General features: G+C 37.7%; 1 protein-coding gene and 2 long non-coding RNA genes across 3 annotated transcripts in view; 2 read left to right on the top strand and 1 right to left on the bottom strand.

The window, feature by feature from the left end:
• Positions 1 to 17,698: 17,698 nt before the first annotated feature.
• Positions 17,699 to 30,566, bottom strand: LOC147833144 (uncharacterized). The gene is made up of 3 exons (XR_015513674.1): positions 30,444 to 30,566; positions 30,241 to 30,322; positions 17,699 to 19,911 (listed from the first exon to the last, which is right to left on the bottom strand). It is a non-coding gene; the product is annotated as an uncharacterized LOC147833144 (long non-coding RNA).
• A 16,766-nt stretch (positions 30,567 to 47,332) lies between these two features.
• On the top strand, positions 47,333 to 52,416 carry zfp36l1a (ZFP36 like 1 zinc finger CCCH-type a). The gene is made up of 2 exons (NM_001077153.2): positions 47,333 to 47,519; positions 48,870 to 52,416. Exons 1-2 carry the CDS (start codon positions 47,463 to 47,465, stop codon positions 49,935 to 49,937), a joined length of 1,125 nt encoding a protein of 374 aa, NP_001070621.2. The 5' UTR covers positions 47,333 to 47,462; the 3' UTR covers positions 49,938 to 52,416.
• A 19,320-nt stretch (positions 52,417 to 71,736) lies between these two features.
• Positions 71,737 to 72,089, top strand: part of LOC141378432 (uncharacterized) — a 2,799-nt gene continuing 2,446 nt past the window's right edge. The window contains exon 1 of the long non-coding RNA XR_015513673.1: positions 71,737 to 71,897. This is a non-coding gene — a long non-coding RNA (uncharacterized LOC141378432). The remainder of the gene's footprint in view (positions 71,898 to 72,089) is intronic.

Below are 72,089 nucleotides of genomic sequence, written 5' to 3'. Positions count from 1 at the left end.
ATTTTCATTTAAGAGTAACAACATTCAATAAAGTATCCAAAAATGTTGTATATGTGTGTTTTAATGTATGATGATGTGTGATAAGAATGTACTGTGTCACTGTGGTGTTTATGAAGTAACTCTGTTTTATTTATATCGCATTACTTTTTTCATAATAGGAGGGAAATTCAGGTTTGTCACCTCAAATAAAAAAAAGTTTCTTAACTATAATCATGATAAAATAAGATTTTTAAAAAAATTTGGGGGGCTTCTTATTCACGCCACTTTCCACTGGGTATAGTGGGGCAGGATGTGACCTCACTTCCTTTCAAAGTCTCACACACAACAAAGTACAAAACAACACACACACACCACATGCCCTTGCTCCGTAATGTGTCACAAATCACACATTTCTTCAAGTAGTCTCAAGACATTAAACAGGCCTCAAACATTTTCTGAGAAACATCTTTTTATTGATTTGCTATCTTAAATAGCAGCTGAAGCTGCATTCTAATGCTAAAAAGTATTTCTCTCTAAATGCTAGTGCGAATGCTTGGATTCCTTGATGTTACTTTTGACTTCCAGTGAGGACTTTCCTGTGAGGACTTAGGGTGCTTTCACACCTACACTTTTGTAGTCTCGTTTGCCCAGTGACACGGTTCGTTTGGCATACTTGAAACCACCAATCGCGCTCGAATCAGTGTCAAAACTATTGCTCCTAGATCGGCTCAATTGAAACAAACTCTGGAGCAGATCAATTGAAGTGAGAAAGCGCTACAATCCGAGCCTGGTTATGTCACAGTGTATTATGGACATGTAATAGGCATACGGCTATATAAAGACAGAATTATGAGCAGGGCGGGAGGTCATTCCAGGCATCTCAAGTCTCCCGGAAGTTTCGTTAGTCTCCCACAAATGCACAGACACTCCCGGGTGCCCGCAAACGAGAGATAATCTCCCGAAAATCATGCGTCTCCATCCCAGTCCTTAAATACGTCGCGCACCCTTCTCACCCCTCCCCACCGCATCCATCCTCGCTCTTCAGACATGTCGCTCCCACCCTGTCAAACAACACCAAACCACTACCACCCCCCTGACAGCTGAGCGGGACTCTGCAAAATAAACCATAAAACTGACCAATGTGAGGAGAGTTTACTCGCACGCGACTTGTTTTAGCTCTTTTGGTCCGTTTAGAAACTTTGTGAACCGAACCAAGAACAAAGAGCAACATTGTAACAATTTTAATCCCTGTTTCAGAACAACTGAATCGATTTACAGGTGTGAAAGCACCCTTAGAGAAACTTGTTCATGCTTTTATCACAAGCAGGATGGATTGCTGTAACAGCCTCCTCACTGGCCTTCCTAGCTTCTTGTAGTGTGATAATATACTGTAGGTAAATTCAGTGAAGTTCATGCACTTATTTGACTATTCCAATTTATCTGTACTGCATATCTACAGAAAGCATCCGTTAATTAATGTTTAATTAATGTTTAATTAATGTTCAATTTCACTGTTTAGACCCCAAAATACCTGTTTTAGTTGAACCGTATGATCAAAATGCTTCACTGCTTTAATATTGCAACCCAAAAGACAACAAAACTGACTTCACAGCTCACTTTTGCCAGCAAAATGCTACTAAACAATGTGTAATTTAACACATCACTTGCCGTGAGCTGTGCCCTAGTCATCAGAGGCTTCTGATCACATTATGACTTTCAGACTAAACACACACCTCACTTCCTTTCACAAGTCCCACACAAAACAAAGTACAAAACGACACACATACCACATGCCCTTGCTCAGTGCTTTGTTACAAATCACACATCTATTCAAGTAGACTCCACACATTAAACAGTCATCAAACTCTCTCTAAGAAACATCCATTTATTGATTTACTATCCCGAATAGCAGCTGAAGCCTACATGCTTGGAGAAACTTGTTCATGTTTTTATCACCAGCAGGGTGAATTACTGTAATGGCCTCCTCACCTGCCTTTCCAGAAAAAAAAACTGTTGACTCGGAGAACTTGCATTAAACTGATAGAGAAGCAGGGTTCAAACTAATCAGTGTTTAATAACAGCGGGCACAGAAGACACACAGCAGCTTCACTTAGTATCGACGCACATACATACTGAATGACTGTGTGACAGAGTGAGAGCGAGGTAGAGGGGGAGGAGCTACACAGAACAATACAGATCCCATATACGCAGTCATAAGGATCAATGCACTACATCCCCTTTTCTAAGCATACATATAACACTTTGAGTTTCAAATGCATTTACATCAGAATTCTTTTCAAACTGACATAAATTCACTATGCAATGGAATGTGCACCTTATCGAACAAGTATACCTACTTAAAACATTGGCAATAACTGTAATGAACATTTGTGCATTGTGATTAATAAACTGTGAAACATATTGCACGTTAAACTGACATTGTTGATTAATGTAACAATGAAAAATAATGAATGTACAGTTTATGTGTACTTTGGTGTATAGAGCTTCAGTCTTTGTATTTTGAGTTTGGGCGTATGGTGCGTCCTGACCCTGTCACATAAGGACAGGTTCTCGTTTGTGTGTGTGTTTGAGAAGTTAGTTGACCTGTGGTGGTTTGAGTGTGTGCGACAGGTATCTTTGGGAGTGTAACTTCGCTCTTGGTTGGATCTCCAGGTAGTTTGTATTCATCATCATCATGCTGATGTGGTTCTGGCTCTTTCACAGATAGGAGATGTCTGCGGTTTCTCCTATATTCCTTTCCTCCAGACAGAACTATGTAAGATCTTGGTTCACAGCAGATTTCCTTCACAACTCCTTTGCGATCATATCCATGAGGGGTTTGCATTCTCACTGTTTGTCCTTTTGAGAGTGTGTTTAGTCGTTTAGATGTTTTGTCATAGCTGCGTTTCTGACTCATCCTTCTTTTTTTCAGTTGTGCATGAATGTCGTTGGACGAAAGGGGAGAGGGTTTCAACAAAGAACTGTGAAGTGGTAGGGTAGAACGGGTTTGTCTGGACATTAGTCTCTGAGCTGGGGAGCCTAGTTTTGAATCTCTAGGAATATTTCTCAGATTCAACAGGTTGAGATAGACGTCCGTACCATCTCTTTTTGATTTTTCCATGAGCTGTTTGGCACTACGAACTGCGCGTTCTGCTAGGCCATTTGATTGAGGATAGTTTGGACTACTGGTTGTATGAGTAAAGTCCCAGGCCAAAGCAAAATCATTGAACTCACTGCTCACAAACTGTCTACCATTATCTGTTATGAGGGTTTGAGGTGACCCATGGACAGAGAAATGTCTCTTCAGCTTTTGTATGACGCATGTTGAGGTCATGTCTCGTAACTGATCGATCTCGTACCAGCCTGAATACGAGTCAACGAGAACCAGGTATGGATGATTGTTCCATTCAAATATATCGGCTGCTACGGTTGACCATGGCAGGCTTGGAACAGTATGCAGTTTCATAGGTTCTTTTTGCTGGTGGGGTCTGGTACTATTGCAGATGGCACAGGATGTGGTGTAAGCATCAATGTCTTTTGTCATAGTTGGCCAGAAAAAAATGCCACGTGCACGTTGTTTGGTGGCTTCTGCTCCAGGGTGACCCCTATGCACGATTTGAGTGTATTGTAAGCGTAGTGTTTCAGGTATTATCACTTTGTGTCCTTTCCACACGAGTGAGTCATCCGTGATCAATTCATGTCTGTATGGGTAAAACGGCCACAGTACTGGTGGAAGACTGTGTAGTTTGTTTGGCCATCCATGTTTAATCGTGTTTGCAAGCAACTGTAGGGTGGCATCACCTGTTGTGTGGAGTTTAAGTTCATCCAGGCGTGATGATGAGATGTTACAAATGTTCATTACCTCAAATGTGTGTTTGTCCTCTGGATGCTCATGTGCAGATGTTTGTGGGGCTCTAGATAGAGTGTCCGCTATGTACATTTGCTTTCCTTTTTTGTACACAAGGGAGATGTTGTACCGTTGGAGCTGTAACAGCATTCTTTGGAGTCTGGCAGGAGTGCTGTGGATTGGACGTTTGGTGATTGTCACCAGAGGTTGGTGGTCTGTTTCAATGGTTACTGGTTTGCCATAGATGTAATCATTAAACTTGGTGCAGGCAAACACCACAGCGAGGAGTTCCTTTTCAATTTGCGCATAGCGCTGTTCAGTATCTGTGAGAACCCGTGAAGCATAAGCTATGGGCTTGTTGTCTTGTAGACACGCTGCACCTAGACCAAATTGCGATGAGTCGCATGTTAGGGTAACAGGGTTGTCAACGTTGTAATATGACAAAACAGGAGGGCATGTGAGGCAGTTCTTTAGGGTATTAAAACAATCTTGGTGCTGCTGCAACCAACACCATGTTGTGTCTTTGTGTGTCAGCTGGCGGAGGGGTGCAGATATGTCACTGAGGTTTGGGATAAATTTGCCCATGTAATTAACCATGCCGAGAAATCGCATGAGAGCAGTGGCATTAGCGGGTACTGGCATTTCAGTGATGGCTTTGATTTTGGATGGATCTGCATGTAAACCGTCGCTGCTGAAAATATGGCCTACGTAGCTTACCTCCTTCAGCCTGAATTTGCACTTTTGTGGATTGAGTCTGAGATTGACTTGTCTAGCTCGTGCAAGCACTTTCTCCAGGTTGTCATCGTGTTCCTGTATTGTGCGTCCGCCGACTAGTATATCGTCAACAATCACAGCGCAAGGGTATCCAGCGAAAATTTGCTCCATTGAGCGCTGGAAAACCTCACTAGCCGAGTTAATGCCAAATGGCATTCTGAGGAATCTATATCGGCCAAATGGGGTGCTGAATGTTGTTAGCAGTGATGATTTGTGATCTAAAGATATCTGCCAAAACGAACTCTTTGCATCAAGTACTGAGAAAACAACAGAATTTGACATCTGTGTTGCAACTTCCTCCACTGTTCTCATTGGGTGGTGCGGTCGTTGAATTGCCATATTCAGATCTCTTGGATCTATACAGATTCGGATGCTGTTGGAGTCTTTTTTGTGAGCCGCCACCATGGAGGACACCCAGTCAGTTGGTTCTGTAACTGGTGTGATGACATTAAGATCCGTCATTCGTTGAAGTTCTTTTTTGACCTTATCCTGCATCGCGACTGGAATGCGTCTTGCGGGACGAACAGCTGGGGGTACATTAGGGTCGAGCTTTATGGAGTATGTGACAGGTAGTTTACCTACTTCATCCTTGAAAAGATCATCATACTTGGTCAGAATTGTGTCTGTGAATTCATCTTGACTGTATGTGTTTAGCTGATGAACTTCTTTGTTGAGTGTTAGAAGTTTCATGCGTATGCAGTCAGACAGACCCAGTAATGGCTGTGCAGAATTTTTGATGACATAAAACAGTAAGTCATAGGATTGGCTGGCTAAACTGCATGGTAGTATAACTGTACCAAGTGTGTGTAGCTCGTTGCCACCATATGCTATCAGTTTTGCTGTGCTTGACATGCTGAGCTTTTCTTGTTTTCGTAAGTGCTGAAAGGTGTGCAAGTCCATTACATTACATTTAGCTCCCGTATCAACTTTTAGTTCCACTGATTTACCGTGAACGTGCACAGTGCTGTACAGTTCACTTTTATGTGCTGCATTAGCTGTGGAATAAACATTCGCATCAGTCACTCCATCAACAAAGAATGATTCACTTTCTTCGCTACTTGACTGGTGTGGTTCAACATTGTGGACTGTTTTTGTGAAACGTCGCTTTGTTGTGTTTGATTGTGTGGACCTGCAGCATTTTTTGAAATGGTTCCACTTTTTGCAACTATTGCACTGTTGGCCAAAGGCTGGACACTTATCTCTTTTAGCTGGGTGATCACCACCGCAGTTGTTACAGTTTCTTATGGCTGTTGGGCCTTTGTTGCTTTCTGTGTGCTTTGGTTTATAACGTTTGTTCTTTCCTGTGAATGCCTGGTGCACTGCATGGACAGTGGCAGATGTCCTTTGGAGTGTTGCTAGGTCTTTAGTGTGTTGTTCAGTCTGTTCATATATCTGACATGCTGATATGGCTTTATTTAAAGTCAGTTCTGGATCACGCAGCAGTGATTTTCTCAGGATATCACTTTGTATGCCACAGAGCAGCCTGTCACGAATAAGCTCGTCCTGTAATGCTCCAAATTTGCAGCTTTTCGCTTTAATTTTCAAATCGCTAATATAGGATTCAAAAGTCTCACCAGGTCTTTGTGATCGCGTGTTGAACTTGTGTCGTTCCATTGTGATGTTTACATGGGGAGCGCAAAGCTCACGAAACTTTCTCTTTAAACACTCAGGGTCTTCCCTGGACTCAGCCGGTATTGTAATAATACTGTCATTTTCACCGGGTACTCTCACCTCTTGTGCATAAACAAAGGACCGTTCGCGTTCAATGGCTTCGGGACCCGCGAGGTTGAGCAAAATGAAAGCTTGTGTACGAGGTGATTTGTCCCCGTGAGCTGCTGCAATGAAGATATCAAACTCTTGTTCGAACATACGCCAGTTTTCAGCAATATTTTCATTGAAAACGAGTGGGTCTGGTCTTCGGAATTCCCCTGCCATTGTTGCTTTGTGCTTAGGTTTCGTTTACGTAGCTTAGCCGCTAGTTAGTTACTCACGAGTCGAGAGAAATGCGTGGAAACTTTTCCAGCGTAGACAAAACTCACTTTCGCGTGCAGTTGTACTTCTGACACCATGTTGACTCGGAGAACTTGCATTAAACTGATAGAGAAGCAGGGTTCAAACTAATCAGTGTTTAATAACAGCGGGCACAGAAGACACACAGCAGCTTCACTTAGTATCGACGCACATACATACTGAATGACTGTGTGACAGAGTGAGAGCGAGGTAGAGGGGGAGGAGCTACACAGAACAATACAGATCCCATATACGCAGTCATAAGGATCAATGCACTACAAAAACAAAAAAAACAGTCAGACAGTTGCAGCTCAATCAGAACGCTGCTGCCAGAAATCTGACCAGAACCAGAAAATCAGAGCACATTACACCTATCCTCAGGTCTTTACACTGGCTCCCAGTTGCATTCAGAATAGATTTTAAAGTATTATTACCATGTCTTTAAATCCCTAAATATACTATGACCTAAATGCATTACAGATTTGCTTACTGAATACAAACCTAACAGTACACTCAGATCTTTAGGCTCAAATAAACTAGAACCAAGGGTTCAGTCAAAGCACGATGAATCCGCCTTCAGCTATTACGCCTCCTGCTGCTGGTATCACCTTCTGAAAATGATCAGATGTGCTCCAACATTAGGCACAGTCAAATCAAGACTTAAAACACATCTGTTTAGCTGTGCTTTTACTGAATGAGCAGATCACATATTTATGTCTTTAATTTTCTTTTACATTCCTATGAAACCTGTTTTAACACATTTTAATCAGTTTTTATCTGTTTATAATAACTTTTATTATTTGCTGTTTTATTTTCTCATTTTATTCTTGAGCACTCTAATTACCATCTAATTACTAAAGCACTTTGAATTACCATTGTGTTTGAAATGTGCTATATAAATAAACTTGCCTTGCCTTCCATGTTATATTTAGAGACAGTAATACACCTCTCACTTTAAAGTGAATAAGACTACTGTATGGAAGGATAATGAGAGATTGAAACCACTGAAGGCCTATAGGCCAGTCTACAGTGTGAAACCTTAATACAAGCTTTACAACATGACTCATCTTCAACTGTTAAGTAAACACAGGGTGTTAATACCACACAGTCTAGAGTGAAAGTGCCCTGGAAAGTACCAAGAAAGCTCCCTTTTTTCAAACTGGGAAGTCTTATAGCTGTATAGCATCACCTGATCATACCAAGATAACCACAGATTGATATCCCGATGGTGTTTTGGAATCAAACTTGAGATGAGAGCGCTTCGGAGATGAGGTCAGTACCGCACGGGTGTGTTTAGCTTGGCTGAGAGTCCACGATACGAGTCACTCAGGAGAGATTTAGCAATGCAGAGATTTGCGGGTAAATAAACCCAGTGGGATTAGGTTATGGGGTTTGCACTTTGACCTCTGGGGGACAGTGTAATGAGTCCACCTCCCCTTCGGAGCAGCGCAGGGCTGGGTCAGGCTGACCTCTCTGCCTGATAACAGAGGACATGCAAGGACAAAGGGGAGAGGTTAAATCGCAAAGTCCAACGATGCTCATAAAATCTGCAAATAGGGCCTATATACACTCAAGAGACAATTTATTTATGCTAGTACAAAGTTGGAACCTGTTTAAACATCAAAACTGCATAGGTTCAACAAGATGTCTGAAACATTCTTCAGAGAGACTTCAGTCCATTTTGTCCATTTGTAGGCTGCACACCAGTATTTGTTGAGTTCTGGTGACTGTGGAGAGTTTTTGAGCTTATTGAACTCACTGTCATGTTTAAGAAACCATTTTCGAGATGATTGAACTGGGACATTTATTTTTTCACATGACATTTTAAGCTGTGATCACACTGTTTACTTCACACCATAGACTTCCATTCATATGCATGCGAATGCGGCAGACCAGAAACACAAGCTTGTGTGACAAGTTTCACATGTTGCTGTGTTGCAAAGTACAAGCTTGGTGAACTCTGTCATTGTTTAAGCCAAATTATGACCTTGCCATCCAAAAGTTACAGCAGAAAGTTAGAATCACCAGACTAGGCAATGTTTTTCCAATTGTCTATTGTCTAATATTGATGAGTCTGACAAATGTAGCCTCCTATCCGTGTTCTTCTAACTGACAAAAGTGTTACCAGTGTGCTCTTTTTCTGCTGCTGTAACTCATCTGCTTCAAGGTTTGACAAGTTTTTTTTTTATTATTATTAAGTCCAAGACACATTAAGCAAACCTTAAAGAACTACTGACTGTGGAAGACAACAACTCGCTGTCATGTTCAAGAAACCAGCTTTGAGATGATTAAACTGACATGAAATTTCTTACATGGCATGTTAAGCTGTGATCACGCTGTTCACTTCACCCCATAAACTTCCATTCATATGCATGCGAATGCTGTAGACTGGAAACGCAAGCTTGTGCAAAAAGTTTCACATGTGTTGCAAAGTTCAAGCTTGATGAACTCTGACCTGAGAAATTGCATCACGTGACTGCGTGAGACCAAACGAAGATCAAAACATGATCTCTCAGTACAGAAATGTAAAATATGGAGCAATCGCTTGCTTTTTTCATGTCTAATCATTTTGTTTAATCTTGCTCCTTTTCTTTAACTCTAGTGTGACCACGGTTTTGTCCTGGTAGTAGGTAGGTAGATGACCACACAATAAAGTTTCTTATATTACCAACGCTTTGGACAAAAGCCTTTGACAAAATGATATCTTTCATGATATGAAGAGATACAAATACACAATCACTCACGCGTATGAGCAACCTAAGAGACTAAGAATAAGAGACACACAAAAAATCTAATTAGACAATCATTAACAGCATAAAACCATCACCAACATGAACATTTTACAACAGTAAACTCACTTTTTCAAAAACACTGATGGTTATATTCATACTGTAGCATGCAGTTACTGTAGGTCTCAATTCAATACATATTAACATAAGACAAAAAAGATCACCTTTTTTAAAATCCTATATTTTGAAAAAAGGCTATTAGATAGATGAAATGATTAAAATGTGTTGCTAATAATTTATATTTCTTCATCCAATTGTTCTACAATGTTCAGAATTACGTGTTTTAAGTTCATGACATGTTTTTCCAACATATGATTGACTGCTAGGGCATTGTAGTAAATAATGTCCTTTGTTTTACAACAGATAGTAGCTTTCATTGTAATATGTTTACATGTGTGAGAATGTTAAAGCATTGTACAGCAATATGTATAACTACACTGACAACTTGTCCAGCAGCGATGATTACGTACTATGATCGGTATTAATGTGATTTGTGTTTTTACTGATGAAGAGGACTAGTCTGATCCCACTGAATAGTCTCTCAAATTATGTCCACATTTGAATACCATGAAAGGAGGATCCTGCAAGAATTGAAGACTATCCTGCTGGAAGTAGCCAACACAAAAGGAGTACATTCTGCTCATAAAGGGACGGATATGGTCAGCAAAAGTACTCAAGTAGACAATGTCTTTGTTTATGCCAAAGTCTGACCTTGCCATCCAAATGTCACAGCAGACTCATCAGATTAGGCAACCTACTTTGAATCTTCCATTGTCCAATATTGATGAAATGTAGCCTCCTATCTGTGTTCTTATAACTGACAGGAGGGTTACCAGTGTGCTCTTCGTCTGCTGTTGTAGCTCATCTGCTTCAAGGTGTAACATGTTTTTTTTTCTATTAAAGTCCAGGACACATCGAGCAAACCTCAAGGAACAAGCAATGATTTTAAAAACGGACAGTGTTGTCGCTTCGCATTGGCTGTCTCTGATTACATCTGGACCAAAAAGCTGCACATGAACCCACTAAATACACTCACAGGCCACTTTATTAGGTACACCTGTCCAACTGCTCGTTATCACTAATTTCTAATCAGCCAATTACGTGGCAGCAACTCAATACATTTAGGCATGTAGATGTAGTCAAGACAATCTGCTGCAGTTCAACCTGAGCATCAGAATGGGGAAAAAAGGTGATTTAAGTAACTATGAATGAGTCATGGTTGTTGGTGCCAGACGAGTATTTCAGAAACTGCTAATCTACTGGGATTTTCACACACAATCATCTCTAGGGCTTCAGGATTGGTAGGGCTATGCATCGATGAATTTGCTCTTCAGTGTCTGAACTCTCAGTAATGATTTTAAATTACACTGAACTGAGCTAAACTGAACTGAACTTAAACACTAAAAACTGAACTACACTGTTCAGTTACTATGACAATTTATGTGAAGCTGCTTTGACACAATCCACATTGTAAAAGCGCTATACAAATAAAGCTGAATTGAATTGAATTGAATAGGGCAACTGCTTGATGCTATCATGTCAATATGGACCAAAATCTCTGATGAATATTTCCAATACCTTATTGAATCTATGCCACAAAGGATTAAGGCAGTTCTGAAGGAAAAAAGGGTGTCCATCCTGGTACTAATAGTGTACCAAATAAAGTGACCGGAGATTGTAGATGACAGCCAACCTAAATGAGAACATATGTTCTGTGTCTGAGTGAGATGATATGTCTTTCCATACCTGCATGTGGCAGCAGCATCTACAACATCGTTCCACAAAGAGAAACCGGAACTAGTGCTGCACACATACACACCATAAACAAAGCAGAGCTTCCGTAACAATTTCCCAGTACTTCTTCCTCACCACAAAGAGAGTCACTCATGAAAATATGTCTTACAACATCATTTGCAAACATTTAAGAAACGTGACTGAATGACAGCCGTTTTCATTGTGTTTACTCTTAACTTGTGTTGTTTGGTTGTTGTTGTGACTACCGTTTTTTATCTACGTGCTCCGATTCATAGCTGAAAAGCCAAATTAGAGCGCTCTCTTTGAGCAAACTCTCTCTGATATGAGTCAACATGTGGACAAGAGGCAATATGTGGAACATACCAAACAAACTAAGCTGAAAGATGCTCACTGACTGCGTGACGCTGCCCAATGGCTCACCATCAGCTTGGTGTTTTCCTGCCTTAAGAAATGCACTTCTGGTTGATTATTTGAGTTGCTTGCCTTTCTATTACCATAAGGTCAGATGATTCCCTTATGACTTCTACCATCAACAAGGTATTAGCGCATACAGAACCAACCACTCTTTTGGAGATTTTCATTTCTGTGAAAATCCCAGTTGATCAGAAGTTTCTGAAAGCCTCAGATGAGCAGTTACCAATAACCATGCCACCTTCAAAATTACCTTTCTTCCCCTTTCAGATTCTTGGTTTAAACAGCAGATTGTCTTGACCACATCTAAACCACCCCATGTACTGTTGTAGAATGTTCATTATTGGGCCATATTATAATAAATGTAAAAGTGTTTCAAATGAATAATGTGTATTTTAATGGCCACTAACACTGACTTGAAACAAGACTTGAAAACGGCTATAAAATAAACCCACCCTAATAAATATTCTCCTTTTATGTACTCGTAACAAAGTCTATGTAGTTAAGTTAATAATTATACATGCTAAGTACATTTACCTGTTGTTCGATTCAATATTTACTCGTGTGCTTGCACAATAACATGAATGCAGTCAAACAAAGAGTGACCAAAAAACTTCCATAAATAACGCTGTGCCTTAACTCACCTGCATGATAAGCAAATATTGTTTTTGTTATCTGCGCTAGTAAACTGAAGCCTCACTGACCTTTCCGATACCTCACCTTAAGTGATCCAGTCTAAGTGCACTAAGTTTGCAATAATTCAAGGCTCAGACTTTGCGTTTGACTTGTGTTTTTAGCTCGACAGTTGTTAGACGTCACTTATGCAAGGTGTTTACTTTTCTCTGAGTCATTTTTGTATGTGAAGGTGCTTGCAAAAGACGTATGCAATCACAAAAGCAAAGGCAAGTGCGTGTCTGTACAGGAACGTGCAGACATCAAACCCCAAAAAATATATAATCCTGTTTTAAATTCTCCCTTTTGTCAATGTCAGAATAAAAATACTGGCTTAAGACAGCCACAAAGTCAACCCCGTTTGAGTTCCACTGGTTTACAAAGGAGAGACCACACAAACGTTGTACCATCAGATAACAGTATGTGCACAGGAAGTGAGCTGCTTTTTGACAGATTCGGGGGATTTCTTCACAACCAAAATAGAACAAACACATGGCATGTCGGCAGACATGGGTTGCAAAGTTTGGTTGCACTTAAGAGGTGCTTATGGGGGAAAACACCAAGAATATCTCTGACCTTCTGTTATCATATGCCCTCCTGGCACCAGAGTCGGTTTATGTGCTTATATTTGTTTCCATTTGTGTTTTCAAGACACCAAGCCTTTTGTATTTGTCACCATGTTGTCAACAATCATCTGGGAAGTGAAACTTAGAAACTTAACACTAAAAACAATTGATTTTTCAGTTGACCTATTTTCATTTCTTTGAACATAAATCACAATGAATTCAAGCCGCGTTGATCTTATGTTTCTCATTATATGAAGTATGACACTAGTTGTGTAATTATGAAACTCTTCTGTTTTGAAAGATGATTTGAAATTAAATGTCTGCAAAATGTTAAACATTGCCTCAAAAAGAGAGCTTAATGCACTGTAAAAAGGATTAGTTTACTTAAAAGTGAGTAAACACGGTGCTTTAAAATTATTAGGTAAATGAATTATCTGTATATTTATACATTTTTATTAATATTATAATATTGATTTACAAAAGGTTTTTTTTTAATATAAGAAAAATTAAGTTGCTAAGACAAGGGATTTACTCAGTTTTTAAAGTTAAGTAGCTAATTGCTTTTTACAGTGTGAATGTTGTGATTAATGGCAGGTAAGCAGGAAACCTGTAACCATTGACTTCCATTGTATTTGTTCCTATGGAAAAAAATTGTTACAGGTTTTCAGCTTTCTTTAATATATTTTCCTTAGTGTGTTCCTTAGGTTTGGAACCACTTGAGGCTTAGTAAATAGTGCGCAAATGACACTTTATTTTTTAATTATTATTACATGCATTTTAATGGTTCAGATTACATTAAAGGTTGAAAACACTTGGGTGAAAAAAGAACACTAAAATACAGTATCCGCTTGGTAAGTGTGCCGTCACGCAAAGCCGCTTCCGGGTCCAAGCACTATATCAAACTGTATGGGGAAAATCAACAAATAAACATTTACAAAGTGATGTACTACTTTCGAAAATAACGATTGCTATGTATATGTATATGTATATATCCATGCCTAATGTCAGATGGCTAGAGAGTGATTAATTGTTTATAAATTGTTACAATTTTGATATTTGTAACGCAGCAAGTCCAGAGATTGATGTGTACAGCATGATTTTATATAAAATTTAATTTAACTTTAATGTGTGCTATGACTAAAAAATGGTCATAAATGAATATTTTCTCTATTCAAATGAGTTGGACCCGGAAACAGTATTCCATACATCACAGATACGTCACGACTTAACAAGCGGATAAATGTCCCCATAACAATACATAGTAAGTATGTTTACATAGACACCAAAAATCTAATTTTTACGCAATTAAGACAATACTCGGATTAAAAATCTACCATGTAAACAGCAATTTTTTATTAATTTAATCCGATTAAGGTATTGTAATACCTTAAGTCATAATCGAACTAAACAAGAATGTAATTATTGTGGAGTATGCAGATTTTAGTTGCATTATTGAAGTGCAGTACAGACATGTAAACACCGCAGTCAAACTATTACCGTCATATAGGATTTTTGACGCATTTTGCGACAGGAGACTCTATATACACACTGCTGTTTGACACTATTCTCTGCACCTACCGAGTCAGTGAAGGACTACAGACACTTGCATTGTGAAATGCGGAGGGTTTTTGAAAAGGGTATCAAATTCCATTAAAACAACACTCTTCCAGCAGTTCATACTCGCATCCAATATCTGATTTGTCACGTGGGGCATGCATGAAATCTTCTTGAATGAAAGGGAAAGTGCCAAAATGCAGTTAAAGTGGACAAAATAAAAATGAAACACCCAAAATTACATGAAACTCCGGAGGAAATGTGGATAGAGTGGTGACGCAATGTTGTCAATCGAATTATGTGCTATAACATGTAAAGCAGGATCATGAAAAGAACATTTAAAAAGCAACTCATGTAAACACCATAATCCTATTATTGTTTTATTCAGATTAAAGCAAATAATTCGACTACTGATGTCCATGTAAACATAGTCATTAATAAGTGTTTTATAACTACTGTAACTATTGTTACTGATATTTTTATGTATAGTTGTAAAAATTTCATTTTAATGACTCAAAAGGCACCTGTTTGAAGACTTGTCTGACCCAAAAAGGAACACCTTTGATCTCCGTGCTCAGCTAGATCTCAGTGATAACTCCTCGACCCCAAAAATATATATATAATTCCTGAGCATAAAGGAAGTGCTGTCTCTGCGTGTGCTTGAGTCAGTTTTCTGTCATTAGACACTACGTCAGCCTCATTAGACACAAGCCCTCCCATGAGGCCTCTGTTCATACCAACAGCAGGCAGGAAACCCTCAGTGACCACATAAACAATGACTTTCCAACTGAAATGAAAAAAGGGAGAATCCAAATCAAAGGTGCCACCGCAAATCAAACTCTGCTGAAAACCGGTTCCATAACACGCTAGTGGCTGAGATAAACAAGCCAGGCTGTTGCTGCTTATTTCATCTTTGCTCCACAGTAACTGTTTATCTTGTTTAAAGTGTGCTGTTCCTTGCTCTGCTGTGTTTGCACGTCTTCACGAGGCAACGCTTCCCTCCCTTAGGTTTCTATTTAGTCTCCTTATAAACATGGACTCATGGTTATGATGAGGTGAGAAGATTGTGACATCACAGGAATGCAAATGTCAAACACACAAGCGGCTGTGTGTGACGCTGAGATGCTTTTTTTTGAGCTTGTTGAATGGGATTGCACTATACACACATACTATGACCAGTCCAGTGTCATTTTCAGCACAAAAAATTTCTAGAAGACAAGGCAATACATAAAAGAAGATTAAAGTAATCATTGACTTCCATAGTATTTTTTTTCTGACAATGGATGTCAATATACTGAAGTCAGAATTATTAAACCCCCTTTGAATTATTTCTTCTTTTTTAAATATTTTCCAAATGATGTTTAACAAGGAAATTTTCACAGTATGTCTGATAATATTTTTTTCTTTTGGAGAAAGTTGTATTTGTTTTTTTTTTTCGGCTAGAATGAAAGCAACATTTTATGGTCAAAATTATTAGCCCCTTTAAGCTATATTTTTGTCGCGCTATATTTAAGCTATATTTTAGTCTACAGAACAAACCATCATTATACAACAACTTGCCTAATTAGCTTAACCTGCCTAGTTACCCTAAATAACCTAGTTAAGCCTTTAAATGTCACTTTAAGCTGTATAGAAGTGTCTTAAAAATATCCAGTCAAATAATATTTACCTTTATCATGGCAAAGATCAAATAAATCAGTTTTTAGAAATGAGTCATTAAAACTATTATGTTTAGAAATGTGTTCAAAAATCTTCTCTTTATTGAACAAAAATTGGGGAAATAACAATGAGCTAATAATTCAGGGGGCTAATAATTCTAAAAAAATTAAATAAAACTCAAATTAGTTTGGAACAAGTCAAGGGTTAGTAAATAATGACAGATTTTTTTCGTTTTTTGGAGGGTGAACTATCCCTTAACTTTCAGTATGTGTTGGCAATGATGCTATGGAGAACCATCTTGAGTTTTTAAAGAAAGATTTTCTTTAAAAAAACATAGTTGGAAAAACGATATGAACCCTTTTCTATTTTAAAGAACTTTTTGAGAAATTAAAAATGTTCATGGAAGTTAAAGTTTCTATGTTGAACCATTAAAGGCCATAAAGTATCTTTTTTTTTTTTTTTTTTTACAGGATGATAATAGGCCCTTAAAAGGGCGTACTTGCATTGTGTACAGTTGCCTTGAACCCCCCACTCCCGTCTTTCCCTACGGCCCGCACTCACACTGCATTCGAGCCTGAGCACGCTTACATCATGTCATCGATGATGCGTTGTTCTGTTCAAAAAGCTCTCTCGCTCAGCACAGTGGAGATTTCTTTAGTTATATCGTTTTAGTTGTTCGGGATGCACCAAAATATAGTCAAATATTTCGCCGAACAGATCAGCCACCTTTTACGCGCATAGACAATCATAAAGTCCTCCTGCTGCAGGATTTAGGAGGTTTGCTAAAGATGCAGCTGACGTGCAGTGAGGGGTTTGCGTCTTTAATAATCTACGACAGTTCGCGTTCATTGAACAGTAAGAATGATTAATAAATCCATATGAAACAGTCCCTTAAAAGTCACGTCTCGTCTTCAGTTTCGGGCTCAGTCACATTTTGCACTCAAACTACAAGCATACCGCACCAAAGACCGAGAGACCCGCGCTCTGGCACACCTCTTCCAGGGCCGGCCAACTGAATCGCGCCTGTGCCCGATTCAGAGCACTCACACTTTTCAAACAATCTGGGATACAGGCCTGGGCATGGTTTGGATAGAATAGTGTGAGTACACCCTGAAGGTACAAGAAAATGTTATTTTGCCGATAGATTTATTAAAAGAGAGATTAAAATGTAAAGAATGATAAGGATAAGGATGTTTTTTAGGGGATACTCAAGTATTCAGGGGAATACATCTCAAACATAAAATATACTCTAAAATCTACTTAAAAATTCTACATGTGTTTATTGTGGTACTTGCCGTTCAATTGAAATAATTCATGCAAATTTAGCAATTGCTGACGAAAAATTATTTTATTTATTTGAAAATGTATTAAGAAATTATATTAAAATCTGTCTTGGAATAAATTTGAATATTATTTAACATTATGAAACAAACAAAAAAAAGTATTTTCACTGTGTTAAACTACACTCACTGGCCACTTTATTAGGTGCACTAGTTAATTACTGGTCAATGCACACTTATTAATCAGACAATCACACTTAGGTTGACATTTAGGCGTAAACACATGGTGAAGCTGATCTGCTGAATATAGCATTTTGAAATGCAGTGTTTCAAAAACAATTTTCATGCACAACCATCTCAAGTGTTTATAAAGAATGGTCTGAAAAAAAGGCAGGTATTGTTAAGTCATTTAATCAGGTATTGTAGTGTAGAAATGTATATGGTCTCATACCCACTATTGTGAGAAAAAGCACCAAAACAAGGCATTCATACTTTGCTGTGATGTACCAAAAACAGGATTCCATTAAAGTATTAGTTGCCATCCACATACAATGGAAATACATTTCAACATACAGTCAAGCCCGAAATCATTCATACCCCTGGGGTATGAATAATTCAGGCTTGACTGTATGTCAATACCAGGTAAACTTGGGCCTAGGAGTCACAGATTGCACAACTCTTTCCTGTTTACAAGCACGTACTGTACATGAGAAATGATACAGGAAGTGAAGTAAGATCACACATGACCAGAATTCAGGCATACAGCTGGAATTCCCCGAAATCAAAAAGGTGATCAGAAGAAAGTGGTGAACCAGGCTATCTGTGCATTTATATGCTGCAAAAGTAGCAAAAACAAGCCTTACTCTGCATCTTGCTGCGTCATAGGCTGTAGAGTACGTCATTGACAGTGTCATTTCAAAACACATTTAAAAACAGCTAGAATGGTGGGTCACACTTTATTTTAAGGTATATTCACACTATATTAGCAAACTTTTACTGTAGCTCAATAGATTCCTAATTTGCTGCTTATTAACAGTTATTAAGGTTGTAGTATGGTTTAGGTAGTGGATCATGCAGAAGATGTACTTATAATTACTAATAAATAGCCAATATATAATATTAGACATGCATGCACAAGCCACTAGTTAGTGGTGAGAATTAATCTCTATACTAACTTGTTGCCAAATTGTCTCAGATGTAGGATTTTGTCTGCAAAACATTCTCACTAGTCTAAAAACTGCATATATTTATATCAATCTGCCAAAATGGCATTGTGGAATCTGTCGCTTTATTGTGCAATAGCGTGTCTAAACTTCACTTCCACATAAGACCAACACCTGCTTCTAAATCACTTCCTGTTTGCTCCAACCACTGGTTCACACATTCAGTAGATAAATGACAGATAAATAACCAGAGGCAAATGCAGATCTACACATTGAAACCAGAAAATAAAGATGCTCCAAAGTCAATTAAAACGCTGTAGAGTGCTGGGCTAGTATGGAACAACACAGTCTCTTTGTAGTCAAACCAAGTATTGAGAGTGTTTGATGAAGCACTGCTTCTGTTTAGATACATTGTACATTGTGTTGTTTACCTATAATTCAGTTCAGCTTAATTCAGTGTTATAGTATTTAAGTAAAACATACAAAGAGAAAGAGAGAGAGAGAGAGAGAGAGAGAGAGAGAGAGAGAGAGAAAAACGTTCTTAAAACAAAGTACCCACCAAGCAGTTTTATGTTCAAAAAGCATCAAATAGACATCCAAATATAGATGTATTGACATAAACAAGGATACAGTTGGGCTGACAGTAAAAATCTAACAATAGCTCAAAAACAGAGTAGTCATCAAATAGGGAGACTTCACATGTTTAGACATTTATTCCTGTCTGTTTGATGACTAGTCTAGTTTTTAACTTTTGGAGCGTGTTTGGATGTCTATTGGATGTCTTAAAAATGTGTGAAGGTCAAATTTCTCAATGTCACTATTATTAAGCTCTTCATTCCATGCAAAAATTAATAATGTTATAACCCTACGTGCAAAAAGGTGCCAAAAAAGTACATTTTATTAAGATAAAGAGATGCAGAGCCAGTGTTTCAAAAAGACATCTAATAGACATCTAAATGCTCATTTATTGACCTAATCAAGGATAAATGTACATGAAAAACTAATAGATGCCTAACAATAGTCCTAAAATAGACTAGTAATCATATAGACAGATGAGACAAACTTCCTGTGTGGTGTCATTTATTGCTTTCTATTTGATGATTAGTCTAAGTTTTGAATATTGTTGGACATCTATTAGATTTTTATGGACATTTGGAGAGTGTTTGGATGTCTATTGTAAAGTTCAAATTAACTAACTGATTGAATAAACATTTTAGCATTTAATTCCATAAACAAAACAAATATGCTAAAAATAAGTGCAAAAATGGGCGACGCAGTGGTGGAGTTGGTAGTGCTATTGCCGCACAGCAAGAAGGTCGCTGGGTCGCTGGTTCGAACCTCGGCTCAGTTGGAGTGTCTGTGTGGTTTCATAGAGATGGGTTGCGGCTGGAAGGACATCCGCAGCATAAAAACGTGCTGGATAGGTTGTGGGTTTATTCCGCTGTGGCGACCCTGGATTAACAAAGGGACCAAACCGACAAGAAAATGAATGAATGATTACAAGCAAAAACGTACCAAAGAAAAAGTGTATTTTATTAAGATAAAGAGATGCAGAGCCAGTGTTTCAAAAAGACATCTAATAGACATCCAAATATAGATGTATTCACTTAAACAAAGCTAAATGTCCATGAAAATCTAATAGATGTCTAGCAATAGTCCAACAATAGAGTAGTCATCAATAGACAGATTAGACAGACTTTCCATATGTGGTCAATTATTGCTGTCTATTTGATGACTAGTCTAGCTTTCAACTATTGTTGGACATCTATTCGATTTTCACTGACATTTAGCCTTGTATTTTGTCAGTACATTAACGGTTGGATGACTATTAGATGTCTAAAACATATCGTTAATGGGTGTAGTTCAAATTACTTAATATCACAATTACCTAACTTTTTATGCATTTAAATCCATCCAAAAAATAATTATATTAAAACCCAAAACGTGCAAATTATTCAATGTCGGTATTACTAAGCTATTATTAAGCACTGAATTCCATTAAAAAAAATATAATGTTAAACCTTATTTGCAAAAACATAAAGTAAAAGTATATAATATTAAGATTAAGAGTTGCAGAGCAAATAGACAGATTAGACAGCCTTTACATATGTGGTCATTTATTCTTGTCTATTTGATGACTATTCTAGTTTTAGACTATTGTTAGACATCTATTAGATTTTCAGACAATTAGAGAATTTAAGACAATCGATCTATGTTTGGATGTCTATTAGATGTCTAAAACAAATGGTTGATGGGTGTAAAGTTCAAATTACTCAATATCACTATTACATAACTTTTTAAGCATTTAATTCCATACAAAAAATAATTATATTAAAACCCAAAATGTGCAAAAACGTACGAAAGTACTAAATTTTTTATCTAATAAAGAGAGACAGGTGTTTGTTTTGTAGACAAACATCAGTGCCTTGAATTTAACACAACTCAGCTTTGAGTTGAATGCCATGAATTATAAAAAACAACTTCTCAATAAATCGCTCGACCTCCCTGAAAGTCGCAATACAGCAACTAGATGCTAAGTACAGCCCTGGACCCATAATGTTATGATTCACTGTTCTAAACCGTGGTATACGAGCGCTCTGTGACTGTGAATGCAGCAAGATTTGTTACTATACGTGACGAGCTGTATATAAAACGCAGGGCAATGTGTTATGTGTGATAGGAGGCCTCTGTGAGGTTAAATGGAGGTGAATGCAAAATGTAAAAAGAAATGATCCAGTGAAGGAAAGCGCAGGCCAGTCCTCCTCACATGTCATCTCCCCTTGAATTTCCACTGGGTTGAAGAAATAAATAAAGTCCCAACTCCAGCGGGCACACAATCGGCGCTCACCTCTTCTCTCATCCCTCTCTCCTGTCCTCCCAGCCCTCACACTGACAGCTGTCTCTGATTAAGGCTGTGAAAAATGGGCCAGTCACGCCAGACGCCCCTTCCTCCCTCGCATTCCTGGAGCATGACTGCGCACTTTCTCCCTCAAAGCCTCGCGCTCCGGTTCCTCTTTAGTAATAATTACCATTTCTTGATATAGAACTTTTCATACATAAAATGCAGATCAACATAACGTAAGTGCTTCCCAAACATAAAACAAATATTCAAAATCCAATATGAAGAGAGACACAAAAAATGACTCAATAGATAAACAAGTCCATCACAAAATGTTTTTAGTAGAAATGCCATCAAATTTAAGACATTTAATTTTAACATTACAAACAGGGTGTGACAAACTGTAATACTCACATAATAAACCACCATTAATAATAAAATGCTACAAAAAAAAAAAATGTACTAATGTTTTGCTTCTTACACTCTTTACAGACCTGAAACTAGCCTACATCACTTATTCACTGTTGCTCTTATAGTTGTGTAAATTGCTTCCTTGTCCTCATTTGTAAGTCGCTTTGGATAAAAGCGTCAGCTAAATGTAAATGTAAATGCAAAAATAACAGATAACATGAATATACATTTGACCACCCCTAAAACGGTTCATACCATTATGAATGCATGATCTTGCCAGACAGCTTATGCAGGAAATATAGTCTTTTGGAGTCGGTGGTCTAAAACCGGCAGATCTAACATGTTTCAATGTGTACTTTTCTTGTAAAATAGGCATATGTGTCTACTTATAGCCTAAAATTAAGGTAAAATTACACTCACACTGTGTATTGTAATATATACAGTACGCCTATACTCACAGTAGGCCTGTCATGAAATACATTTTTGTTGTACGTTATACTGCACCAATATATATATAAATATATATATATATATATATATATATATATATATATATATATATATATATATATATATATATATATACATATATATATATAAATATATATATATATATATATATATATATATATATATATATATATATATATATATATATATATATATATATATATATAAAGTAAAAAAGGGTATCCCAAACAAATAAATATTAATAAATGTTAACAAAAAGTGCAAGGTAAAAAATAACAGGCTGCGATATCTGGTACCAGATCTATTTTCAGTTGTCAGATACCCACATGAAAATATATTCAAGTAACTTATAGTAAATACTACAGTGTTTTTTTTTAAACCATACTGATAGAGATTGCACAATCAGCTAAAGTGTTGCTAGAATTGTTTTTTTTTTATGTATAAGCGATATATATTGCATCACCAAAAATGATTGAGGTCATGTGTTGCGCGAATACAAGTATTTTGTAAGCTTTGCTGCTTCTCGATTGTAAGGTCACATTTGCTCGAATATTGGGCCATGCTTATTGTTGAACCCTGCTTTTAAGAAGACAACTATTAAAAATGATTTTCAACCAGCCAAAGTGGCTAGTGGGAGAGTCTGCCTAACCCACCACTGCTGAAATCTACTTGGCGGGTGTGAATGTCAAGCCCTGATTAAACTGTAACTATTAATATCATCACAAATTGTACATGTATGATGGTTTCAGTTGTTTGTTTGGTTGTTTTCAGCGGGGAAATGTTAATAATAATAATAATAATAATTCCCTACATCTCACATCTTATAGCACTTTTCTGGACACACAAAGCACTTTACATATTTGGGGGAATTTCCTCATCCACCACCAGTTTGCAGCATCCACCAAGATGACACGACGGCAGCCATATTGCGCCAGACCGCACTCCACACTCCAGTTGATTGGTGGAGAGGAGACAGAGTGATGTAGACAATTATCATATGACGATGATTAGGAGGCCATGATGGACAGAGGCCAGTGGGCAAATTTGGGTTCTTTTTCTAAGGACATCCTGGGTTTTTAACAACCACAGAGAGTCGGGACCTCAGTTTAAAGTCTCATTCGAAAGACGGCACTCACTAAGCAGTATATAGTAGAGATGCGCGGATGGGCTATTATTTTATCAAAATTCATCATCCGTCCACCATCCATCCGCAGTAACATTTTTGACCAATTTTTAAAACCGCACCCGCCCGCCATCTGCTGATTGTGCTCTTTATTTGAATGGCTTATTCCTTTTTATTATTAAATGAATGTTTCTTTATTGATCATTATAGAATAGAGAATGACTTTAATGTAGACATGCAGTTAATCCAAACGTGCAAGTCATTATTTGACGACGCTTTGAAGTGAGGCTTAAGATACGAGGACGTGTCTTTTCACTTGATTCGATTCCTCTGTCTTTGAGTCTTTTCCTTGCGTCCTTCCCTCGTATCCCGGTGGGGTGGAAACACAAGGAAAGAAAGCAAGGAAAGGAAACGAGGATGTACAAATAAGAAATGAGAAGCACCCGAGCTCTCAGAATATCAGCAGTGATCTCCATCTCCAATCGGCGCACAGGGACAAAAGTAAATAAATAGCCTAAATTAAACGCACTGTACTATACACATTTTTTTATTGTAGCCTAATAGAAAACGCATTGACACATCATTTCAACATGCTGCTATTTAGCCTACTACTAAATGCCTATTTCACTTTATTTTTTAGTAAATAGACAGAATAATAAGTCATTTACATTATAGCCTAATAATGTTTACATTTGTAGTTGTCCATAGCAACCCCAAAAAGGTACCTGATTGCCTTGCACATCTAATTAATGGGCACAGCTTTTTGACTATTATTTATTTATTTATTTATTTTTTATTTAATACAACACCAGTTCTGCGACACAGATGAACCTTTATTGATATCTCTATCAGACAATACCTATTTTATATGCCAAAAGAAACAACAGGCAGTAAAAAATATTAACATAAATATCTTAATGTAGGCATAGGCTATAGTCGCATGCTTTGGCAAACAGTTGAAAATTTTTTTTATAAAAACGTCATATCGTGCCTAAGCCTTGTAGGCTCAGTCACCCCCACAATTAGAAATTAAATTAGAAAAATAGATATGCCATGCCTCTTTGAGCGAACCTAACCAGGCTAAAGTGCATGTATGACAAGTGCCCCAATAACCCATGGACTTAGGATCATCCCCATTCCCCTCAAACTTGAAGCATAACGAAATACTACGCCAGTTGCGACAAAGAAATTCTGGCAAAATAACCTTAGCCCCGGAATGTAAAAGCGAGGCCAACATGTCTAGAATAGAATAGGCTAAACCAATATGAACGTAAAATTATCAGCTGACCGAACTCAAAAGTTTATATTGAACATATGTGTAGCCTAAATAACATAGGTTAATTGGTTTAATATGCCTGACCTTAGGTCTAGTTTGACTTTTTCTTGGCACAATGCAGGAATAAAATAGCATCTACAGTGTCAGGATTCAGACGGGAGCGCCTGCATAGCCACTATAATGCGCCCTGCTGCACTGAAGGAGCGCTCGCTCGCAGCACTTGTTGCTGAAATGCATAGAATTCTCTTGGAAAGGTGCTGTAGTCGTGGGAATGACTGGCCTTATTTCTCCCAAAAGGAAGTAGATTTTCCTCTGCTGATCCGTCTCTACGGAAGTTTGTAGAGGAATACTTCTGTACTTCATCCAGAATTAGTGTATCCGATTCCTCCTCCCATTCTGTGAAGTCAGTCCTAGGCTTTTTCGTTGGTGCGCCAGCTATGCCTATAAAAACAGTACAACCGCCCACCACCCGCCCGAATTTAATTAAAATATTATTTTTTCGTAACGTCATCCGCCCGATCCGCGGTTTATCCGCGGAGTCCGCTGCTATAACCGCCAACCGCGCATCTCTAGTATATAGTTCCCTTCATTATACAGGGGCGTTAGGTCCCACACAGACCACAGGTTGAGAGCCCCTTGCTGGCCTCACTAACACCACATCTGGCAGCAACCTAGCTTTCCCATGTGGTCTCCCATGTCTATTTGGTCATACCTGGTACTGACCGGCGAAGCCCTGCTTAGCTTCAGTACCATGTGAGAGTTGAAGAGAACTAGCTGCCGAAGTTACACACTTTACACTCTTTTATCATCACAAGCAACTTTAAAAAGATATGTCTTACTGTGCCTTTTAAAACTAAGACTCTCTCAGTTCTTTTGCAGACTGTTACAGAGTTTTTAAGTCATTATGGCTAAAAGAGGTACAGTGCCACAAGATCACTTAAGATGTGTCACCGTGAGCCAAACAACAGCACCAGAGGATTATATGCCATTCTTTAAAATTTTTTGTTATTATTTATTATTATTATATTTGGTCAAACTTTATATTAAGTGTCATTAACTACTATGTACTTACATAAAAAAATAAAAATACAATGTACTTACTGTGTTTATAATGTATTTGAGAACACTTGTGGTGCTTTTGAGTTGGGGCAGAGATTGGGTTATGGACAGATTTGGTGGTATGGGTAGGTTTAAGGGTGAGTTAAGGTGTAAGGGATGGTCAACAGTGTATTTACAAATGTAATTACAAAAGTTAATTATGTAATAACATACATGTATTTAATCAAGCATAAGTACACAGTAAATACATGTATTTACACAATAAGTAAATTGTAACAAACTATTAATTCCTGTAGTTTAAGTACATATTAGGCCATTTAATATAATGTGGGACCAAATATTTAAATAAACAGTTATGAAATGTAACAGAAATGTCAAATTTTGCCAGAAAGTTTTATGAACTTAAAAAGAATCTTAAAATCAGGCCATTGTTAAACTGGAGGCCATTAAAACTGGTGCAACACTCTCTTCCTTAAATTCATCAGTTCTCTGCATAATGCATCAATTGAAGCTTAAACTTAAAAAAACATATATTAAGCCAGTGGACATGGTATTATGGTTATCAAGTCTAATCTGAAAAATGTTTCTCATATGAACTAAACAGGTTTTTGTAACTTGATTACTTTGACACTTAAAACTGAAATCAAAAATAATACCCCTAAATTAAGGAACAAAAAGCTTAAATCTTCTCCCTGTAATGTTTCATATCCACAATAGGAATTTCAGTTTTTCCTTCCGTTATCTTCTCATATTCCTCTGATGTGCCTATTTAGACTGTTGTTTCATTCAGAGTTTTTCTACACTGTTCTTTCTAGAGTCGCAGTACTTAAAGTGAGCAGTATTTATGAGGGGGTTGTTGAGATTTGTGGGTAAGTGGAATACAGTGTCAGTGTGTACAGTGTAGGGGGAGCGTGAGTGATGACGCATGAAAATGTGCATGTCAGATGGAGACAGTTAACTGCGGGGTGCATAAATGAAAGTAAGTGGGAGAAGGGGAGATTTGTGGGGGTAGAGAAGCGTGAGTGACCAAAGGCGTGAGGAGTGTATGCTTGTGCGTGAGAGAGAGCGAAATGGAAAACGATGCACAAGCACATGCTATGTATTTGGGTCAATGACGAGACGCTCATGTATTTGTCAGAATCTATTAGCTTGTTAAAAAGCGTGTTTATAAAAGTAATGTGTATGGACAGTCGCTTGAATAAAACTCTTTGTTGTCAGTTTCTGAATTGAAATTCATCTTGATTGCTTAATGGGAAAAAGTGGTTTGGGAAAGCAAAAGAAAGAGAGATGTCTCAAGTTAAAAAGCATGGTTTTAGGTTTATAGAAAATGCAAATGATTAAGACATTTAAAAAATATATATATATTTTTATTTTGGTAACTTGTTAGTATAGGGTTTAATTCTTACTTTTAACAAGAATAGTTGTTCAGTTATTTTGCATAATCCTTAATCCTATCTATTAATCCTTAGTCAATATTATTAGGCACAGGGTTGCCAAGTATGCAGTCGTCCCACTAAATTGGCTTACTTTCAATCACTTGCAGCAAGCTGTATTTTTATTCCGCAGGTTAAAGGTGCAGTAGGTGATTGTTTTCAGAAACATTTCTGTTGTGCTGGTTAAAAGTCTCTTCACATTCCAATAGTAATGATTAAAGTAAATGATCTAAATGTATTTGTATGTATGTTTATATTCTGGGTAAGGCATAAAACAAAAAAAATGTTCATCCAATTAAATACTGTCAGACTGACAACTCAATTACGAAAGGAATCTCAAACTGTCTGTCAACAAATTTAAATTAAAATTTCTGTGCAGCCTCGTTAAGCAGACAGATACGTCACTCGTACGCACACGTAAAGCACGTATCCACCGCTGACAGAGAGACGTCATCCTGCAAACGGTGCAGCAACCTGAACTTCTTTCTATAAGACCAGCGTGGCCCTGTATTCATGAAAAGAAAGATTGTTTCTGAAAGGGGTTCTGCCAAAAATGCAGAATCAAAACATTTCAAAACCCTGAATCAATATCAAAATTACTTTTGCACGCTGGAGGGAAAAACAGCAATTTGAAGGATGACACCCCGGCTGATTTCTTTAAACAGGTATGCTTTAAAAGTATTTTAGCCATGCAAAACTTATGTAGAATGTGTTCTTGTTTATGAATGGGTTTATATGCCCGGAAGTGTTGTTCAGCCACTGAAAATGTCTAGCAAAAGATTGGCTATTTTCAAGTTCATGGAGTACCTTTTATCGATAATGTAGTCGGGTAAATAGACCTGAGCATTTGTTTAGTTGTTCAAGTGAAAAAGGAGCTGAAAATAAGCAATGTACAAGGATCAGCGAGCACAATTGAAAATCAAAAGTCACTCTTTGTCTTGGTAACTGTAAAGTAAAAAGATGACTGGATATTTCTGTTTTTAGCACTGCTTTTTCTGATATAATTTTAATTGAGTTTAATAACAAAACATAAGTAACTCTTCCACCTAACCAGCTCTGCTGAGGTGAAGTTTGATTTATATTCTCACATTTTCTTAATTTTTGAACAGTGACAGCCTGTGAAACATAATTCCTGCACCCGCTGGCCTGTCAACAACTACACTTGATAAAGTGTGTATGCAATTAGAGTTTTCTAACTGGTAAATGACATGATCTAGTGTTATATCTAATCATTGCGGGTATCATTTGATGGCAGGGGAGGGTCAAACAATTTCCAAGCTATTATGCTAATGCTAGTATTCTGGCAGATCACCTACTGCACCTTTAAATGTTTGACATATTTCATCAATAATATATATATATGGTTAAGTTGAAATATTGTACTCAACCATTTTTTTTTTCAAATAAATTTATATTCTACCAATGATAATAACTGTGCTAGGTTGATTAAATGAAGTGAGCACACTTTTGTTGAGACTGCGCAAATGGCTGTTATCATTTCCATGGTAACAGAATTAAAGGACTCTCCAGGATTGTTGCTAAATAATCACTGAAAAACTATATGCAATCAGCAGAGGAAAGTCTGTTGATTTACTTTTTAATACGACTATTTAATTAAATCTGCATTAGACCGCGTCTATTATATGCTTAACTGGAGGGAATCCTGAGAAGAATTCTGAGAAATAATGCTAGCTGTGCAGTCAATCTTAGGGTAAGATGATTTAGGTTTATGACTAAGAAAAAAAATAAAAATAAAAATAATATATATATATATATATATATATATATATATATATATATATATATATATATATATATATATATATATATATATATATTGTTGCATAAACCTGGCAACCCTACCTTAACAGCAAATTTGTTTATTTAGTTATTTAGTCTTATAATGAATATGTAATAATAATTATGTAATAATATGTAAAGTAATAAATAAAGTAACTTTAACTTTAAAGTAACTTTTTTAAGTCACTGAGGGTGTGAATAGTTTTTGTTAGTGAGAAAACCATAAAAAAGTATAATGAATATAGACACAGAGTATATAGACATAGAACCCATATAGGCCCTCATAAAGTGAATAAAATAAGCAAATAAAAAAAGTATTTCATTAAAAGATGACAATACTAATGGTTTGCAAAAATATTATGATTATGATTATTATTATTATTATTAATATTAATAATAATAATAATAATAATAATAATAATAATAATAATAATAATGGTAACACTTTATTTTGATGGTCCCCCTTTTAATAGTCTGTTGACCATAAGTTACTTGTCAAGTTCTTATCTGTTTACTCTCATCTGGGTAGTATCTGTAGATTGTCTTTTAAATGTTTTTAGTCAATCATTACAATGTCTACAACATGTAAACATTTATTAAAGTTTTGGTAAGTTAAGTGTTACCAATATAGGTTCTAGATGTTCAACTTGACAAGTAACCTATGGTCAACAGACTATCTAAAGGGGGACCATCAAAATAAAGTGTTACCCAGTGCCTAACAATTTATTAATTTATTAATTTTTTAATTGGTTCCACCGCTACATAAAATATATGCCAGAGTAATTGGCTGTTTGTTCCATTGTGGCAACCCCTGATAAGCCAGGGACTATTGCTGAAAGACAGTGAGTCATAATCTATTTTTTTTTTCAATAGTTTTATTATTATTGTTTATATCGGTGTATTCAATTACTATTATTCATTTCCTTGTATTTATTTTATTTAGATTTGTGTATGTGAATTTATACTCTCCTGAGAGTATTAGCCAACTGTCAGATTAATGGTCAGCAGAATAATCAATCAAATCAAATCCCTTTTATTGTCACATCATCAACAGCACGTGTGCTATGATGAGTGAAAAGATTAGAGTGTGTACATCCAGCACGAAAAACGACAAAAATTCAAGTAAAACACACAAAACACAACAAGTTGACATACTTGCAAAGTTACTTATATAGTAGAAGAATTAAACAAGGACTCTGCTAATAGTCTTAAACTTAGTTGACATAACATATACTAGCTATAAACCATTTTTTTTAATGTATTTATTTATTTGTTTTTTACCTCATGGCTACAAACCCAAACCCCTGCCATTAGATAACTTTGGTCATCTTTGTTTGTCATTGACCCACTTGAATCATATGTACATTACCTTGTTTCATGTGAACCCTGAAGAACAAACCCAGCACAGAACAAAGTCGTCAAGGCCTGCTTCACGAACCCTTGAGTAACCGCTGAAACAGTAAACATAAGCGCTCTCCGTTACCCATGGAGGAAAACCTAACCTCAAACTTCAATACAGACTAGCATTTTTCACTTTGCAGCGCAGCCATGTTTACACCACATTAAAATTACCTCATGATAATTACAATGTGCTTCGAGTGTCTCATTTTTGCGGCTGTTTTGCTTCATGTACTTCTTTATTTGCTCAGGGACTTGTTGGAGACCTCGGCAGAATCCACACGGTTCCCAGAGAACGGGACGGTGTGGAAGGGGAAGCTAATCCTCCGCCTGTCATCTCCCCGTAGACCTCTGAAGATCCACTTCCAGATGTTTCCTGTATTGTCACTCACTTCTGCTTATACGAGGGCCAAAAGGCTTTAGCGTGAAGTTTACATTGTCTGAAATGTCTTCTCTTGGGCTTTTGAAGCTCATCGCTGTGGAAAACATCATAATTAGAGTCTTTTCACCCATTAGCAGCGTTGGTTTACACTGTACAACGACCCATTATGCTATGCTTGGCTAATAAAAGCCGGAGCTTTCTTGGCTTTGGACTGCGGTCTTGCATCTGTCTCCTCTTCTCAAGATGAACGCATACTTTTATGTGTGACCGAACAGCTCTCGCAATCAGAGGCAGGCGTTCAAAAAAAAATAAAAAATAACAAAGCAATGAAATTTGTTCTCCTTTTAAAAGGCGGCTTTCATAAAGAGCTCAAGGCCAAATCTGCTCTTGAAAGCAAGAAAATCTTGATTCCAAATTAGTTTGACAAGGCTTTTCCTGTTTTATCAGGGCTAGTTTGCTTTTAAACACATGCTATTGTAATCATTCCATTTTTTAAGGGCGGTTTGTGGGGCCAGCCAGTACTGAAGGTCCTACGGTATCGCAGGCTGTTAGATAGCACGTATCAGATTTCATAAACAAGCGGGAACATTTTTATCAATCATCCCATTAAAGCTGGAGACCGGCACGCTCGTATCCGTTTGAAAGATTGGGACTAAGACGTTTCCAGGGCGCAGTGATGGTATTTCATCTCTACTGACCACATCTTTTACTCAAAAGACTCAGAAAATAAAGCCACACATTTTTTTTTCTGTTCCCTGGATGTTTGTCCCCTTCATTCCTGATTTTTTTGCACATCTATAGTGCTGAACAATATGGTATGTAAGAAAGGATCAATATTTAATTTGAACATACCTTTGAGCTATCAGGGTTCTGCACCAGTAGGCTGGCACAAAAGCTTCTCACAGGAAGGGAGTTTGAGATTATTCAGCCCTGCATGTGATACAAGACAGATCAAAAAGAAATCCAACTCAGTTAATAGTTTTAATCTATTAAGTTTGTAACATTTTTCATGTGTCTAAAAATGTTTTTGGAAGGTACTGAAAGGAATAAAAACGAAGTGAGAAAGAAAGAAAAAAATGAGAACTATGATTTTTCCATTCTTCGTTAGCAAAGCTGCCAGTGTGGGAGGTAAGAACTTTATACTGGCCTGATGGCATCTGCACCAGTCTCACACCATACTAATTAAACAGAGTCTAAAGGTCAATGCGTAAAAGAACACACGTGGGAACACAGTCGATGTGTCTTTCTAGACTGCATGTATGACACATTTTAAGAATGGAACATGCATTGCGCCGTGGAGACAATGAGAAGGCACTAAAACTGAGTGCATTTGGGCATATATAAAGTTAAAGTCAAAAGGATTAGCTTTCTTGTGTAACTGGAATTATATTTTTATTTTTCCAAGTGCTTCTAAATGGAGAGAAGCTTTTCCATCACATTTTTGAACATCATAGTTATATAAAAAACACTTTGTATTGATGAAAGTACATAATATTTTTCTAGTTATTTGCAAGATAGTTTTCAGCTTAAAGTGCGGTTTAAAGGCTTAATTCAGTTAATTAGGTTTTAGCTTAACAGGTAGTGCTGTTGCCTCACAGCAAGAAGGTTGCTGGGTCGCTGGTTCGATTCTTAGCTCAGTTGGCGTTTCTGTGTGGAGTTTGCATGTTCTCTCTGCATTTGCGTGAGTTTCCGGGTGCTCCGTTTTCCCCCACAGTCCAAAGACATGCAGTACAGGTGAATTTGGTAGGCTAAATTGTCCGTAGTGTATGAGTGTGTGTGTGAATGTGTGTGTGGATGTTTCCCAGACATGGGTTGCGGCTAGAAGGACATACACTGCGTAAAAATGTGCTGGATAAGTTGGCAGTTCATTCCGATGTGGCGACCCTGGATTAATAAAGGGACTAAGCCGACAAGAAAATGAATGAATGAATGAGACAATTCTTGTGTAATAGTGGTTTAGTCTGTAGTCCAGGGGTGCCTAAACTTTTTCTTATAAAGGGACACAAACCAAACTTGATTAAGGCTAGTAGGCCGTAGATAAATAGTTGCCATGGGTAGTTTCCTGATTTATTTAATTATATTTAAAATGACAAGAAAACAGGTGGCCCAGTCTGTAGTTCTGTCGCCTCACAGCAAGAAGGTCGCTGGTTCGAGCCTCGACTGGGTCAGTTGGTGTTTCTGTGTGGAGTTTGCATGTTCCCCCTGCATTCATGTGGGTTTTCTCCGGGTGCTCCAATTTCCCCCATAGTCCAAAGACATGTGGTACAGGTGAATTGGGTAGGCTAAATTGTCCATAGTGTATAAGTGTAAATGAGTGTGTGGATGTTTCCCAGAGATGGGTTGCGGCTGGAAGGGCATTCACTATGTAAAAACATGCTGGATAAGTTGGCGGTTCACTCCAGAGTGGTGACCCCGAATTAGTAGAGGGACTAAGGCAAAAAGAAATTGAATTAATGAATAAATGACTAGAAAACACTGCTCTATGTTAACTAATATAGTATTGGTTTTTACATTTTATAAGGTATTTATTACAAATAAAAACGATGTGTGTGTGTGTGTGTGTGTGTGTGTGTGTGTGTGTGTGTGTGTGTGTGTGTGTGTGTGTGTTTGTGTGTATATAGATATATAATTATTATTTTTTTTTATTCATTCATTTATCTTCCTTTCAGCTTAGTCCCCTTATTAACCTGGGGTCACCACAGTGGAATGAACCGCCAACTTATCTATCAATCATATTTTAAGCGGGTGCCTTCCAGCTGCAACCCATCTCTGGGAAACATCCATACACACTAATTCACACTCATACACTACGAACAATTTAGCCTACCCAATTCACCTGTACCGCATGTCTTTGGACTGTGGGAGAAATATAGTAATTAGCTAATTAGCTAAAATATTATATTAAATAACTAACGATTTTTAAATGTAGCAGCTAATATATTAATGCAATTGGCAAAAAGACATTTGGATACAACAAGTAGACAGATTTGATATAACACATTGCAATTTTAATTAATCAAATAATTGGCATAAAAACATGTAAAATGCTATTAAGATGATAATTTTATATAGCGGTTAGCAAAAATAAAAACATACAAAATTAAAATTCAAATGAGTGGAAAAACATTTAAATATGGCAGTTAGCAAATAAACAATTTGACACAAAGTCAAAAGGGTTACGGAAAAAAACTTTTTAGCTGCTGGCAGCTCCATACTGCTTTTTTGTTGTTACTAAAGCAGTTAGCAGTAAGAGAAGAGACATTTTATAAGAGCTGACAAAAATGATTTTATTACAGCAGTCAACTATAGCCAAGAGACCTTTAATAAATATGTATAAATACAATAAATAGTATCTTGTACATGTATTTTTCCAATAAAGATCTAAAATGTGCTTGAGGGGCGTTAGGTCGTTATTTCAGTTAGGTCTTTAGATGGATGACTTGTCTCTGAGCATCTATTTAACGTGAAGCAAAAACACGACCTTTGACTAACTTGTAATCTACCTTTTGTGATTACTGAAACACTGCTGAACCATGTATATATACTTATATGTAAAAATGGACTTTCAAGAGCTCCCCACCCTTTTGTTTTGACTTACTTCAGGGGGTTCAAGCCTTAATTATGGGGACCGGACCCCCCATTTCCATCCCAAATTAGCACCCTGGTTTAGTTGAACAGAAACAGTTGTTTGGTTGATGAAGCCAGTCGTAGTGAATCAGCGGGCTGAGCTTATCAAGATCTCATTGTTCCAGGAAACCTCACTGCAGGCCACGCATGTTCAAACCCAAGCCAAGCTGTTTCATGTCAAGAAGGTGCATTACTGAAATCGCATATTAAATGTATTAATAGCCCCGTCCCTCTCCAGTGAGAATTGTTTTCATTTGGAAAGCATTTAGCTGTGCTTTCTTTCATTATTTCCTCAATACCACATTGGCTGGAGGATGATGAAGGCCGGGTGGTGGTCAAACGCAGAGCCAGATACGTCAGCGCAAAGTCAAGAGAGCAGGCCCGCGTTCGCCAGTTCTGGGCGGATTTGTTAAGAGGGTCACGGTTCAAACGGGGCAGCTGCGAAATGAGAAAATATCTGTCCTTCATTTAACAGTACAGTGGGAGAGCTTGGAGAGGACATGGAGTCGCTTGCAGGCAAAGTCGGAGTGACTCAAATGTTTGGTGAATGCATTCTGACTTGAAGAGAATGGGGACAGGGGCTCATAAAGTGCAGATTCTGGGAAAGCCATTTGACTTTACTGGATTTCACAGAGCATATAAGCACACAAGGCAAACAAACTGCAAACCAACACTGTTTAACACGCACCAAAAGAGTTTCCATACTCCGTGTCACACAATGAGATGGAGAACGAGCTGACAAAACAGTGTGGGCTGCCATGTGGGACTGGACCTCGAAAAAAGGGCTGAGGTTGAGGGGTTGTATATACAAGCGCGGATACGCCAGCAATATCCACAGTGGACACTGAGTATTGGGGCGTAATTGGTTCCAGTTTCTCTTTGACAAAGGCTCACTTTTCTTCTTCCTCGTTCTTCACACAAACAGACAGACAGCCGGAATGAAAAACACACTGATTTACCAAGCAAAACACACAGGGATAAACAGAGATAAAAGTAGAATGGCAGTTTACAGACAGTATTTGTAGTCTTTGTCATGTGAGCTTCAGTGGAGAGCATGATGAGTTGGTTGGAGACACAACTGCGGGCTAAAAACGCACTCCGTTACAGCAGAGAACGATACACGGAACAAACTGATTTCCCTTAGGATTGTACTCAAGATGCACTTCAGATCTCTGACAAGGACAAAGACAGTGAATCCAATACTTATTTCCACAACTAAAAAATCTGTATAATTTTTTAATAGGGGAAAAGCATGTGATGACAAGAGTCGATTAAAGATAAAACATGGCATCTAAAAAATAAAGCATTTAAAAGTATTGATTTAAAAGTGTAGTTCACCCAAAAATCTTGGCCCTGACACTAAATCAACAACAAAGATTAACTGCAGTTGTTGCATCTGGAATAAAAATACACCTGCAATTTATCAGCAGAAATCACTGATCTTTATACAACAGATTTCACTGGATCTGAAATCTGATTGGCTGACAGGCCTTTCTAGTTATGCAATGCTCACTAAAGGAATGACTTCACCATTTTGTATCACTCCGTCTGCTGTATTTCTTAGAGCAAGTGTCATGTTAGAAGGCCAAACTCACTAGAATTGTACAAATATTTACTAAATATATTTTAAGGACTTTTTGGGCAATAATGTAGTTTTACTTTAAATGTGCAGTTTATTTACAATTATTACACCTATTTTAAAGTTTGTTTTAATGGTTTCAGAGATGTGAGCTTTAATGGCAGAGTAGTCACCTTGGACATTTATTTTAGAATCTGCCGCTGACTCTGATGTATATCTCTGTGGTTAAACTTGAGTCTTTTTTTACATTTTAGTATGAACATCTGAAAAATGAACACATACGCGAGTACACTCACTGGCCACTATATTAGGTACACCTGTCCAACTGCTCGTTGATGCAATTTTCTAATCAGTCAATCACATGGCAGCAGCTCAATGCATTTAGGCATGTAGCCATGGTCAAGACGATCTGCTCCAGTCTAAACCAAGCTTCAGAATGGGAAGGAAAGGTGATTTAAGGCCGCGTTTACACTGTCAGGTATTGATGCCCAAATCCGATTGATGCCTATATCTGATTTTTTTGTCTGTTCGCTTAGACAATTTTTTCAATTGTGACCCATATGTGATTCATGTGTTTACACTTGCCATACAATTTACGACGTAGCATCTGCGCCACACTAGCCACGATTGAAGAAATTGTCTTGCTTTTAGCTCTACTAAATATGTGAATGTAGTCTAACTTTAAAATGATTTTGAGGCAGAAGAGGAGGGAAAGGGCCATCATTGCAGTTTGCACCTAAGGTTTTCATACAATGTCCTTCACCATTCAGAGGAATTTGTGTGTACGAGAGAGATATTAGGTCTGGTGGGAGCAAATTGTGGTGAATGACCACTTTCCTTCTCCTTCCTTAACTGGCAGTGTAAACAGGGCTTAAGTGATGTTGAATGTGGCATGGTTGTAGGTGCCATTTGCTGGGATGTTCACGCACAACCATCTTCAGGGTTTACTGAGAATAATCCAAAAAAGAGAAAATATCCAGTAAGCAGCAGTTCTGTTGACACCAGAGTTCACACTTTGGGCATATTAGTTCCAATTGAGCATCATGTCAACAGCACAGCCTACCTGAGTATTGTTGCTGACCATGTCCATAACTTTATGACCACAGTGTACCTATTTTCTGATGACTAATTCCAACAGAATAATGATCTTCATAAAGCATGAATCATCTCTGATTGGTTTTTTGAACATCATAATGAATTCACTGTCCTCAAATGGCCTCCACAGTCACCAGATCTCAATCCAATAGAGCACCTTTGGGATGTGGTGGAAGGGGTGATTCACATCATGGATGTGTAGCCAACAAATTTGCAGCAACTGCATGATACATCAATATGGACCCAAATCTCTGAGGAATATTTCCAGTACCTTGCTGAATTTACGCCACAAAGGATTAAGGCAGTTCTGAAGGCAAAAGGGAGTCCAACCCTGTACTAGTAAGGTGTATAAACTGGCCAGTGAGTGTATATGCAGTTGATCTGTCTTTCTCATATAAAAACCACTTTATTCTACTAAATACAACAACCTATTAACATCAACAAATCAACTCGACAGTCATGTGTTACTAGTTCTAAACTGACATTTTTTATTTTAGTAATGGAGGCTTTTGTGTAGCTATTATAATTGTCTCTTTTGACACTTGAACCCATGGTGGAAATAATTCAACGCACACAAAAAAGGTTTATAAAACACTCCATAGTTGTTTCCTTTTTATTTACACACTTGTGCAAATTATATTCCTCACATGTTCATAATTCAAAGGGGGAGACAGAAACTCCTGCGTATGTGGATCTCACTCAGGTTGGGAATTGCCTGATTTCGAGCAAATGATTCCAGAACTTTCATTTCATTAATATGGGGGGAAAAAACACGTTTCAGATGCCTCCGTCTGTAATTTATAGCGTAGGTCTTAATCCTTGAGTTTATTGAGAAAGATTAGATGATTAATGTAAATGAACATAAAATGTCCAACCATATCTTGTTGACACGAGACTTATACTTCAGCTCTCAGCTGCAATATCCTTTCATCAAGCCATCCTCCCACCTAAACCCGGAGTCTTTACTTTAAAGAGAGAAAACTGAAAGGACATGTTACTCGTTCATCAAGCGTTACATTAAAACCCCACCACTTTGGGTGGATGGACGGCAGCCAGAGACAAACTTTTCAAGAGCGTGATTGAAAACATTTGTGAAATCAAAACGGGAGGTCAAGAAAGCATTGATCTTATATGGCAAGTTGGCACGCACCAACTCGGTTTTTGAAAACTCTCCCCTGGGAGAATGCGGAGGAAAGGATTTACAGAGCTGCGGTTGCCCAGCCACGGCCCACATACCTTTAATGTTGCTCACAAGAGCTTTCTCCACCTCTACTTAATCATTACTACAAGGAGCACTAGATGCATGGCATTGCAGCAGGCCAGAGAGAAAATCCCTGGTTCAAGATCTCCAACTATGAAGCCTTTCGTGCAGCTTAAAGGTTTGGAGACACCTGAAGTTTTATACGAGGACCAAAATGTAGAACTGCAAGGAACTTTGTTGACCACACTGTTTTACCGCAGTCTGAAAGCATCAATTATCCCTACATGCCCATGAGTGGATTGTGAGATGCCACATAGGAGCGCGGCCTCAAATATACCCTCTCCAGCGAACATAATTGATACAAATGTGCAAGTTTGGAGCACAAGTACAGGTTTAGGTGCTGAACTCTTGAGTAGATTTTGGATAACAGTAATTAGAGCGGAGAGCAGGTTTTGGAAGGACACGTTCAGACAGACTTAGACCGGCAATCTGCTGCTTGTACAAACATAACGTCACACAATGCATCTCAGATCCAGTTTAGCAGACAATTCACATTTTTTCATGCTTCTGAAGGAGATAAACAACTTCATCTGACCAAATATAGCCAAAACTAATCACATCCTAAAAGACAAGGCTCCTCTATATGACCGATGGAGTTGGTTTCCACCCTAGCGTTCTGTCCCCTCGGCCCAATGACAGCATGTAGTGACATAATGTAAAATATAATCATAAGACATGCTTTTCCTCTGGGCTTTTTCTCCAATGTGCATAAGTCATCAGCAATTTACAGCCTTGCGTAGAAATAATGAGCCTAATTTCCATACAAACTATGTTAAATGACTTTAAGTGCAATTAGTAGCTCTTTAGGCAAGGGTTTAAGGTTGGGGATTTGTATTAAGTATTAAACTGTGATGTTGTTTTTGTGCCACAAACATTACTGGAACTTTAAATGACACAGTTTGTGGAGGAGAGGTATGCTATTATTTTTCTAAGTGATCTAACATAAGTTTTTATTTTTGCCTGCTGGATAATGACCTAAAAAGTATATATGCTTAAAAGAGTTGTAAAAGTTTTCAATTTCTATCTTTATCTGTGCAGATTTATATGTGGATAGTATGTGAATGATTGACAAAAGTGTTTTGTATACATTTAAAGAGTCAATTTACAAAGATGAAAGTTAAATTATGGGCGATATCAAGTGTACAGAATTATAGATATGTTTACATAAAAAAAAAAAATTATTCATTCATTTCCTTCGACTTAGTCCCTTTATTCATCATATATCGCTACAGCGGAATGAACCGCTAACTTATCCAGCATATGTTTTACACAGCAGATGCCCTTTCATCTGCAGCCCAGTACTGGGAAACATGCATATGCACACATACTTATTCACACACATACAGCCAAATTCATTCATTTTTTTCAGCTTAGTCGCTTTATTAACCAGGGGTTGCCACACTGAAATGAACCGCCAGCTTTTTCAGTATATGTTTTACATAGCAGATGCCCTTCCAGCTGCAACCCATCACTGGGAAACACCCATAGTTGCCTCACAGCAAGAAGGTCGCTGGGTCGAACCTCGGCTCAGTTGGCGTTTCTGTGTGGAGTTTGCATGTTCTCCCTGCCTTCGCGTGGGTTTCCCTGCTCCGGTTTCCCCCACAGTCCAAAGACATGTGGTACAGGTGAATTGGGTAGGCTAAATTGTCCATAGTGTATGAGTGTGTGTGTGAATGTGTGTGGATGTTTCCCAGAGATGGGTTGTGGCTGGAAGGGCATGGTGGTTCATTCTGCTGTGGCGAACCTGAATTAATAAAGGAACTAAGCTGACAAGAAAATGAATGAATGATTATATATATTATATACATTATAATAAATTTATCATAAATTTTTTTTTATTATATTATATATTATAATAAAACGTAGTGTCACTTTATCTTTATGCCAATTCCTGCCATGGTCTATAGGATTTTTGTGCCTCCATTAATTTCTGATGCTGGTACTCTGATAACAAAACAACAACCAATAAATAACAAACAAACAAACAAACAAAAATAAATAAATAATAATAGTAATAAAAATAAATATCTAGTTATAGTTTTCACAGTCATGATCATAGGACGTGTAACAAATTCACATTTCCTGCTGTTAATGATAGATGTCATATGCATTTCCAATTTCTGCCATGGTCCATAGGATTTTTTGGCTTCCAATCATTTCTGACCCCGGTAATCCCTAAACAGCAGCCAATAAACAAATTAATGAATAAATGAATAAACAAATAAATAAATAAATAATAAATAAATAAACAAACAAACAAACAAACAAACAAACAAATAAAGAAATAAATGAATAAATAATATTTAGTTGTACATTTCACAGTTATGATCATAGTACCCTTTACATACATTTCCTGCTGTTGTATGCATTTCCAATTTCTGCCATGGTCCATTGGATTTTTGAGCCACCATTAATTTCTGACCCCGGTAATCTCTAAACAACAGCCAATAAACAAACAAACAGATGAATGAATAAATAAATGAACAAATAAATGAATAAAAATAAATAAATAATATCTAGTTGTACTTTTCATAGATTTGATTATAGCATCCTTTACAAATTCACATTTCCTGCTATTAACGATCATAGATGTCATATGCATTTCCAATTTCTGCCATAGTCAATGGGATTTTTGAGCTTCCATTAATTTCTGACCCTGGTAATCCCTAAACAACAGCCAATAAACAAACAAAACATAAATAAATAAATATAATAATATCTAGTTGTACGTTTCACAGTCATGATTATATCACCATTTATATGCTGTTAACGATCATGCATGTCATGTGGTGATTCTGAAATGTACTGTATGATTGCATTACACTGGAGCAAACAATCGAAAAATGTTTTTAATGTTATTACACAGCACACGAAACATTAACTTAAACCACATGCTGTGTTTTGCACAAACCAGAACATGAAACAGTGTGAATATAACACGAAATAAACAAGTACAAAAAAATGCATTTTCCTTCCAGCGTGCTTTCCATTTGTTTCCAAGATTTAGCTCAAGAATGTATGTAGAAGCAGAAACAGCTCTTGTCCAGGGTGGAGCGGTTTCTCATGTCTGATTGGGATGAGCAGCTTTGCTTTTGGCCATGTTTGTTGTCGGTCCAGCCACTGGACACATGGGCCGTGTAACTCTAGTCCAGTTTTGACCACACAGGAGAGGTTGTGTGCTCCAGAATGGAGACAGATGGACGGAGGGCAGTTTGCGCAGAGAAAGGCCTCCACTGTTCCTGTGCTGGCCGCCGCTCACAAAGATCATTGATTTTGACCACGCTGAGTGAAGGGCTCGCTAATATCTCATTTCAGCACCGTCCCCGGCATGACCATGACACCTGTTCGGGGGTCAGGTCTTAAGTACACCTCAACTCGGGGTATCCAATTACATCATGACTGTTTTCTTAATGATAATGTGGAGGTCAATAAATTTTTTTTCAGAAGATGGGTCTCATTCACAAAAAAATAATAAAAAATAAATAAGTAAATAAATAAATAAATAAAATGATAATAATAATAATAATAATATTAAATCATAAAACTGCTTTTTTTGGTGTAATGAAAGTGCAGGTTTACAAATGTAATTTTGTAGAAAGACAAAAGTACCAGAAGTGACACAAATGCTACAGTTTTTTTTCTTTATTAATATTGATGTTTAAACATCAGTTTTATTTTTTAGATTTTTTAAATATTTAATGTAATTAATAGTGTTTGTGTGGGTTATGTACATTATTTGTAAATTAAAATAAAAATTAAATAAAATTATTACAAACCTTAATTTAACTCTATTCTTACATGTAAAACCGAATGACATGTTTCTAGTTATACTTAAATGTTCATTTAACTTTACAGTTTACTTCAATTTACTGTATATATTTAACATAAATGGATGAAACACTGTTTCTTTTGCCAAGATTAGACAACAATATATGCCTCGCTAAATTCCATCAATTTCTACCAAATAAAATGCTTAACATTTTCGTTTTGGACACAGGGTCAGCTAAATAAGCACATTTTATGGACACAGTTATTTCCTACTGACCCTTTTCACTTGGAATGAGTCAGGTTGGGGAGTCCACCCTTCCTCATGATCAACAGGACAGGAAACCTGGTCAGAGGAAACTGACCTGGCATGTCACGTGTTAAACAGGAAATTCTATTTCAATAATCATATCTCTATCGTTTCACTATTTCCTGACATTTTCCCCCATGGCTCGTCTTCTCGTCCACATTACCTTTGCACTAATGTCTGGTTTCCAGCTTCCTCTGGTTCTGCCTGCTTTAGTACATGTCTTTAAACAAAAAAAATAAAAAATAAATAAAGATAAGTTATTATTTAAACTGTAAAGCGGTGAGTTTGAATTGCATAATGAATGGTGATGAAACGTTTTATGGTCATTAACTTTTTAAATCCTTGAATTTTTTTAATATTTAGATTTTTTATTTTTTTTTAACATGTACATTTATAAAGCCATACTTTGTATTATATCATTGCTGTACGGTGGCTGAGAGAGCTTAACAAGCTGCAATTTAAGAAAACACATGCAATTACAAAAAACACCAGCAAATTAAGAGAAGATCTTTATCCGTTTAACAGCACATGTGGGGATCGGGGGACTCAAAACAGTGGCCTCAAAAACGTGACGCATGTCACCGTGCCGTGACTATTGCCAAATTGATCTTTAAAATGAGAGTTTATGTTAGTTTATTTCAATATCCTGATTTGCTTGTCTTTTGTATTTTATAACCCTAATAACCATAACCTAAATAGCTGGGTCTGTCACGTTTTAGGCTCCCCCTTAAAACACTTCAGTTGTATTCTGAGCTATTTGTAAGTGTGCAGCACGTTTTCATAAATTGTTTGCATTTTGTGAAAATGCAGCGTGTTTTATTCATTTGTTTGTTGTAAATAAAGGCAGCATTTAATACATTTTTTGCATTGTGAATGTATAGTAAATGCAGCACATTTTCGTACATTTTTTTGTGCTGTGAGTAAATGCAGTGTTTTATGATTATTTTTTTGCGCTGAGTAAATGCAGTGTGTTTTATAATTTTTTTGTGTTGTAAATGCAGTGTGTTTTATAAATTTTTTGTGTTGCGAGTAAATGCAGCGTGTTTTATTTATTTGCATTAAGAGAAAATGCAGTGCGTTTAATTAATTTGTTTGCGTTTTTGAGTTTATGCAGCACGTTTAATCATTTTTTTGCATTGTGAGCAAATGCAGCACGATTTCGTAAATTGTTTGCTTTGTGAGAAAATGCAGCGCGTTTGATTAATTTGTTTGTTTTGTGAGTAAATGCAGTGCATTTTATTCATTTTAATTGTGAGTAGATGCAGCACGTTTTATTAGTTTGTTTGCATTTTAAGTAAATGCAGCACATTTTCCTAAATTGTTTGCGTTGTGAAAAAATTCAGTTGGATTTTATTAGTTTGTTTGCGTTGTGAGAAAATGCAGCGTGTTTTTTATGCGTATGCATTGTGCGGATTTGCAGCACGTGTGCTGTCAAATAAATGAACATCTTTCCTCAGTTTGCTAGTGTTTTTTGTAGTTGCAAGTGTTTTCTTCAACTGCAGCACGTTAAGCTCTCACCGTATCTTTGAACCAAATTACAAAAAACTGATTAATGTTTTGCGAGGTGTTTCTAATGCAACGTCTATGGGCGGGACTGTACATTTGACATTGTTTTCTCTTCTGGCTGCTGTAATCAGTCTCACACAATTTTTGTCCTTTTTCTGAACATTCACCAATTCACTGCTCTCACTGCTGAGAAACCAAGAAATGTGGTTTTATAGCTAAAAATCTATATCTTTAAGCTAATGTTGTTTCCATATTCTAGAGGTCTAAAAGAAGGCCACATTAACCTCCCTTGTTTATATTTTAGAGTTAAACTTTTTTCTTTTTCAATCCAGATCATTAGCCTCGACCATTTAAGCAACTCATTGTACAGCTGAAGTCTTTTATAAAGAGCAGAGGGGGCAAAAAGCTACTTTGTAGAGGAGCTGTATGAGAAAAACATGACTGGAGAGATCTAGTGGTGTACCACTTACGATACTGTGGCCAAGCTTTTATGGACAATTAATTTTTTTCTCATTTCAATTGTGCTTAGCCTTTAAAACACTCGCCTTAAATAGAAAAAACTGGAAGAAAAAAAACTGCTAGATGGATAGCAGAATCACAAATCACCCCAAGTAAACATACCTCAAATGAAAGAAAAATATAATATAATATAATTTGTCTGAGGGGAAATAAATAAGTCATCTGTGGACGTAGAATATATATATATATATAAAAAAATGAAATGACTCGAGTTATCAACTTAGTTGTACCAGCAGGGCGGTTACCTCAGTATATCTAACTCTTGGAAACTCATATGGTTCCTCCTACATAGCCTACTTAAAGTTTAAAGAGCAAAGTAATCCTGTATATTTCATACCATTTGAAAAGTCTCTCCTGCTCCCTCTCTCTGCACAACAAACAACGGGAAACCCGATGTGCAGGAATCTTTTAAGCGCAGATTGAAACAAAGCGCTCCCTCTACAGGCCAACAGCACGCACTGCACAAACACTCAACGCACACAAACGCCACAAATCATTTGCAGGACCTGTGAGAAACTTTTTTTTTTTTTTTTGCATAACCATCAGGAACAAACATACAACACAATACCAAAGATGAAACACAAAAAACTAAAATAACAATGGTTAAATAGATAAAATTTTATAAATTTAAATACACAGTGTATAGTGCATAGCATTTCAACATCCAATGTAAATAAACGCGTGTGACGTCATAATCGCGTAACAAAATGCAATCTTGCACTATCCTATCTTGTGGTTTACATTATCATCAAAGTATTGATAACTTGGCCGAAAACACTTTGAAATGTAATCTCAACAGCTCCTGTCATTCTCGGTTGTGTCTCTCTTACACCCCGGGGGGAGATTACGCTGCACCCGGGAACTTGTTAAACTTCTTCTTACATGCAGAAGAAAAAAACATTGAAGATCAATGCAAAAACATGCAAGCATTGCATCTCGCCTACAGTCTCCATGAAATGCGCGCTATTAAAGTGTGTGTGGAGGGAAAGAGAGAGTAAAAAAACCCTTATAAAAACTTCCACCTCTGGCTGGGAGGGAAGAAGAGGGGTGTTGTGACCCCTTCCTCCCCTCCGTGCTCGCTCCCCCGCCCCACACAGCCCAGGGCATTGCAGCAAACATCCCCAGTAAATCTGTACCCTCCTCCAACATCTCTAAAAACTTTTGTCCTAAGTGGTGCTGTTCTTCCTCAGCTGTAACACAAATACAGAATGACTCAGTGCAGACGAAGGGTGCAGTTCTTGCCCTGTCATGGATTGCTCGGGTGGGCTGCGGGAGGGGGTTTGTCCTGACTGAGTAATGTAATTTTGATGTTGATCTCAAAGCAGTATAGGCTACTCCAATGAATTTGAATTGATACAGCATTTAGATTTTTTCATGGTACATTTTAATGCAGAAGTACTTACATGAATAATAGCAGCAAACAATTTTGTGTTTATTAGATGTCTAATAGAGATCTAAACGTAGACAAACTTGGTCTGTCAGTAAAAATCCAATAGCCATCTAAGAATAGCCAAAACTAGACTCGTCGTCAAATAGACAGATTAGATCAACTTATATATAGTCATTAATTTCTGTTTATCTAATGACTACAGTTTTGGCCTATCCTAAGACATCTATAAGGTTTTCACTGACAGACCAAATTTAGCCTTGTTTTAGCCAGGTCTATTAGACATCTGTTAGACATCTTAAAAAAATAAAGAATGCTTGATGGGATCACTTGAGGTGACTGTGAAAAGATCTACTTTATTTAATAGGTTTTTACTGACCGCACAAACTATTTTTTGTTTTAGCTAGAATACTATAATTAGACATCTATTAGACATCTTTCAGACATCTTTTAAGAACAAAAATTGCTTGTTTGGATCACTTAAGGTGACAGAATGTGTAAAAATATGCTTTATTTAATAGATTTTGACTGACAGCCCAAATTTAGTCATGTTTTAGCCAAGACGACTATGTTTAAATGTCTATTAGACATCTATTAAACATCTTTTAAAAACAAAAAAGCTTGCCGGGATCACTCGAGGTGACAGAATATGTAAAAAATATACTTTATTCCTTAGATTTTTACAGACAGCCCAGATTTAGTCATGTTTTAGACAAGACTACTATGTTTAGATGTTTATTATACATCTATTAGACATCTTTTAAGAACTAAAAATTATTGCTGGATCACTCGAGATGACGTGTAAAAATATACTTTATTTAATAGATTTTTACTGAAAGTCCAAATTTAGTCATGTTTTAGCCAAGACAACTATGTTTAGATGTCTATTGGACATCTATTAAACATCTTTTGAAAACAAAAAAAGCTTGCTGAGATCACTTAAGGTGACAGAATGTGTAAAAATATACTTTATTTATAAGAATTTCACTGACAGCCCAAATTTAGTCTTGTTTTAGCCAAGACAATTTTAGACATCTATTAGACATCCATTAGACATCTTTAAAAAAAAAAAATGATTGTTGGGATCAATCAAGGTGACAGAATGTGTAAAAATATACTTTATTTACCAATGTAACACTCTCCACTGGACCAGCAAAAGTAAAACGTTTAGAATGAAATATAATTGGTGATTATTAAAGCATTCATGCAGAAAATTCCCCCATGCTTGTTTTAAATAGAAGTTATTGTGCATTATTTTAGTACCTGACATTCATTTCAGTTTAGTGATAACTTGCAGATTCCAAAACTAAAGTCTAGCTGAAAAAAAATGTGCATAAGATTATACTTCACATTATGTATAAGTTGCAATTACAAGCGTTGAAAATACGCAACAACGTAAACAATGCAGTTTCAGTCATCATGGGAACAAACAACTGCACACAACACTGCTGATTTATAAATGAACAGCAGAAGAGCTGCACTAAACTTTTAAACTGCGTTGTAACTTCTATGCGCGAGTGAAAGCAAAGAGGAGAAGAAAAAAAAAAGAAAACTTGAAACGGAGCAACAGAGAAACGCCCATATGTGACGCTCCCGAAGCTCCTCCTGCATTTGGGTTAAAAGGAAATGCAGCGCGGCCACGGAGGAGCAAGACAGAGGGGGTTTCTTTTAGGGCAACACAAGTTTACACAACCAGAACTAGCTTGTTACAGTTTGAAGTTTCTGCTTTTTATTCCGCTGTTTATTTATCAACGATTGGAAGATGACCACAGCCGTGGTGTCGCCTTTCTTCGACTTCAGCGAAATGATCAACAACAAGGTATGGAGAAAAGTTTCAGCTGGATCAGTTTGTGTTGTGGAATGTTGAGGCAGGCTTTCTTTCTAGGATTAAATGCGTGGTTTTAGGCGAAATTAAGTCGCTATGAAATACAACAGTACTGCTTTTACTCAGTTTAAACCGAGACCAAATGAACGAGACTAAAGATTAGAGTTTTGCAGCCATTAAAGTTCCTCCTTTAGGCTTGTTATGGAGAATCCACGACTGTGATTTTACAACATAAGAGGATTGTCTGATTACAGATGTTTAAGTGTATGTTCTTTGCGTCTTGCTATTACATTGAACCGTTTTAATCACTCGTTTACCTCTATAAGATCATTTAAAATGCTCACTTAGTGTGATTAAGGTACACGTTCTTTAAGTAAATATGTATTTCAGTTGAGATTATACATGCATAACCGCAGACTAAATACTTTTTTATTTTAAATCAGACTTTAGTATACCTTACAAGAGTATTCACTCAACTATCTATGTATGTGCTTCCTTTTGATCTGTTTACCAACTGAAGTTTGGAACAACCGGTTTCACTACCTATAAAATGTAGAGGAAAAAATACTCCTATCTGAGAAAATAGTTTTAAATGTCTTGTTTGGGTGTAGAAACTTGAATGGTGTGTGAATCTGTGCTAAGTCAGGGCTGTCCCATGATTTCATTGAATTAAACTTTGACTAAGAGGAGTGACTTAGAAAAACAGTGAGTCAAGCTGTATATGAGTCCATTTATGTGGTTAAACCATAACTGCAGTCGGACATCATTTGTCAGTGGAGTTAATGTGTTTTTTTCTGTGCTGTACAGATGCATCATAAAGGGTTTAGTGTATATTTCTGTAACCCTTACTTTTGCAAACTCTTATTTAAATTACTACTTTTTTGCAGTGTACTATAATAATAATAATAATAATATACTGGCTAGATAAGTGTAAAAGTTTAGGAATCCATTTTATGTACACCCATCTATGTACTACATATAAACTCATATTTTCTTGTGGTGAAAAGCAGAATTAGTTGGTATGTAAAGGTTTCAAGCAGGATGATGATCATTTTAAAATCAGACAGGGTCATCAGTGTCCACAAGTATGCAAACTGAGGTTTTCTCACCTCTGAAACTGTACAAGTTGTTCAGTCTTTATTCATCAGACACGCACAGCAGTCTTTGCATTTCTGAGGCAGTCAAGCGTTCACTAAGTGGGCATCAAGCCAAACTAGCAGTTGTTTAGGCCTGTATTTACTCATGGGTATAACACAAAGCCAGTGCAAAACAGTTAAGACGTGCCAACCACATTGTGGCTTTCAAAAAAAATTAATGTTGTTTTTTTTTCTGTCCTTTTTTTAGAACAAAATGCTAAACTACAATAATAACATCCTCAGTTCTCCGCACCCTGTCTCCGTCCCTTGCACTGGGACTAGTCTGTCCATCTCTAACCCCACTGGTTGCCTGCTGGACAGGAAGGCTGTGGGGACACCCTCTACTGGTGGGGTTTACCAGCGCCGGCACTCTGTAACTTCGGCTAACACCAAACTCAACCAAAACCAGTTTTTGAACATTGCTAAGGCAGATCCATCCCTGCTTGGTTCAGGGACAGGAACCACCGGCAGCAGCAACAAAGAGAACCGACTCCGAGACCGCTCTTTCTCAGAGACAGGGGATCGCCTGCTACAGAAGTGTTCGGGCCCTGGAGGCCCCAACAGCCAGGTCAACTCGAGCCGCTACAAGACAGAGTTATGCAGGCCATTCGAGGAGAATGGAGCTTGCAAGTACGGTGACAAGTGCCAGTTTGCCCATGGCATTCATGAGTTGCGTAGCTTGAGTCGCCATCCCAAGTACAAGACTGAGCTTTGCCGCACATTCCACACCATTGGCTTCTGCCCTTATGGCCCGCGCTGCCACTTCATCCACAATGCAGAAGAGCGACGAGGGCCTCCTCCAACCCCATCCCCCCTTTCAGCATCCAACAAGATGGAGAGGCCAAGGCTGCAACACAGCTACAGCTTCGCGGGGTTCCCCAGCTCTGGAGGCTTGAGGGACAGCCCCACTTCAGTCACCCCACCACCTATATTTTCCCCCGATGAGCTGCCCGAGTGGCCTAGCAGCAACCCCTTCACGTATTCCAGCCAGGAGCTGGCCAACTTCTTCAGCCCCAGCCTGGGTAATGCACCTTTGTCCTGCTCTGACCCTTCCTCCCAGGCGCCACCTTCGCCAACATCAACCCCTTTCTACTTCAGGGCAATGTCAGAGTCTCCAAACCTCTACGAGTCTCCATCCAGTCAGCCAGACTCACTTTCTGACCAAGAGGGCTACCAGAGCAGCTCAAGTGGAAGTCTAAGTGGATCTGAATCTCCCGTCCTTGACACCACTCGCCGACTGCCCATCTTCAGCAGGCTTTCCATCTCCGATGACTAAAGCGCACTGAGCCAGACCCCGTCCCCCTTTCCACTGCATGCAGCAGTCTTGAGAGGATGAGATGCTAGCACTCCCTCCACCTCTTGCCATTTCTCTGGCCCCCTAGAAGCCGTACAGTTCCTTCCTTGTATTACTTCCGCTCTGAAACCGATGCAGTGAATTAAGGGATCTTTCTCTTTTTGAATACTCTTTTTAACCAGAACAAGCTAAAACTGTCCCGGCCTCAAGACCCTTCTGTTTTCCGGGCCACATCATGTCGAGCCCCTGCTATGTTCCTGGTGTGACTGTGCCAAACTACACAGAGTAGGAAGTGGATTAGCAAAATGCTAATCGTGAGAGGTATGAGACCGTTGTGCCAGGTGCCACAGCTGTAGTCAAGTGTAGCGGAGCTGGTGGCATGGTTAAGGGAGAACCCTGCGCCCTTCCTTCCCCCTCACAAATCGCCACTCTTCTCAAGGACACTCTTTCATAACTAACTAAAGTTCACAAGTGTCATGCTTAGACCTTTAACAACTGTCTTTGTAGACCGGCTTAAAGCGAAAAACAGGAAAAGATGTGAAAAAAAGACAAGTGCCTGGGGGTCGAGTGTTGGGGTGAATGGACCACTGTTTCTTTTTATCTTTAATATATATATTTCTTCCTTCTTTATGGCCTGATTATGTAGCTCTTGTTCTGAGTGTGTGCGCCCCCTCCCTTGAAATTGCAGATTGCACCGGTCTGCAGGAAGGACTTTTCTCATAAGGGTTGAATGAGAGTGGAGCTTTGGAATATTTCAGGCACATTCAAATGTTCAGTTAGGTGCTACATGCTCCATGTCTCGCTTACAGCAGCACAAAAACCCTGAGATGGGATGTCTCCACTCGAAAAATGAACAGTTCCTTACTATTGTTTTTTTTGTTTTTGTTTTGTTGTTCTTGTTAGTGCCCCTTTTTCCCATTAGTTGCTGGTTACTTAACATTTGTTGGGAAGGGAATCTTGTTATTAAACCTTACAGACAAACTCTTTCTTCTCTCCCACCTCTAAACGCCGCCTTCCCTCAGGCCACTCGGCAAACAGAGGGGGAATTCCATCATTCCCAAGGTGCAGTTCAACCTCATGCAGCTTCACTTTAGTTCTTCATACAAGCACACCTTTTTTCCATAGATTCTGCTCAGAGGAGCACTTCGTCATCTTTCCAACTCTTGGTTTTGATTTTTTTATTATGGTCATTGTTTATTATTATTATTATTATTATTATGGTTATATTATTGTTATTGTTTGAAAACCTTTCACAACCGAAGGTTTTGCTTGTCACTGCTTATTTAACTTATCGAAACATATTTATTGGTGATCATATGCATTTTTTTTGTTAATTTTGTTTGTATTTATCTTGATAATGAAACGATAGAATATATTTTCTTTTATGTTAAATTATGATCTTCTGTATTAATCTTAAGATTGTGAAGACTTGTCAGCTTTCTTTTTTCACAGTTTAATATATTGTACTACATGACTTTTGTTGGCAACTACACTTAAATGAAACTTAATTTAAAGCAAAAAAAAAAAAGAGCAAAAACATAAAAAAATCCTCTGCATTTTCATTTATTTATTGTAGATTTATTGTCATTCCCTGTTCCCAGATATTTGACTGCAAAATCAGTACTAGCATACAATCATTCCTAGGTAATAAACTCACATGAGCGTCAGCACAGTTATTATTATTTTTTTTTTAATGAAAAAGAAAATTCTGCACATTTTTGTAAGTTAATTCCCATTTTGTAGCAAAGAACATGTATTATGGCAGTGAAAACTCTTGTTTCTTAACCACCAAAAGTTACGTTTTTGTGAAAAAGAGACTTTGACTACCAGTCTAGTTTACTGAATGCCTGAGCCTGGTGGTAGATTTGACATAACGAGGAACAAATGATCAGCATTTTGTTTTTAAATATGCATTAATACATGATGCAGGAGTTTTGTGGCCTTAAAACATATGCACCACTTTTAAAATACCACCATGAAGTGCTTTTTTATTGTTCTGATTGTGCGTTACAAAGGTTTAATGATGTTGCAGGTAATAAACCTCCAGTGTTAAAGCAGTTTATTTGGTTATAGTGGTGAATATGATGAATTGTAGGCAATAATTGTGACCTAATGGGTTGAAGTCCTGTTGTCTTTGGACATTCGGATGTCCCAGCCTATATGTAAAGTGCCTCTATCACACATTCCATAAGCAAGCGTTCTTTGCCTTAAATAAAGCTGGGATGCTACTTTTTTAGGACCTATTGCTTGTATCCTCTGTGGTGTAAGCAGTGATTGTCCAAGTTGGTTAACAGTATAGACACAAAGAAAGTATCTGAAGAGTTGAATGTATTTTTTTTTTTCTTATAAACAGCTATTGCTGTTCACTACAGTGATTTCTATGAGTTTATATAAGATTGATCTTTCTTTTGTAATGACTGATTGCAGTTAAAACCAATAAAAACCCATATTTTTGAGAAAAGAAGTCTTCTGGAGTATCATTTCATGCTTTTTGTGGTGTAAAAAGATTGATGACTGGGACCAAGAAAAGGATACATCTCCTGCTGTCAAATGCTATTAAAGTTGAAAGTTCAATAACCATAATAATGGTGTGTGTATACTGCACTAAAGCAGGGTAGATGGTTTTGGCTGCACATGCTACCAGAATGTCTTGTGATTGGCTCATTCCAGACTTGACTGAACCCTACTTGTGACTGACCACTGTGGAAGAGGGAACACAATCTTTCTATTTGGTCAGGACGGCAATTTTCACAGAACCCATATTTTGGATCATTATGGCTTTACTAATCTTTGTGGATCTGGCGTCTATCATGCAGCAAAGCAGATATTTTGCACATTATCTAATGTTATGACCCACGATTGACTGATATGAGGGAGTTCCTATGAGAAGTACAGTCATTGGTAGTCTAGAGGAGCACTGATGGGGTACTGTGGTCAAACTCAATGTGATGACTTTGGTAAAGCAAAAGGACAGACCACGGAAGTCATCAGGAAAACCGTTAGAGCCTGGCCGTTATGTAACTTTGTCCTCAAACAGATTAAGTTAACTGAAAACCCCCTTCTAACACGTACAGTTGCTTTGACGTTAGATCTCAAAGGATTAGGGGGAATCACTAGTTTGTTTACTTATAAAGTTGTAAATATCACTGCATCATTTATTTGGTAACCCTTCAGTATCAGAACCAATTCTCACTATTAACTAATGGCTTATTAGTAGGCCCACACAGAATCTGCGCGTGCAGAAATCCACAGATAGCCCATCATTGAGTTTATTCAATTGTGTAAATGTGTGAAAATGTATTTTTATTCCGTTTTTAAATTAATTTAAGTATTATTATTGTAATATAATAATAATATTAAAATGTTCATATGGTTTTTTTTTTTACAATACAGTTTGTGAAGTAATATTTTCTGTCTGATATGAGAGACTTGCTTTGTTTACCAAACAATTGAGTCAAATTGGATTTACATTGTAAACATTAAATAAAAGTTAAAAAAGTAAAAATTCTCAGCAGAAATTGCAAAAAAATGTCCACACATTCTCTCTGGCCCTACTTATTAGCTGCCTATTATTAAGATATTGGCTGTTTATTGGTACTTTAAAAAGTACATATTCTGTATAATCATATTCTACATCCCTAATCCTACCTAAAACCCAACTATTAACCTTAATAACTTGTATTAAGTAGTAAAGTAAGAGTTTATTGAGGTCATACTAGTTAGTTAATGGCGAGAATTGAACCTTACAATACATGTTTTATAGTATAAAAACTTGATGAATATTAACAAAAAGGATCTCTGAGCTCCAAAATTAAACAAAGAGTTCTCAGGGGTAGCTTAAGTAATGTATCGGTGCTTTTTGGGAAAGAAATTCATCAGAATAAACAGTAAAAGAAAGTCTAAGGCACTCAAAATGTGGAAAAAATATTAAAAAGCCTTTGTTGGCTGTTTGAGACTCTGTAAAACCAAATCTGATACGGCAACTTATAAACATATTCATGTTTTGGACAGTATTTACAGTATTATTTGAAGTTGTCCTAAAACTACTGAACAACACGCATTCTTGTCTTAGAACAGTTTTGAAAAACTTAAAACTAATACTGTTAATAATACTGTACACTCTCAGAAAAAAGGTATGTAATTAAAAAAAAAAAAAAAGGGTTTTCAAAAGGTACATTCTTGTACCTAAAGAGTACTTATTGGTACCTCAAAGGTACATATCAGTACCCAAAATGCACCTAAAATGTACCTTTGAGGTATTTGACATGGACTCCATGTCAAATATGTACCTTTTAAAAAGGTGCTGCCCCAGTGACAACCCTTTTACCTTTATTTTTGAGAGTGTAGACACTATCTACTTGTAAAACCTTGCCCATAACAAATTACATCTGTTGTTAATGTGCAAGAACATCTGTGTAAACTGACTTAATCGACTAAAAATAGCATCATTTGTTTATAAATCTCAACTCGGATACTTTCTTATCTAGTTCAGTGATATTGATATGTTTAGTAGTGGAATAGGTGATAAAATACTTGTCTAGTATACATAAAAACCATCTATCAGTGTAGTATGCATGTTTAGCTTGGCACGCAGAACCTTTCATTTGTACCTTTCGCAACAAAACCACACAAATATGCGCACCACTTCTATTTCCATTGTGCAGGTGATGGAAAGAACTTCACCATTTGCTTGGTATGTTGTGTCAGGTATACCTATATAAAGTAACCCTCAACCTCCCCATCTTTCCTCCACTGCGCTCATAATCTCCACCCTCAAGAGCAAGGCCACATCCTGCAGAGCTTGTAAAATGTGCCTGTAAACATATAGGTGCTCTGTGTGTTCGCATCATAAACAGGAAGGCTGCACACTGGTTCATATATGGCTTCACCGTTGCTGTTCAACCTGCGGCTGTGTGTGTATCAGGGTTGAGTAACACTATCAGGAAGTCCTGGAATGGATTGCTATGTTTGTGCAGAGCAAACAGACAACAACATAAAACAAATTCTGTATCCCTAGCCACAGCTGAGCATGGGTTTGTATATACATATATATATATATATATATATATATATATATATATATATATATATATATATATATATATATATATATATATATATATATATATATACATATATATATATATGTGTGTGTGTGTGTGTGTGTGTGTGTGTGCGTGTGCGTGTGCGTGTGTGTGTGTGAGTACAAGTGGAAGGCCAGCGTCAGGCATAACTTCAGATTGAAGAGTATTTAGTTTTCAATGAGGTATGGGGAATTACTTGCAGATCCACTGTTCAACATTTTACCAAAACAATGAGGAAGCATATGTATTACCATTGGTGTTACTGTAAAGCTCAAGAAATAACAGTCAGTTGTGTCATAGACAAATCTTTCCAGGTCCCTTGAGGCATGCGACTGGTTTCAGGTTTCATCAAAAACAACTGAAGACAAAAAGCACTCAGAACACCTAAAGTCTCGGATGTGCTTTAAACAAATAAGCTTTAAATTCTTCTACTCAGTCTGCAATGATGTGTCTGCAAATGCAAATTAAAACAACAGCATGGGCATCAGGATTTTCCCAAACAATATACTGCCACACTTTATCTTATGGTACAATTCTCACTATTAACTATTAAAGGGCACCTATTTTACCCCTTTTTCAAGATTTAAGAGAAGTCTTTTGTGTCTCCAGAATGTGTCTGTAAAGTTTCAGCTCTAAACACCCATCAGATTATTTATTATACCATTCAGAATATTGGAATTGTCTGCTCTGAACACTATGTAGCTGTTTTTGTTGCTTGTGCCTTTAATGCTAGTTCTCTCCACCCACCATTCCTACATGTCGGTCAGAGTGTGCCTCAATCTCTGCCTCGGCTGTGTCAGATAAACAGCACAGTGACAGACATGAAGGAAGCACATCTCACGTATCGTTTCTTTGAAATACTACAGTAAGAACTTTAGCAATGATTATTTGCTGTATTTTCATTCATTAATTTTCTTTTTGGCTTAGTCCCTTTATTAATCCAGGGTCGCCACGGCATAATAAACTGCCAGCTTATCCAACACATGTTTTACGCAGCAGATGCCTTCCCATCTCTCGGAAATTGCTGTATTTGTTGTGGAGTTATTTCAAGCCTTTCTGCCACAATGAATCACACACAATGTCGTTACAAAGTTTACACACACAGAGCGCGCATTCACCATTGTTTTGCAGAGCAAATTTGACATGATACATGATAATATCCACTGCTGTATGGATATCCAATATGGTAATGTCATGTCGTTTTCATCCGCTTTTCCGGGGCCGGGTCGTGGGGGCAGCAGTCTTGGGAGAGAACTCCAGACTTCCCTCTCCCCATACACTTCCTCCAGCTCCCCCAGGGAGATCCCAAGGTGTTCCTAGGCCAGCCGAGAGACATAGTCCCTCCAGCATGACTTGGGTCTTCCCTGAGGCCTCATCCTGGTGGGACATGCCTAAAACACCTCCCTAGCTGACTTCTCTCGATGTGGAGGAGCAGCGGCTCGGAGCTCCTCCCGGGGGACAGAGCTCCTCACCCTGTCCATAAGGGTGCCACCCTGCTAAGGAAACTCATTTCAGCTGCTTGTATCCAAGATATTGTCTTTCTCCGGTCATGACCCACAGCTCATGACCATAGGTGAGAGTAGGAACGTAGACTGACAGGTAAATCGAAAGCTTTGCCTCTCGGCTGAGCTTCTTCTTTACCACAATGGACTGGTACATCGACCGCATTACTGCTGCCGCTCCACCAATCCGCCTGTAAATCTCATGTTCCATCCTTTCCTCACTTTTGAACAAAACCCCAAGATACTTGAACTCCCCCACCTGGGGTAATGACTTTCCTTCAACCTGGAGATGGCAAAATAAACCTGATTTAACATCCGCAAACCGACATGTTAATACTGAATGCTTTACTAGTGAGAAAACAGTTAAGCAGACCATTTGCGTGAGGATAAAGAACGAGCCTTCTCCATTCGGCCTCTTTACTTTCTCTTTCCTTTTACTCTTTACTCCTTTATTTCTGTGGATAAGCAAACGGTGTTGTATGCACTCCGCTGAAGATATCCATTAACCTAGATATTTATAAGATTTATTTTAAAACTTTTTCTAAAATCAGTTCTAATTTCCAGCAAACGAATAAATGAACAATAACAAAGTGTGGTCAAAAAACTGAGCCATATCCAAACACACATCCTATTCTTATGCCTCATATGGTGATGCATACGTCTCCAAAACCTGACAGGTGGACAAATCTAAACTTGTGTTAATAAATATGAATTTAATAAATAATACTGCTAATTCTAACAACATTATACTAAAGAAGATTGTCATGAATAAACTGAAAATAGCACTCTGAAATAAAGCAGCCATGAAGGTAGTGGTTTTTTCCAATTATGTAGAAAATAATATTGTTTGTAACATAAAAGATATTTGTCTGTTGCTGTACATCCTGTGTGTAATAAACAATGTATAAGCGTTTGAACCTGCATAGGCGCCTAACAAATGTGCTGTGGACTGGACTTTTAGCTTTTATCTGGTCAATGGCTTAGTCTATTTTTTTAGTTTCTCAAAAAAGCAACGGGCATACAATGCACCATAACACACCTCCTTTATAGACCGGAACACCCACGAGTCTACAAAGTGGCGCAAATTGATTTGCTACTTAAACAACGTGATGCAAAACTTAAAATTAGATTTGGTCTGCAACAAATAGCAACAAATAGCAACAAATCCCCGTCTTGCGCCTTATTGCGTCGGGTGTATAACAGGATCCATGGTGTTAAACAGCTAAAATCTTTATAATAGGCATGTAATAAGTCAGTAGTTATTAGTGGGAGTATGTACTTAAACTAAAGTTTTAACCAACATATTGGCATTTTGATCTTCATTTAACCCCTAAATGAAGAACAAAAAAAGTTGTGCTGCATGTGCATTGGGGAATTATGAACTACACAGAGTGCCCTGAAAACCTCAGACAACCCCCTTAAATCATGACAAAACGTTTTGCACTGGCAAACACCCACCCACCCCCCTCTTACTTTTCTTCATTTAGTTTTGTTGACACGGCTCAGTTATGACAAAGTAATATATGTGCTTACATATGACATTTTAGAAATTAGTCCAGAATTTGAACACCCTGGAACAGTAAATTATTTCCCTGACTACTGATTCTGAAGCTGAGCCGTTCTAAAATCCCCTGGTCATGAATATTAACCTTGGCCCCCTGGCAGTTTCCACAGTCAATCACGTGCTTTCTTTTACGGCAGCGCAACAACCCTTGACCTACACAAGAAGCAGAAGAGTTTGACATAGGAAGGTGTTGAGAAGAAAAGAGTTTGAAAACTGTGTGGTTTGGAAAAGTTTCAGCAGGAAGGTGAGCTGATAGTAGGACCAGGTGCATAGGAAAGTGTGGTTGTGACTGCACCAAACCACTCGTACTATTTGCAGCATTTTTTTTTTCTGCTTGCTGAAACAGCACAAGTCGCATGTAGGGTAGACTAAATTAAAAAGATAAAAGTGATCTAATTAAGCCCGTGCCATCTCTGCTCTGTATTGTGCTTACCATTTCCATTGTTAGAACTTAGAATAAGTCGATTCAGTTCAAGTTTATTTGTTTAGTGCTTTTCACAATAATTATCATTCCAAAGCAGCTTTACAAAGGTGCACATTATAACTTAATCAAAGAGTTAGGGTGTTGTGTATAGGGTGGACAGCATATACCTGCAGTTATACACTGAAGTGTACTTTTTAAAAAGCTGATGTCAATGTGTATTTTCAAAAGCCTTCCTACCATTACAATAACGAAGAACAATTTGTGCATTGTGTTTTGCTTAAGAGTGTGTGCTGTCTTTAAAGTCCTCATATGGCTTTTTCTCTTCAAAACTCTAGCGAATGTGTAGTTGCACAACTTTCAATAGGGCTGAAAAAATGTTGGATGCACAAAATAACACTGAAAGTCAAATGCTGTGGCTAATATGTGAAGATAAGATTAAAAAAGGCAGAAACAGCATAACTCTACACCTTAACACACTGCACATTTTAAAACGTAGTCAAAAACCATCAATGTACAATGAAGCGGATGCAAATCTCATATGTTTGATGTTGCTTTTGACATTTTAGAGGTGTGAGAGTATTGACGCACAATGCCTTTGCATCTCCAAACCACGTTTCTTTGATGTCCTTCCTGCTTCACACATTATGAAACCATTTCAGAGCCAAGTTAACCAATAATTATCAAGCATTGGATGGCCTTGAATGTTTTTCATAATTTTTCTCATAAAGGCCCTGTCTACATCTTATATCAAGGTGTCTTTTCTCTTACAAATGTGTTTAAACCTCCACAAAAGGCAGTCTAATCTCACTAAAGGTACAAAATGTTAGACTTGTACATACTATATGTATAATATATTTTGTTACATAGATTATGTTAAATGTTTTGAAAATTTTTCGGGTCTGAAACTAGTGCCACAGACCATGTCCTGTGTCGCCCTGCTAATGACATCCCACTATGTTGATTTCCAGTTAGATTTTATAGAAAGATGCTTTATTATTAGACTGTACAGAGCAGCCTAATAACAGAATCTTAAAATTTGGAAAAACAATGCTGCTTCTTTCTCAGGTGTGTCCCAAATTGCATACTTGTGCACTATTCTAAACCATTTTATACAACCCTAAATCATTAAAAGCTGGGACAGTATGTAAAACGCAAATAATAATAATAATAATAATAATAATAATAATTTCAAAATTGACTTTGACTTGTAATAAAACAACACATTAACAAATTTTTTTTATATATTTTGGGCTTTAAAATTCACAGGTTGAGACTGCAGACAGGTCAGTCAAATATCTAAAAGGGGGTGGCACACCAGAAGTGCAGCATGCATTTCAGATTTCTAAACATAGGTTCTATCAGGGTACACACACCAGCACGTCTCTAGCACACTGTTCATATTTCTGTCACGCCACAGAGCACAATCTGAATAGTTTCATTTTAAATACATGCGAATGTGTAGTTGCCTCATTTGGTGTGTGATACCTTCAACTGTCATGTGCCTGACGATTGGTGCATCCGGTTTGCGACCTGCTTTAGCCTATTCCTCTTCAGCCAGAGCTTTGTAATGCTCTGTTCACACCAGACGTAAATAAAGCATCAAGCGCAAGTGATATACAATTTAAGTCAATACAAAGATGTGAATGAATACCCTGCAGTACGCTTTACATGAATGTGGTGGCGGGAATGATGCGATTCACGCCAATACAGCGGTGCATATTACATATTGCGCATTTCGTGCGAATTGTTCTAGTTTGAAAATCTGAATTTCAGCAGACGTTCATGCCATGTTAACAAATCAGGAGCTTGCTATTGCAGGGGAGTGATTATGGCGTAGTGCCTGTTGTTGGTGTCCCGAGGGGAAATCCTCTTGCCAACACCGGACAACAGTTCATCAAACTGGGCTCAGCTCAGATGGAAGCACCTCTGAAAGTCTCCATCATCCAGGTATAGATCTAGAGGACACAGCGCCAAACAAATGTATGCTATTTTTCAGAATTCCTAAAGCACAGCTATTCTCCTTATAAAATACATGCTAGCCATTTAGCAATAAAGCTAGAGTCAAAGGACAGACAGAAGCTCTGCCCATGATGCGAATCTGTGTCTATTTTGAAGTAAATTTAATGCGCGAATGAAGTGAGTAAACTCGAAATATTCACACGTCTATTTACGTGTAAATAGCATGATTTATTTATGCGTTCCACATCTGGTGTAAACACAACATAATGTGTAAAGAACATTGTCTTGTTGAAATATGCACTAATTAGGTGCTAAGGTTGGATTAGTTTATTTATTTTGTATTTTGCCATCAAAATTCTCCAACGTAATTGATTATGCTGCCTCCTTTTGGTGAATGTTGTACTCAGTGACAGGTACTACTGGGTAGTTTGGTAATTTATTTCACTAATCTGGCAACCTTTAAACTTGGACTAATTTCCATTAGTCAATGTTTAGAATTACAAAAGTTAGTGTTCTATTTAGGATGGCACTAACTCATACACTACACTTTTAGTGTAGGAGCACTAAAGTTTTCATTTGGGACCCAATTATACTTTGACTTTATATGTTGTTAATGTACACTAGCTAGATCTGGTGGCGTGAATCAGATCTTGAAGTAGCTTAATCTTTATGGTGTAAATCATACATTTGCTTTGGTTTTAATCAGTTTTGAGTCGCTCTGTGTTGTTTTCTTTTGTCCCCTTTCAGATTTATACTTATACTGTTCCCAGCAAGCATTTTTTTGTTTGTTTTTAAAAGGTGTCTTTTATATGTCTAATAGACATCTAAACAGTTGTCTTGGCTAAAAAAGTCTAAATTTGGGCTGTCAGAGAAAATCTAATAGATGTCTAGGAATAGTCAAATAAACAGAAATGAATGACAACACATATAGAGTCTGTCTAATCTGTCTATTTGAACTATTTTTTTCGTTGTCTATTATATTTTCACTGAAAGCTCAAGTTTATCCTTGTTTTACCCAAGCTTTCTACGTTTAAATGACTATTGGACGTCTACTACACACAAAACTGTTTGCCTGGTTTAAGCTTTTCTTCCACGATCAGAAGAATTCTCTTTCCTCAAAGAAATCAAGAAAGTAATTGAAAGTGCTCTAAAGAGTTGGATTAAAACACCAGGTGTTTAAGTCTACTTGTAAACAGGGCCTAAGATCCCACACATTCAATCACGTCTTGGCTGAGTCTTGTTGAAAGCAATGTTCTTGGAACTATAATAAACTGGATGCAGATTTTAGATTTTAATGGGTCGTCAATATTGACTACATCTGGTAGTCACTTAGATGTAATTGAACTTAATGAGAGTTGGATATGCAAGGCAACATGAGCTACAAAAAAGCAACAGTGATGTGACGCAAGTGTTATGTAAACAGGCGACATGATCTGCAGCCTTTGAGACCTCTATTAATTCAGTGTGAATTGAACATAAAAGAGACCGGTCTGCGTGGTTTAAAAGGTCAAACTCTAGACTGTGGGTGCGTGAAAACCTGATCTATTTGTGTAAGCATGTGTGGGTGAAGAGCAATTGAGGACACCAAGACCCTCATATCAGGCCTTATATTCATTCTCAGTCTGGCTCCATCAGAACATTCCAGCATTACCTGTGTAAATAAAATACAACAGTATTATTTAAAGAGTGCTTTAAAATCCAAAATCCCAGTCAGTATCTTGCGCATAATGTGTTTGTCTATTTAGCTTTGTCAAACCATTTAGGAAACATTTCACCAGCATCTACAAGCTTTGTTTCGGGTTGTCATCTGTCTCCTGAGGGCAGCGAAACCATTCAACGCGCACTCAGGCTCCAACATGTCAGAAGAGTATGGGAGACCAATGATCTGCTTATCTTCTGGATGAACCTTAAGTAAGTGCCTAAGGTGGAATATTGCCTTTGCTCCGTTCACACACTCAAACACGCCCCGTGTAGTTCTTATCCACAGTGGGACCTTGAGTAAGCACTAAGAAATGACACGCTTCGATAACCTGCTTTCTCAAAATAATCCACGATAACATTGTTGTAACAGACAGACAAACGAAGAACTGATAGCCTTATCATACGACTGGTTCAGAATGAGTCATCTGTCGGCTAAGGGCACTATAAAAAAAGAAAGAAAGGCGGATTCATGAATGTAACTGTATGGAATAAGACTTCTATGTCTTATTCATAGAAGGAATAATTTGCGGTTTGGAAAGGCGATGATGATCATTTATAGGATTCTCACGTGTTTCATCACAACTGGCAAGACACTGACAGGTGATATGTGATAGAGAATATGACTCAAATGATAGACACACAAACACACACACATAAAACACACATTCCCTGAGGGGAAAAAATGCTCTTTTACCATTCAGAACCTGCCATTAGAGAAAAACCTACCTAACCTGAGATTACACTGGTAAATCTCTCCGCAGATTCTCTGAGGCAATGTTCCATCAAGATTAGGCCCAAAGAAAACCAGTCGGGCCTGTTTCTTCCAACCCCCTGCCCTCAGGGCATGCTCACTTGCTCAGACAAAGTGCGCACACAAACACAAACGTTCTCACCTTGACACAAACACGTGTACAACAAACCATAAAAACACACCGATCGCGCCATGTATGTTAGATGATGGTACTCTGGGCCAGCTGAAATGTCACACTGAAAGGGACGTGGGAAGTCTAATAAAGGTCATGCTTCAAAAACACAATCTGGGCAACCACAGAACATTATATTTACTTTAGTTCACGGCTTTCATTCAGTGTGTGCTGCGGAGGCAGTTCAGGAAGATTAACACCTTCAGATGACAGGCTTTTAGCACCTACAACTTCTGGTGGAAATTTATATGCATGCATGACCCTTTGTGCTCATGCGAATTCACTGAGACCCCGTTTACACTAGTACGTTTTAGTTTTAAAACTCATACGTTTTGCTACGGTGACGCCTTCCGTCCACACTACCCCCGATTTTTTCGAGCACCGCAACTGAGCTTTTTGAAAACGCTGAAGAGGCCTTTTTATTTTAAAATTCGGAGGAAAAAATTCGGAGGGTCTGATAGGGTCTGATAGGGGCTTTTTCCTCAATATTAAGTGCACAAAGTTCAGTTCTGCATCTTTTCCTTGAAAGTTCAGACTTTGCAAGTTTGATATGGAAAACAAACTTCTGAGGACATGTCGGGTAAATCTTCAAAGGGAACAGGGTACTTTATAACATTTGTATCACCTGTTGTATCACTTTCTTAACAATAAAATTAAAACATGCCTATTTTCATTTTGATATTAACAACTTAACAGACACCAAAAATGTTGAGGCGTCGTGTAGCTACATATTTATATGAACGTCATCTATACTGATGATGTGACAATAAAAGTGATTTGATTTGATGTATATTTATAACAAAACGGAACCTATAACATAACTGCTTCCTTTCACTTTTATTGAAAAGTGCAGAACCAGTGTACAGGGTTACATAAATTAATATATTAACTTTATTATCTTTGCGCTCAGCCAAAACATGTTACCTAAAACCAAGTAATAGATTCAAAAGACCAAAAAGTCGTTAGATAGCAACAAGATGAATTTAATATCATGTTTAACAACTATAGTGAGATGAGATCCAGAGGTCGATCCTCTGATGATGAACTGTCCGACATGTGCTGCTCTCACCTTTGTGCTGCCTGGAGCTCAAACGTCCACATAAGCTTATTTCACACAGTGATACCGGTAAATATCCGGAACATTTCCGGAATGACTTTAGCAGTAATTTCAAATTAGCGCTGTTCACACAGGCACGGACGTTACGGAAGAAGCGTCAGAGCTTGAAGGTAAACAAACAGGGGTTTATCATAAGAATGAAATGTTATCCGACTAACATCTAGCAGCTAAATGTGTCTAGAAAAATATTCAAAGGCTTTTATTTTCAGAAATCATGCAGATGTGAATGCGAATGACTGTTCTGATTGGCTACAGTAGACGTCTCACCTCAGCACGTTCTAGACGTGCACATGCTTTTTCTAGCAATCTTCCTTCTTCGTTCATTCAGCGCAGCATTCTGGCAAATTACTGGTAATGTTACAACTTCTCTTTTTGGAAAATTGACAGAACTAATTTACCGGTATTTTCAAAAAGGGCCTGTTCACACATACAGACCTTATGAAAAGTGGAAAAATTGCCGCTTTAAAACTAAAACGTATTAGTGTGAATGGGGCTTGAGAAAAGCTACTGTTTTTAGACCGTAAATGAGATCTAATAAGGACCCAAGCAATTATCAAGATTTCTTCTTTTATTAACTTTCACAATCTAAGCAGAGAGTATCTTCTCCTGTGTATACAGTAGGCAACATTTGAAGTAGACCAAAACCTTCAAAGATGAAAAAAAATCTAAGTTTTTCTAAAACTAATGAACTACACCCATTCTTGTCATAGGGCAATTTTGAAAAACTTTGTTGATCCGCTTCAAATGTTGACTGCTGTAGATTTACATACAGCCTTCAGTTTACTGAGAGGATTTTAAAAGTATAATTTACCGAATTCACTTTGCATACTGAAGACCACCCCAAAACTAATTTCAGGGAATTTCTTCATGGTCACAATAACCACTGTTTGATGGAAATGAGCGTGTGTCTTGTCCGTGAACTTCCTTGTGCATTTGCATGAATTGCACTCAAATGGTTGTGCACAGCTGTACGGGTGCACTAAGACGTGTTGTCACGCTCCTGTGGAGACAAACAGGGTAAGGATGGTGTGCTCTATTGTTAAACAGAGGAGACTTAGGAGTTACAGGAAGAGCGGCACAATGAAATTCAGGGAGCTCTGTAAATCACAGCTTAAATGATCCACCACCTGTTTGCCTGTGTGTATGTCCACCCTCCTTCCTTATCTAGCCATTTTTTAATCTCTCTTCATTATACTGTGAATGCCACCATAGTTGTGCTATAATACTTGAGTGGCTTCACTAGACGGTGTTTTAGTGTAACATACACTTCTCATACTAAAGAGGTCCCTACACTGTAAAACCCAACAGTGCATTTTATCAAATGAAATGAGTATAGTTAAATCAAAGTTGACTGAGAGTTAATTCTACTCATTTGAACAGAGTTTTGAACTCAGTGTTGAAGGTAATGAGTTAATTAAATACATCAAGCAGTTTGAGTTGCATTAACTTATTGGGTTTTACAGTACTCAGTTGGTTTAAGTTCTCTAAAGGTAAAAAGGTAAATAAATACCTCATTACTTTAACTTAAATGGATTAAGTTCACAGTACTCATATAGATTAGTTTTTGAACTTAAATGGCTTGTTGCAATCAGTTTCATCAAAGTTACCTTAACTTTTCGTTATTTTACAGTGTATGTGTTCATACAATACTGTTTTGGCTAGAAGGCACTCCTTGTTTTTAATGACAAGTGGAAAGAATGGCTGACAGTAACCGCATTTCATTATTTTTAAAAACATCAGTAACACTTCAGTAACACTTTAATATGTGCTGTTAGCTTAGCAACATGCTAATGTCAGAACTACTTAATGGAGCTTACTAGTTTTTGGGTCAAAGTCTGTTGGCACGTATCAGCCTAATGAGATCTTCTAAAATTGACAAATGGGATACCCTATGATCTTGTAGACCTAACATGCATTTGAACGTGATCATTTTTAAACTGAATAAAACTGTTAGTGTACAAGAATTATGCCATTTAAGAAAGGCCCAGATATAGAAGCATAAAAAAAATAAGCAAAAACCAAGTAAACAATACCAAGACGAAAGCAAAAAATAGCTATTTCCATCCAATGATGCTAATTAAATTTAGTAAACTGGTATATCACACAAAAGACTAAAGCAGGAATAAAGCCGGGTTTCCATCCAATGAGTCAAATAGAACAAAATTGTCACTTCCTGAAAAACTGGCACCAAATATCAACAGAAAAAATGGAATTTGTTGCTGTAAAAGAAGCTGCGTGAATCTTTTCTGATGACTTGTGCCTCAGAATACAGTATGCCTACACACAATGGTGGTGTTTGAAGGTGTCAGACGCGGAGCACAGACACTCTTGACAATTCTGGAGGTAATTAACAATATAACACTAATAGAAATTGTTAATGTGTATTAGAATGACCAAAACAACAATTCAGATGTTTTACAATGTGCTCAGCCTGCTGCTTTGTGCATTCACACACATTTTTATCATCACATGATCTCTTATAACAAAATCACATGATCATTTTGAACACGTATACTGGAATTTGTTCGGTAAAAGTGTTTCCATTGCAGTTTATGTGCATATTTTCTAATCCAATAAAAGTGTATCCTATTCAGTTATGAGTATTTTTCTATGCACATTTTTGAAATTGATGCGCTTCTTGGCGATTTCATCTACCATTTTTTATGCATATATACAAAATGCACATAAAAATAGGTGGATGGAAACAGCTATTGACTATATTTCTCGGCAGTGTGTGTGTGTGTGTGTGTGTGTGGGAGGGGTTCGCTGTTTAACCTAATGCGCTGCAAAAAGTCATTAAAAAATGAAAAATGTTGTTGATGTACAGTCCATGTACTACTCATAGGAAAATGGAATCCAGGTGCTCGGGAACTTTTTTATGTGCACTCATACATATGAAATTACAATATCAACAGGAATGGATGGTCATGAATTACAACCATCTTGTTTATGGAGTTTTCCAGGAATCGGCAAGAATGACCTGAATCGGAGGGTGGAGAATAGGTGTAGATTTGTGGGTAGGAGGCTTGGGCTAAGATGTTTCTTTGCTTGGGCAATATATCTGCACAATTTTTGGGGCCAAATCACTTTCCTGTGCTTGTGCTGCAACCTAGTATTGATTCCCTAGGCTAACAAGATCAGGATCATAGTTAAATCCAACATAGGCTCATTCTGAAAACATAGACCTATAAATATTTCTGGAGGTCGCTAATTATGTAGCCAGAACTATGTATGGCTGCATTTTGTCTTTAAAACAAAGGCTATGAGGCGGTATGATGTCTTTCCTTTTCGTGCTACCAGCTGACCGCTTACGAATGACTTTTCCGTTGTTACCAGATTGTCCAGTTAGCTCACAATGTACGTCAGCAGACTTGAGATGCAGAGTGGAGTTGAGCGCAATGATGGGGTCCGAATCAGGCAAAGAATGGTTACAGAAAGCAGGTAAGACAACAAAAGTAAATTACAGGGGGAGAATGTGGTAAAATCTGAAAATGTGGTAAAAATCAGGCGGGTGTTCTTTTTCTAGATTGCTTTTCAAAACACTGTCGATTAGATTTAGGGATGTGGTTGGGCGGGTCAATAGGTGCTTTTGAAAACACTATCGGTTGAGTTTACGGAAAGGGGTGGATGGAGTTATCGGTTGGTTGGTCATTCAGTCAGTCAACAGTAGCCTCTGGTGGATTTATATGAGAACAGCAAGCGAGAATGGCACTCGAGAAATTTGAGATCTCAAAAAGTGTACAGAGTGGCCTCTGGTGGATACGCAAAAAAAAAAAAACTGCAAAAAAAACATACCTCATGGGACGTATTTCGCAATCTCCAGATATGTATATAGGGGTATGTTTTCAGAATGAGCCTGGGTTGGTTAAATCAATACCCAACCCCAACTGGAGAAATTTAGAGATGGTCTTTAATTGATAAACTTTTTCCACATATTCACCTTTCTTACTCTTCCTATTTTTAAAGATTTATGTCATGACAATAGGTTTTCTGGACAGAGTACACAAGATTTACTTTCTATACAGTATTACTCACCAAAAAAGGAACCCTTTGATGAGGTCTATTTCTATTTCTAACCTATTCAAGTAAAAAGTAAAAATCACATGTCTCTGGAAAGGCACATTTCCATAGGCCTAAACTGTGATCTTTGTTTACACATTGAATATGGAGATGTATGTGGATAAACCTAAACAGATCCTTAGACAGATGTTACATCATAACTTGTAGATGATGTTTACTCTTAGACGGTGAGCTCAGTGGAACATACAGGCAGTTCATGAACTTTGTGCCATCATTTGATTACTTCCCTTCTGCCCTGTATTTAGTTTGTTTTAATTTGGATCATTGCCTGGCTTTTCCCGTTTGTCCTATTAACTTTCATCCATGTAGCTGCCCAGCATGCAACATGAGGAACCAAGTTATTTTTTTCCTTTCTTTCTTTTTTGATGACCACATTGACCAATAGTTTGTTTGGTATAAGTCACCCTTTACTTTTCCTAAAACGGATATTACATAGAAATGTCTATGTTCCTTTTTAAATTCCAGTTTCTACAAAACCAGACACATTAAAAGTCACACCATGACCTTTTGACAATGATTGCTTTTTCCTAAAAGCACACCACAAGTGTTTTTTCTGATTACAGAAAGGAGGAAGAAAGGGAAAATAGTGATTACAAAAAAAGTACAGAATTAAGAGCTAACAAGTTATCTAATTCAAAAGCACCTAACTGCAATATTGTTCTAAAGTCCATTATTTTTATTAGTAAGGTGACTGTTGAAAAGAGGGTAGATTTGGACTGAATATGACCATGGACATGTCAACATTCTGTATGATTGGGTCTATATTGGGTGGTAAAGGTGGGCCTCCCTCTGGGCGCCAGGCGGCTGGGGAATATCTGATATGGGCAGGGAGGGGTTACAGAGATCAGATAGGGGAGGAAAAAAAGAGTCTCCAATGTCCCCTCCAGCTTTGATTTAACAGGAAAAAAGCACAGTATAAAAACAGAGGAAGACTGTCTTGAAATGCACACCTTGGTGAAAGCTGCTTGTGTATAATGTATCGAAGGTGGGCCCCTTTTTTGAAATGCTGCCAAGCCTGTAGCCACTATTGGCAGTCGCATTAATCCAGAACAGGAATAATGGCAGTAAAGGAGGAGCCGGAGCCGAAACATTACCTGGCAATTACAGGGGCAGCAGGATTGGGGGTGGGAAAATGCAGAACATATGGGAGGCAACACAAGAGTGGACACCTGACCTAGAGCGGGTCAAAAATACAACTTACTCCCAGCAAACCTAACGGTGTGTACAAGGAGTATGTTGCCGGCTGGGGTCATGTAATGTTTGTGTAAAGCCACTCCAGAAACATCTAACCCCATGGAATCATCAGAGCCCGACAGCCAAGAACTGGAGCCAACCTTATGTGCAGCCAACACACACATTGCATATTATCCAATCAATTTAGAAAGCTATGAAGCGACGATTATCGGTTAACACATTTCTGACAGGCCATGTGGTGGAATTTGCACATCTATATTTTTGCCAAAAAAGAGCTGAATGTGGATCACAACCATCCAGACCCACCTGCAACATATCATGTTCTGTGTAAGGGGTGGGACAATCCTCTAGTTTCTCTGGAACTTTTGAGTCATGGTGGCGGGGTCTCTCTCGGGTCTTTTGTTTTATTTTTGCGTGTCAGTGACGCAGAGGATTCACAGCTGACTCTGAGCTTTTATTGTAAACACTGCTACCACCACCGGGCCAGCTGTTAAGCTTCTTATTTCTCTCATTGTAGAAGTGTAGCTTTAATCTTTGTAACCCTTTACAATCACACCTGTGTGATTAGGCCATTTAGCCAGGTAAAAAGGCATGTAGGACTTGTCATAAATCTCACATTATTGGGGTTTTCAACTTAGTTTGCTTACTTTTCTCCCAATTAAACATCCACTTTCATGCAATTCAGGAGAAGTTAAAGAACATGTTGTAAATTCAGCTGCTCTGATCCCGCCACTAACATAGCGATGCCTATTAGCCATCATAAATTAATGTATGCAACCCAGGCTCATTCTGAAAATGTACCGCTATATACATTTCTGGAGAGTGCCAAATATGTCCCAGGAGGATCGTTTTTGCGAATCCACCAGAGGCCTCTGTTTACGCTTTTTGAGATCTCTAAATTTCTCTTATGAGTGCTATTTGCGCCTGCTGTTCTTACATAAATCCACCAGAGGGCACTGTCGGCTGACTGAATGACTGACCCACCCTCCTACTTCCCTAAACCCAACCATTAGTGTTTTCAAAAGCACAAATTGACCCAATACGCCCAATACCCTAAACCCAATCTAAAAAAAGAAAAGCCTATTTTTAACATATTTTATCACATTCTCACCCTGTTATTTACTTTTTTGGTCTTTTCTACTTTCTGCAACCGTTATTTGTTGGACTCTCACCCCGTTATCGTGATCAACTCCTCTCTGCGTCTCAAGTCCACTGACTCACATGGCGAGCTAATTAGACAAACTGGTAACAACAGGAAAGCCGTCCAACATGTAGGTAAACGGTCAGCTGGTAAGCGTGAAAAGGAACGGCATCATACCGCCCCATAGCGTTCGTTTTATAGACAAAATGCAGCTATACGTACTTCTGGCTACATAATTTGCAATCTCCAGAAATGTATATAGGGCTAAGTTTTCAGAATTAGATTATTTTTAATGTATTTATTTCGTATTTAGTCATTTAAACTGCTTAATAAAGATCATATAAATAGTACATATTCTTACACATATTTGAGAATTGGATTATCAGATATTTCTCAATATAATTAGGGTCATACTGGTAATTTAAAAAAAACAAAAACAAATCAGTGAGCCTGCAGTGATAAACTTGATAAACTTGTCATAGAAACTTTAAAGTGATGCATACTAAATAATGAATACATTCCCACAGGGGAGTCAGCAAGAGAATTTAGAACTTTTCCATGAAAGGGTTAAGATCCAGTTACTGGCTGTATTTTTCCATTGGGTTATTGGTTGTTTCAAAAGCTAAAATGCAGGAAGGAAAGTTAGCTGGTTGAAGCAAGTAGAGTTTAATAGAGCCTCTGGACTGGTTATAGTATTCCCATAGCAAAGAATTAGATAATGAGGTCAAAGCTTTGGCTCCTGTTGATTGGCACAGTTTATGTAGTTGGTGAACTTGTAGTGTTATACAAGAGTGCATTGCTCATGGCTTGACCCCTTCATTTCAATGAGATGAGGGAAAAACAACCGCTGAATGGGAAAGACAGAGACGGAGAGAAAGTGTGTGCAAGAGAGATGCTGATGAAAGCAGAACGCAGGGAATATAAACTGAAGTCCCAGCAGCTGTGTCGAGAGCTACGGGGACGACTCTCCCGGCCAAGTTCCATGTCCGCTTTGATTATGAGCTTGGAACAATGTGGCCCATTGTGGGCTTGCTGCTTCACCATTCTCTCATCATCTCCCACAACTACCCCATGCTTCTCGCTCGGTCCATCTCACACAAACACTCGCTTTATAGATTATGAGCACACTCTCATAAACCACAAATCTAGGCAAGGAGATACTCTGAATCACCACATCTGTCCTGTGATTCTGCTTTTGGCAGGTGAGGCAGGACTGACTTGGAAGCGTTGATGCTAAATGGAAACACATCTAGGTGAGTCAGCCTATTCGCCACAAGGGCCTTGTATAATCCTGAATCAACACAACCTGCTTTAAATAACACTCGGAGAACTAAAAAGAAAGCCAATTACCTTAGACTAAGAGAAATACAATTGCCGCGAGCTATTAGCCTCATTTTCACAACTTTTGGATTTAAGACACCATATACAAAGGCATAACCTGTTTT

Source organism: Danio rerio, chromosome 17, assembly GCF_052040795.2.
Source record: "Danio rerio strain M-AB ecotype USA chromosome 17, GRCz13ab, whole genome shotgun sequence".
NCBI classification, from domain to species: Eukaryota; Metazoa; Chordata; class Actinopteri; order Cypriniformes; family Danionidae; genus Danio; species Danio rerio.
This window is presented reverse-complemented; position numbering and strand designations above follow the sequence as displayed.

Excerpts from the sequence above, each read along its gene's own strand:
- zfp36l1a (NM_001077153.2), top strand. The coding sequence starts at position 47,463 with ATGACCACAGCCGTGGTGTCGCCTTTCTTCGACTTCAGCGAAATGATC. Across the intron at positions 47,520-48,869 it reads GCGAAATGATCAACAACAAG|AACAAAATGCTAAACTACAA; the intron begins GTATGGAGAAAA and ends TCCTTTTTTTAG.